Source organism: Papaver somniferum, chromosome 8 (genome assembly GCF_003573695.1).
Source record: "Papaver somniferum cultivar HN1 chromosome 8, ASM357369v1, whole genome shotgun sequence".
Taxonomy (NCBI): domain Eukaryota; kingdom Viridiplantae; phylum Streptophyta; class Magnoliopsida; order Ranunculales; family Papaveraceae; genus Papaver; species Papaver somniferum.
Window position 1 is genome coordinate 71,500,384 of NC_039365.1, and position 69,765 is coordinate 71,570,148.

The 69,765-nt window shown below is 38.4% G+C and overlaps 3 protein-coding genes across 4 annotated transcripts; 2 read left to right on the forward strand and 1 right to left on the reverse strand.

Moving 5' to 3' along the window:
* The first annotated feature begins 9,653 nt into the window (after nucleotides 1–9,653).
* Nucleotides 9,654–20,674, forward strand: LOC113301525 (MAG2-interacting protein 2-like). Its single transcript, XM_026550298.1, is given in 14 exon segments — nucleotides 9,654–9,998; nucleotides 10,116–10,164; nucleotides 10,276–10,449; nucleotides 11,057–11,261; nucleotides 11,466–11,665; nucleotides 11,888–12,857; nucleotides 13,235–14,166; nucleotides 14,324–14,412; nucleotides 14,626–14,985; nucleotides 16,161–16,191; nucleotides 16,194–17,393; nucleotides 17,568–17,827; nucleotides 17,912–18,299; nucleotides 18,302–20,674. Coding segments are annotated over 14 exon segments (7,131 nt in total). The 5' UTR covers nucleotides 9,654–9,914; the 3' UTR covers nucleotides 20,491–20,674.
* Nucleotides 20,675–25,732: 5,058 nt separating this feature from the next.
* Nucleotides 25,733–27,434, forward strand: LOC113302804 (F-box/WD repeat-containing protein pof10-like). 2 transcript variants are annotated; one of them, XM_026551764.1, is made up of 4 exons: nucleotides 25,788–25,915; nucleotides 26,332–26,446; nucleotides 26,579–26,738; nucleotides 26,919–27,434. In XM_026551764.1, the coding sequence occupies exons 2-4, from the start codon at nucleotides 26,440–26,442 to the stop codon at nucleotides 27,103–27,105; spliced, it is 354 nt and encodes a 117-aa protein (XP_026407549.1). In that variant the 5' UTR covers nucleotides 25,788–25,915; nucleotides 26,332–26,439; the 3' UTR covers nucleotides 27,106–27,434. The 2 variants fall into 2 exon arrangements, with proteins under 2 accessions (XP_026407548.1, XP_026407549.1); XM_026551763.1 differs by lacking the exon at nucleotides 26,332–26,446 and having other exon boundaries at nucleotides 25,733–25,915.
* A 583-nt stretch (nucleotides 27,435–28,017) lies between these two features.
* Nucleotides 28,018–31,628, reverse strand: LOC113301527 (molybdate-anion transporter-like). Its single transcript, XM_026550300.1, has 8 exons — nucleotides 31,334–31,628; nucleotides 30,632–30,776; nucleotides 30,357–30,525; nucleotides 29,833–30,103; nucleotides 29,303–29,568; nucleotides 28,980–29,195; nucleotides 28,729–28,840; nucleotides 28,018–28,600 (listed from the first exon to the last, which is right to left on the reverse strand). The coding sequence occupies exons 1-8, from the start codon at nucleotides 31,482–31,484 to the stop codon at nucleotides 28,539–28,541; spliced, it is 1,392 nt and encodes a 463-aa protein (XP_026406085.1). The 5' UTR covers nucleotides 31,485–31,628; the 3' UTR covers nucleotides 28,018–28,538.
* Between the last annotated feature and the right edge of the window lie 38,137 nt (nucleotides 31,629–69,765).

A 69,765-nucleotide genomic window follows, 5' to 3' on the forward strand; every position in this document is an offset into this window, starting at 1 on the left:
TCATGTCAGATGTACATTTTTACGATTTTGACCCTAAGCTAAAAACCACCATCAACATGACTCTTCTTCAGTTCTTGTGTCGGATCAAGTTGGACCTGATGGTAATCCTAACCCGTGGATAACAGTTCAAGTAAAAAATGGGTAAGAATAATTTTAGTAGCCAAAAGGGTAACTTTGCTGACTTTAACTTAATGGGCTCCTCTAACAGAATAAGGCCAGCCCGTGATTCCTCAAGTACTTTTGATGTGTTAAATGATTCTTCGACTCCTGCATTGAATAACAAATATGATCTTAATTCGCTGTCTCATTTGTCGATGACTCTAATGGTTCTTCTGCAACTTGGTCGGTTACTTCACAAGCTAGTATGGAGGTTGAAGATAAAGAATTATAATTCAAAAGTGATTCTTAGATGGACTTTAATAGAGCAATTGGAGTTTCGAGAAACTTATCAAATATGAGATCTCTTTGTTGTGATTTAATAACAAAAATTACCATGCACCTGTTATGAAAGTCAATGAACAGATCGATGATGAACCTGATTTTTACGATACAAAAGAATGATATTTCTCATGATGAAGATGATTGTATTGATGTTGTTCGATCTATTATTCTCGATGATGCAACAGAGGCATATGTTTTCAACCCAATTACATGTTATAGGGTTTCACATAGTTCTGATGATCATAAAGTTATGTGATGGAATATTAGGGGTTTGAGACAAGATGATAAAATAACTGCAATTAGGAATATAATTAGGAGAAATAATGTGACAATTTGCTCAATTCAGGAGTCAACGAAAGAAATTGTTGATGATTCCTTTGTCGGGGCTTTGTGGGGTGGTTGTTGCAATTTTTTGCATTTACCTTCTGAAGGTGCGTCTGGAGGTATCATAGTAATGTGGAAATAATGGATAGTTCAATTGCAAGATATCTCCAAGGTTCCTTTTCTCTCACAATAAAAATTTAAGAATATTTCTGATAGTTTTGAATGGTTATTCACATCTATGTATGGAGCTTCTGATGGTGATTATTATCGACAATACTGGCAAAAGCTCTCTGACATTAGGTTACTTTTTGATCAACCTTGGGTATTAGGTGGTGATTTAAATACAATTTTAGCTTAAACTGAAAGAAATTGTATTGTTAGTAGAAAATATTTCAGAAAGTTTGTCCAGGTGGTAATTTTACCTGGACAAACTCGGAACAACCTCTTATTTTAGTCAAAGATTGACAAATTTTTAGTCTTTGAAGATTGGCCGTCACATTTTCCGGCTATCATGTAAATGAGATTGAGAAGATCCAATTTCATATGATATCCCTATTCTTCCGTGTTTCAATTCGGGTTTGAAATTCAAGGCTCCATTCATATTAGATAATTTCTTATTACTTCAACTTTCTTTTTTTCCTACTTTGAAGATTTGGTGGCAAATTTTAGTTTCTCAGGTTCATCTAGTTATATATTTGCTAAAAGTCTTCAGTCACTTAAGTATTTTTTTTATTAAAGCTTGGAGAAAGTCATCGGGAGAATTCAACTTCGGACTGATCAATAATTAAAAGAACTTATATATAGACTCCTGGGACATTAAAGAAAAAGATAATTTTCAACTATCAATTGCATATGCGGTTGCTAGGAAATAGGCAAAAGTTGAACATGTTGCTAGGAAACGGAGTAAGAGAGCAAAGGGAAAACAGACAAGGATAGAGAGAAGAACTCCAGGTATTTACACCAAATTGCTAGTTTCAAATACAATTGTAGTAATATAAATTATGTTTTAATATGGAGTTATTTGTTATGATAAACATTTTTTTTTTTCGGAAGCTAAGGTTTTTTATACTTCATTGTTTTAGGAAGGGCATGCTATTAGGCCTAGATTTGATGAGCTTGAGTTACCTTCACTCTCTCTAGTTGACATAATTTCATTAGAATAACCTTTATCGGAAGATGAAATAAAATAGGTTATTATGTATTTTAGCTTGAACAATCCACCGGGACCGAACATCTTCACTCTAGAGTTCTTTAAAATTTTATGGGAGGACATCAAGTCTGATTCAATGTTAGTAATCAAGGTATTTGAAACTAGGGGTACTATTGATTGGAGACTGAACTGTATGAACTTGAAGTTTATCCCAAAATGTAATGGAACGGTTTCTTTTTGCAATTATTACATACTTATTATCTGATAAGAGGAGTCTATAAGATTTTTTCTAAACTACTAGCTGAAATGATGAAAACAATAATGCCTTCAATTATAAACAACTTTCAAGGAGCCTTTATTTACGAAAGACAAATAAGTGATGGAATTCTAATTGCAGCTGAACTAATTGATTCAAGATTGAAGTTGAATAAGTCGGGCATTATCTGCAAAGTAAATTTTGAAAAGACTTTCGATAATATAAACTGGAATTACCAGGATATTGTGATGTTAAGGTTTGATTTTGGTAATATGATGATGGGTTGGACCAGATGGTGTACCTCAATTGCAAGATTTGATATTTTGATTAATGGAGAGGCTATTAATCATTTCAACAGTCAAAAGGGAATTGGACAGGGGATCCCATATCCCTTTTTCATTCATTACGGTTGCTGAAATTTTGTCGAAAATGAAAAGGCGGGGGTCTAACAACACCACCCAATATTCCGCTTAGCAATCTGTATGGACTAACTCCGAAATACTTTCTAGAGAATCAACTAGAAAGTCAGACTCAATCTAGGTAAAAGTATCTCAAGGAGTTAATATCTCTCTCTTGTTTTGATTTACTCGAGCTAATAGAAATCAACGAGTCTTTAATCAAACACAAGGAATAACTTGGATGGTGCCAAAGACCAATATCCAAGGATCAATCAATGACAATCAACAACCAAAGATTGGATTACTCTAATTGATGATCTAACGTACAACCTGTATTATTTCAATTATAAAGATAAAACAATATGATGCAGAAACTGAAATAACACAGACACCGGAAATTTTATTAACGAGGAAACCGCAAATGCAGAAAAACCCCGGGACCTAGTTCAGATTGAACACACACTGTATTAAGCCGCTACAGACACTATCCTACTCCAAGCTAACTTCGGACTGGACTGTAGTTGAACCCCAATCAGTCTCCCACTGATCCAAGGTACAATTGTACTCCCTACGCCTCTGATCCCAGCAGGATACTGCGCACTTGATTCCTTAGCTGATCTCACCCACAACTAAGAGTTGTTACGACCCAAAATCGCAGGCTTTGACAATAAACAAATATGTCTCACACAGACAAGTCTATCAAAGGATCAATGATATGATTTTCAATTGAGTTGTAGTAATAAGTTCGTTGAGACTTGTGAAAGCAAAAGATTTTAGACTTATAAAACTTAAAAATAGAAAATTTATTGCAAAATTGATTTCAAGATATTAAAAGTAACCAAGACACTAGATTCCACTATTACACATGAATGAACGATACCAAATATGTTTCAAAACTCTAACTATCATTTAAGTCCTTTATTTCTTAATTCACACATAATCAGACATATTCCCAAATATTAATTGTATTCCCTAAGAATAGACTATCAATCGAATTAAACCAAGTATAATCTATCAAATTGAATCACAAGTAATTAAGAAAATTATGTGAACATTTAGAACTCCGCAAAAGCGGTGATTGAATGAATTATAAATTGTAAATTGGAGAAAATAAAATTGTTACCAATCATTCATGCATAGATAGCTTCATCCATTGCGTTGGTTGCGCGAGAATTAGCTCATCATCATGGAAACACGCTCAATATTCATTTTTATTGCTCAAAGGGTGTTTACAAAGATGAAATGGGAGAAACAATGATAAAATCGGGTTTGTAACAGTTATATTTGTTACAAACTGAAAAGAACGACAGAACAGTACTGTCGTTGATTCTGTAGCTCTCGACCCACGCTTGTGTGTCGTTTCCACTGTTGAAAAACGACTGTTGTTGCGTGTCTTATGTTCTTGGTGTTCTTCACAGCAGCAGAAATGGTGATTCTTCTGCAACTCGACTTTCACAGCTCTGTAATCTCCTAAACTCTCCGTAAACCTTCTATAATATCCCAGCACCTATTTACAACCCACCAACAACAAATTCTCACGTAATAACTTCATATAATTCTCCATTACTCGGCATTATTCTTCACGGCCAGTCAAGGATTTTCTTCCCTGATTTACCAACCCACGCGTTACTCCTTAGCTGTCATGCTACAAACACGTTCCAAAAGTCACCAAAACCCCAGTTCCCACACGCAAGCCTCTAGTTACATCACACACTTCCCGAAAATAAACCCGATAAGATATATCCTCCCTGTTTTGCTCAAATATGATTCTCCAACCTTATTTTTTTTGAATTTGATGCAATTACCTGTCCTGTTTATCTGCAATAGGCCAAGTTTAACTGATTGTAGCGTTTTAATCTCACTAGAAGTCGTCCAAATCCAAAACAATAACATCGGGTTTATCAAAACACGTTACTCCCTGATTTATTCCATCTGACGCTCCATCCAATTCTTACCCAAACCATTGATCATACCATGCCTGTTAAGCTTAAACATGCCTTCCCATGAAATTTCAACCATTGAGTCTCCTTGAATCTTCTCCAAAATCGAACCCTAATTTCTGTTGAAGGAGAACCAAATTTCCCGCCAAAAACATAATTTGAATGTTGAAGATGAAGTGCCCTGAATCCGTTCTACGGGTGCCTTTAACATCGGGTGCTCTGGGGTTGCCCTTATCCAAAACGAGAGTGCCTTTAGTAATTTTTCCAGGGTGCCTTTAACAACTTTTCGAGCCAAAATTTCCAAAAATGTTTATTTCCAAAAAATTCTACAAACACATAAAACACCAAAATAAGTACGAAATCGAATACCAACAATACAGAACATTGAGGACAAATTAGACACAAAAATGTGTCTATCAATCAATCTGTCTCCCACAGAAAAACCCTAAAGTTTTTGTTCCGTCTTTTGATAATAATCAAGGTGAACATGAACCAATTGATAATCCGGTCTTATATTCCCGAAGAACAACCTAGATAAATCAATCACCTCACAACAATCTTAATCGTATGGTAGCGAAACAAGATGTTGCGGAATCACAAACAATGAGACGAAGATGTTTGTGACTAATTTTTATATCTTGCCTATCGGAGATATCAATCTCAAGCCAATCAATCTGATTGTACTCGTACGATAGAAGATGCAAGATCAGATCATACAACTACGATAAAAGTAGTATCGGTCTGGCTTCACAATACCAATGAAGTCTTTAAGTCGTTAACCTGGTTTTAGAAGAAGAAAACCAAAGGTTAAAGTAGAAATGACTCTAGCACGCAAACTAGTATCACACGTGAGGTGTGGGGATTAGTTTTGCAGAGTTGCTAGATGTCCCCTTATATAGTCTTTCAAATCAGGGTTTCGTCTTGGTCACAAAGCAAACAATATCCACTGTTAGATGAAAACCTGATTTAGATTCAAGCTAATATTTCTTAACCGTTAGATCGAAAACTTAGCTTGTTATACACAAATGAAATGCACGCTTCTAGGTTTGTTAACCATACCCAAACGTGTGCATTGTTGGTTCAACAATAGTTATCAAAAGGTTAGACATATGAGCATTTCATACCAACCATATTCTTCTTCACCATAACTAGTTCAAATGACTCAATTGAACTAGTTAGAGAGTTGTTCAATTGCAAGGAAATCTTATGTACTACACAAGACACAATTGAAGCAAAGATGATTTGATTCACTCGAATCGTTTCATGAACTTTATAGCCACGGTTTGCAAATTGTATTCCTTAGTCTTTATAAGTTTAAGTTCAGAAATCATCTTCAGATATATAACCTTTTTAAGTTCGCACACTAGGTTCGTGGACTTAAGCAACCGGGCAGAGTTTACAAACTCCAGAAGAAAATCTCAGCAAAGACTTTCCTCCGGTTCGCGGACTGGTACTCACGCAACAAGTTTGTCAACTCCAGCAGAATTTCTCGAGATGAGAAGTTTGGCAGTTCGCGGACTTAGCAACAAACCATTCTTCCGGTTTCTCTTGATCAACAAAGTTTGCAAGCTTTGGTTCAAGGGATAGGACTTATGCACATATGTGTTTCCACAACAATACTTATGTCCATTATTGGTTATGTAATCTAAATTCTCATTCCAACCATTGAAACATTCTTAGAGGACGTTATACAATTGTTACACCATTTCTCGTCAAAGCAATTTTCAAAGTGATTGAAACATATCATGACTTACGTCACTAGGTAAAGATAAACATGATAGAAGCCAAACGCTTACCAACACATATTTCGAGATATAGATAGGCGAGGTATACTCGGCTCGAAATACCAAATGTGTATAATCTAAGTCTATATATAGCATACGACTTTTTGTCTCAAGAAGTAGGAGATAGAGTAGATAGACTTTTGAGTGACAGATGAGTTCAAGTCTTCACATACCTTTTTGTCGTGAAGCTCTACCGGTTCCTTGAGTAGTTCTTCTTCTTGTATGATGAATCGCCATGAAGTCCTTGAGCCCAACTACACTTTTTATCTTAGTCCGAGACTTAGCTACAGTAGACTAGGAATCAAGACTTATAGTTTTGATCACTAACATTGACAAACATGCTTGAGATAGCAACGCATGCGAGTTCGACCGAGCAATGCTCTAACATAAAATGATATAAAAAGCTGCTTCTTTGGGTTTTCTATCTGGCTTTCAAGTTTCTAATAATGGTACGGTGGTCAACCATCTGCAATTTGTGGATGATATAATGGTTTTTCTTGAAGATTTAGAAGATCATATTCTAAATTTGGAGATGATTCTCTTTGCATTTCAGTTGTGACAAGTTAGAAGGTCAATTTCAGCAAGAGTACGATAACGAGTATTGGTGATCATAATGGTTTGAACTGTACAACTTATTTTGATTGTCAGTTAGTAGATTTTCTTATTGCCTATATGGGAACACCACTTGGCAACAAGTGAACAAGTAAGGCTATATCGGAGGTGATAATACACATGTGCCAACTAAAGCTTAAATACTTGGAGAAGGAAATACTTGTCTAAAGAGTAAAAATTCATTATGATAAACAATGTTATAGCAAGTATACCAATTTATTACCTTTCCTTGTTACAGATACCTATAACAGTTGTGAAGGAGATAGGAAAGATAATGAGAAATTTTCTCTGGGGTTCTTCTGCAACTTGAAAAAATAAAAGTTGGGTGGCGTGGTCCAGAGTGGCTATACCAGAATCACATGGTGGTATTAGAATTAAGAAACTCAAATTGATAAATGAATCTTTACACGCTAAGTGGATCTGGAGATATGTTAGTGAGAAAGGTGCTTTATAGAGACGAATCATTAATGAGAAATTTGGAGGTAACTCATTTTTTTTCCAAAATGATTATTCTAAAGTAATTCGTCGTAGTTTGTGGGTTGGATTCTTAAATATAAAGCTTATGTTAAGGAAAACTCTTCTCTAATCCTAAATAATGACAGTAATTTCTCTTTTGGTATGACAAATGGGTGAGCAAGTGTATCCTAAAAGGCAAGTTTCCAAGGCTTTTTAAGTTATCTAGATTCAAAACTCATCTATTAAAGATATGATTTTTGATTAAATCTTGGAATTTAACTTTAAAAATAATGCAAGAGAACAAGTAACGGATGATGTGGATATATTGCTTCAGTTGCTATAGGGTTTTGTTATTGCAATTCATAATAGTGTAGTTGGTGACGTCAGGAAGTGAAATTTTTGTAGCGGATTTTTATGTGGCTAATTGTTATGCTTGTAATACCCCGATTTCGGCAGTGGTTGTCCGAATAAAATATAGGTAATGATTTGTCCTTTCCTAATATCGAGGCCTGTTCAGCATAACTGGCCCAGAGTTACCATAAAATTCTGTAGTTAAGCGTGCTCGGTAATCCAAGGATGAGTGACCTCCTGGGAAGTTACTGTCAGATAACCGTAGCGATGCCCGTTAAAACCCCCACATTGCTGGATAATCGCAGTGGTGACCTCCCGGGAAGTTATTGTCGGATAACCACAGCGATGCTCGTTAAAACCCCCATACTGTCGGATAACCGCAGTGGTTAAGTGGGGACAATACCAGTGGAGGAACAAGTCATTACAAATGGTATCAGAGCCGATGACGGGTCACGTGCCGAGGGTGGGAAGGTACACTGGACGAGGTTGGTCCAGGTGCTTCTCGTGAGGCGTAGGGAACGTCGGAGATTTGGGCTTGTATATATATATATATATCTGGAGCTGAGGACGGATCTAATTTAAGGTGATGGTATTGTAATACCCCGATTTCGGCAGTGGTTGGCCGAAAAGAATATAGGTAATGGTTTGTCCTTTCCAAACACCGAGGCCTTTTCAGCATAACTGTCTCCAAAGTTGGCAGAAAACTCTGCAGTTAAGCGTGCTCGGGCGGGAGCAATCCAGGAATGGGTGATCTCCCAGGAAGTTACTGTCGGATAACCGCAACGATGCTCGTTAAAAACCCCACACTGCCGGATAACCGCAGTGGGGACAATATCGATGGAGGGAGAGGTCATTACAACGTTTCTCTAGATGTGGACGTCTTCTTGGATTTTTCATTTAATCAGGTATGGAATCCCAGAATACCCCTGAACATATCTTTTCTAGTTCGGTGTTTGTCATAAAAGAACAACAACTCTAGATTTCCACCTAAAAGAAGGTGAGGTTAATTCCAGTACTTGTTGATTAGGTGATGTTGCACATGAGACCCAAAATCACCTGCTTGCCTGGAAAGATGTGGCGATATTTCTTAGATAGTTTTGGAGTTAAATAGGTGTTCTCGGAAAATATAAAATCTAATATCTGGGAATGGTCGAACAAGAAGAATAACAATATGATAAAGAAGATACGGGGAATTCTGCCATTTGCAATTTGGTGGACTATCTGGAGAGAGCGCAATAATAGGCTCTATAACAACTCGAAAGAAATTTTGATCAACTAATAATGACGATTAAATGTACTCTTTTCAGTTGGTAGGCAGCCTTTTTCGTCCTTTTAATTATTTCGTGTGTGTTATTTTTTAATTTGATAACCAGAGACACGTGGACAACTGATAAACAACTCGTCAATGTTTCCATTGTATTGCATTTACTATTAAATCAGTTTATTTCAAAAGCAAGCAACATCTTCAACTGTGTGATTTATAGACACTTGAGCATTTCAGCCTTATGCACCAATATTCCTTTCAATTACTTCAGCCTTCGTTCTTTTCTTATGCTTGAAGTTGGTGAAACCAAGGTTGGTTAATTAAGCCTTTGGATGTACACATTACTAGTAACTGGTGGATCAACAGCCTAGTGAAGTGAACGTTGGCAGAACAATATCGTACTTGATTCAAAGTGTCCAACTTCTAGATACTTGTAACCCCTGAATTACTTTTTCTGTTTTCATAGATATTATTATTGCTCTGGTCTAATTCAAATCGAGGTGCAATAGAAACGACACACAAAGATTTTGTTGGAAGGACTCGAGATCACACGATTCAAATAGGACAAATAAATATTAGGGTGTAAACGAGGTGTAAGAACCTAAAGGAATGTAACTGATACTGCCGAACTTTTAAGTCTTAACTGGTTTTACAACTCTTTTATGCTTTCTCCTCCTCATACTAGATTCCCCCTTTTCTTTCTTTCTCGTTGAAATTGCAGTCAGAACTTCTTTTGGTGTTTAATTCCAAATCTGATACACCCAAGTACAAGAAGCCAACGACGATCTAAAAAAAACCCTCCATAACTCTCATCAGACACATTCATTCAGGAACCCTCATCTTCATGGAATTTCGATAGGGTTTCTGGAGACTTCTTTTTTCTTTCTTCTTTCTAGCTTTTTTTGAAGCGCTCCTGTTTCATCTGTTCGAAATCGATTATGGGAGATAAAATTCAAGAAGTACTATATGAAACACGGCATCACGCCAAAGGATCATTTTCTTCTAACTATCCTCCTCTTCAGGTACTCAAATTAATCCCTCTTTTCTTTAATTTTTGTCCTGAATTGATCTGGTTGTTTATTTCTCTCCTGGTTTTGTAAACTAACTACACCTTGATTTATTGGGCTTGGAAATTCTAGCAAGATGATAGTGCTAAAGGTGGTTTACTTTCATTGCTTTCTGTTCAAGGTAGGCTTATTAGTACTTTACTCAACTTTACATACTACTCTCCACTTCTATTACAATCTTATGACTCGTTTTTGTTGATTCCGAATTACTACTCTTTTTATGGAAACGAAGGTGTAAAACGACTTAAGGAGAAATGGGATGAACGTAAGAGCCCTAGGAGACAGAAGAAGTGGATGTCCTTATTTGTATCTTTTAGAGGTGAGTATGTTGCTGTAGCTTCTGGAAACAAAATAACCATCTTGCGGAAAGATGATGACTACAAGGAACCCTGTGGCATTTTTATTGGTAAGATTTCATTCTTCTCTGACAAGTGATGTTATTTAAGTTTAAGTTGTAACTATAGATCGTTAGGTTATGATACTGGTTGTTTTAATTTGAAGGTCTTTTGACAAGACATTTTACACAACTATGATATTCAGTGGAAATGCTGAAAAATCAAATAGAGATTAGTTAACCATTGAGGTGGGCTATCCAAGAAAGTTGAAGCTAGTCTTTTTTAAGGTTTTCAAAGTGTTTCAGAGACTAAATAACTCTTCTTCTTGTTATGGCTGCCACAATCTATAACTAAATAACTCTTCTTGTTTTTTCCTGCTTGAGTTGAAATTATTCAAATTGGGGTACTTTGTCATACTTTTGGACTTGATGTTTCCAAGATATTTCCATTGGATCATTCGCTCTCGTTTATCTTGAGATGTCAGTGAATTAGCTTGTAAATAAGACTCTGGTCACTAACCTTATCGTAGAGTCATTGAATTATTTATTTAAAAGAGTTATGCCCCAGTCTGATTGAAATGGATAAGATTAAAGTTGTTTTCCAGAAAGTTGATTGTTGAATTGATTTTCTTCCTCATATGCTCAATGCTACAATTTCTAACCTATACGAAGCATTCAGGTCATGATAAGCTTGCAACGTTCACATATGGAGCTTGGTCAGATATTCATGATGTTCTTGGAGTTATTGATGAAGCCGATACATTCTATCTTATTAAATCAAATGGAGAAGAGTTATCAAGAATCACTAAGAAGCAATTAAAAGTGTCGATGGCTATTAGGGGACTGATTGTTCAGGGTGATCTTGATGGCCAGCAATCTTGCTTGTAAGTGTTCATTTTCCCACAGCTCCCTTTGCAGACACCTATTATCATGACAGCCAAAAAAAAAAAAAAATCGCAAATACAAAAATCGGTGTAGTCGTTGAGGTTTCTGCACTATAGTGGAAGTTATTGGCAAATGATGTACTATGTTAGTATATAGAAGTTATGTTTTTGTGCTTGATTGAGGGTGATATTGTTTCATTGCAGCTTCAGTGTGCTTACCTCGGATGGATTGCTTCATAGTGTTGATGTTAGGCAGGACCCAAGTGAATCTCTTACGTCCTTGCGCACTTCAAATCTGAAGACTCAATTCTCCCATGGAATTTCATGTCTTGATTACCATTCGGACTCCCAACTGCTGGTTGTAGTTGGTTGTCCTGATGATGTTAACTCTAGAGATATATCTGGTATAGCTGATTACTCAAGTCTTATATGATTATAACTCCTTCGAATTATTATTAACTGATCTTCTTCTTGTTTCCTATTTATGCTTTGTTAGATAAATAAAAGACTTTTGGGCTTTTCTTATTACTTATTAGATGTTTTATCCGTTCAAGCTCCTTGGAGTTGATGTGTTTCAAACATGTTGTCTGGTATTGTCACGCAACTAACCCTCTCTCATCTTTCAGGAATGTATTGTATTTCTTTATGGCGTATAACTGGGAGCTTAGATCCAGGACTAATGTTCTGTAGCCCTCAATATGAAGGTTTATTTTCCACAGTGAAAGGTTGTATAGATCCGTTGACAAACCCAAAGGTGGTTATTTCACCAGAAAGCAATTATATTGCTGCTCTTGATATTACTGGAAAAATGGATGTTTTTAACCTAGTCGAAGAACAATATGCTATATCTGTCATTACTTTTGATGGAAGCGGAGATCGCTTGAACGACATTGCAGATTTCACCTGGTGGTCTGACAGTATTCTTATTCTAGCGAAGTTGACTGGTGTAGTTACAATGCTCGACATTCTCAGTGGTGCAAAACTTATGGATAGTGAGCCAATATTTTCTATGCCTGTTCTAGGTAGAGTGCGACAACTCCAAGGATGCGTTTTTGTTTTGGAGAGTTTATCGTGCGAGGAGAGAGCTTCACATGTTGAGAGAGAAACCTTAGAGATGGAGAATAAAAGAAAGGGCAAGGGCACTCAAGATAGGTTCAATCAATTAGATATTGGTAAACTTAGTTGGAACCTGATTTCCTTTTCAGAGAGATCTGTTTCAGCAGTGTATAGTAGTTTAATAAGCAATCAACAATATCAGGTTGCGATGGAGTTTGCTAACCGCCATGGACTGGATAAAGATGAAATCCTTAAATCACAGTGGTTGCTCTCTGATCAAGGAACAAATGAAATCAATAAATACTTGTCAAACATCAAGGATAAGGAGTTCGTACTGTCAGAATGCTTAGAAAAGGTAGGACCAACAGAGGATTCTGCCAAAGCTTTAATTTTTAATGGGCTTCGTATTACAGATAATTACAAATTTTTGGAATCAGAAGAGAACGAATCTAGTAAAATCTGGGATTTCCGGATGGACAGGCTTCACCTATTGCAGTATAGAGACAGGTTGGAGACTTTTGTTGGGATAAACATGGGCAGGTAATAATCCTGCATGGCAATAAATATGAATATGGTTCAGAATTAATTGTGCATTTGATTTCCTTCTGCAGTCTCATACTTTGGCATGTTCCAAAGAGTCTTAGTACTGTTGACATTAACCTTTTATGTCATAAACATTATAGTCTACTCTATTATAGGTTTCTTCTCCATCGTTAAATAAACTGGGTTGTCTGTTATCATTTAGCTTCAAGCTTTTAACATATTCCCGGGCTGGTTGGAAGTGCCAAAACTGAAAATAATTTGTTTCGAGTCATTTGTCTATTATATCATTCTTTACATCTCTTTGACATGATTAGTCAGTGGCTTATGCCTATCCATCTCGTGGTATATACTTACTAATACAACTCGATTTTCAGGTTTTCGATGCAGGAATACAACAAATTCCGAACTACACCTCTCACCGAAGTTGCTGTAACTCTTGCTGAAAGTGGAAAAATTGGGGCCTTAAACCTACTTTTCAAGCGCCATCCATATTCCTTGGCTCCATTTGTGCTGGAAATTTTTTCTGCTATTCCTGAAACTATTCCAGTTAAAACCTATGGGCAGCTTCTTCCTGGAAGATCTCCTCCAGCAACTATTAATTTGAGGGATGAAGATTGGGTGGAATGCGAAAAGATGGTCAATTTTATTCGTGAGTTGTCTACCAATCTAGGTAATATTATCACAATCAAAACTGAACCTATTCTGAAGAAAAACCCAGGATATTTTTGGCCGTCTGTAGATGAACTTTCCTCGTGGTACAAGACTAGGGCAAGAGACATTGATACCTCTAGTGGTCAACTAGACAACAGTGTTTCTTTGGTGGAAGTTGCCTGTTCTAAAGGCATTGTGGAGTTGCGACTGTACCATGAGGAGTTCTTAAGTTTATATCAGCTAATTTATTCTGATGAAACTGACATCGAAGATAGCTTCACTATGGGTCTTGTCTCATGGGAAGAATCTGACTATGAAAAGTTCAAAATGATGATTGATAGAGTCAAAGAGGATAGGGTATACAAAAGATTGAGAGACAAGGCTATTCCTTTCATGCGAAGCCGTGCGCCTCCCCTGGAAGCTAGGCAAACAGAATCGTTTTTGGTTAGATGGCTGAAGGAGATAGCTGTTGATAACAAATTAGATATATGTGCGACTGTCATTGAGAATGGTTGTGGGGATTTTGGAACTGATAGCATTTTCATCGATGAGGTCGAAGCTGTTGAATGTGCCTTGCAGTGCATTTATCTGTGCAGTCTCACAGATAGATGGAATACAATGGCGTCCATTTTGTCAAAGCTTCCAAAACTTAAAGGTAAGTCAAACCTAATCTTGAGAAACTCTACAAATTGTGAAATACCTTTAAGATTTCTGAAATTGCCTGATTGGCCAAGTTATGAGTTATTTCTGAATGTGATGAATCGGAATCTTAGAATTTTGTACAAGGATGTAATAAAGGTTATGTGTGGCAGATACTGGCATAAGTGTCAGTGGTCTAGAGAAAAGAGTACTTGCTGCAGAAGGCCATGTTGGCACAGGGAGACTCTTGGCATATTACCAGGTAACGTTTCTTTTTATCCACTCTCTTTCGCTTGAAGACTCCAGTTCTTTAGTTGGAAAAGGCTGTGTTATATGCAATTGATCTTTGTCACGAGTCTGAAGTCATCAAAAGCCAGAGTAATTCCTTGTCATCTTGGCGTGGAATGGAATATTCAAATCTCCAGAAATCGATTATTTTGTGTGAAGTCTAACTTTTTATGGGTTGATATTTCAGGTTCCGAAACCAATTAAGTTCTTACTAGAATCTCAGTCAGATGAAAAGGGTGTAAAGCAGATTCTTCGTCTTATTCTCTCTAAATTCGGCCGCCGGCAACCTGGCAGATCGGATAATGATTGGGCAAACATTTGGCGAGATATGCAATGTTTTCAGGAGAAGGCATTTCCTTTTCTGGACTTAGAATATATGCTGATGGAATTTTGTAGAGGACTGCTAAAAGCTGGGAAATTTTCCCTTGCAAGGAACTATTTGAAAGGAACCAGTACAGTGTGTTTGACAACAGAAAAGGCTGAAAATCTTGTTATTCAAGCTGCAAGGGAATACTTCTTCTCAGCTTCTAGTCTTGCTTGTGCTGAGGTGAGTATTTTAGTACACATTTTACTTTCTTTCCTTGCATGTAATCTTAGATTGTATCGTGTAAAGTTAAGTTTCTAACTATATCTCATCATTATATGAAATCACGTTGAACTGATTTTGCTTCTGTTCTAGTTTATCTTTTGATATAATTAATATATCTTATAGCTGATATTCTGGGAGACCGGGAGTTCCTTGCCTCGGGCAAAAGAGAAACTAGAATACGTCAATCATCCTTAATTGTAACATCATCTTTTACTGTGGTTTCTTAACTTATGCAAACCTCGACTGTTCTCACCAATCTTATCCATTTGGTATTTTACCATTTTTACTCCTAGAATACATTCTTAATTTACGGAAAATCTGGCTCAAGGACCATACCTCACACATAGTTTTTAAGCAGAAGTAATTTCATGTTGGTCTAAAGGACCAGATGCATGCGTGATATTGCAATTTTATTCACAAACACTGGATTTCATTCATTTGAAGGTCCGCATCCATTTAGTTTCATAATAGTTTTCTGATACTTTATCATTACAATAGGTATGCATCATTTTGGTTGCATACCTGTTTTATGATATTTTTTTATCCCAAGCCGAAGTTTTTTGTTACAAAAATAGGTGTAGGTGCGTACTTGATTTCTGATTGTATTTTGCTCATAAACAGTAGATTCTATTTTTAAATAGGCATCTTTTTGGTTGCATACCTGTTTTCTGATATTTCTGTTCATAAAACCCAAAATTGTGTTCAGAAGTAGGTCTGCATACTTTAGGTTATTATTCATCAGCACTAGATTTTGTTCGTAGGTAAGTGTTCATCCTTTTTAGTTACAAGATAAAAATACTTTGATGAAGACAATTTTTTAAAATAGATCAGAAAAATGTCAAGCATCTATTGCTGTATATGAAGGTCCTTTTTTTTTTATAGGAAATCATACTTGCCTAAAAAAGTATTGGCATCTTTGAAATGGTCATGTACCCCAATTAACACGTTAATTTACTCGTCCCCGTGTCTCCCTTCCCTTAACACTATCTATACTAACTTTATATTTGTAAGTTAATTTTACTCCTAAAGAAGCTTTCAGCACTATAATCTTAGTTATTTTTTTTAATCTTTTCTTCTTCTATTTTTTTCCCCTCTGTTTGATCGTAATAGAAATGTTATGATGCTTCATCCAGATCTGGAAGGCCAAAGAGTGCTTAAACATCTTTCCAATAGCAGAAATGTCAAAGCTGAAGCTGATATTGTTGATGCACTCACAGTCAAACTTCCAAACCTAGGAGTAACTGTTCTTCCGGTGGAGTTTAGGCAAATAAAAAATCCAATGGAAATCATAAATAAGGTAATTACCACTCAAATTGGAGCTTATCTTAACGTAGATGAGCTCATCGAAATAGCCAACCTTCTCGGGTTACACTCCCAAGAAGACATAGCAGCTGTGCAAGAAGCAGTGGCAAGAGAAGCCGCAGTTGCTGGCGATCTACCGCTGGCCTTTGATCTTTGTCTTATTTTAGCAAAGAAAGGACATGGGTCTGTTTGGGACTTATGTGCTGCAATAGCAAGGGGTCCTTTCCTTGATAACATGGATAGTAGCTCACGAAAGCAGCTTTTAGGGTTTTCTTTGTGTCATTGTGATGAGGAGTCTATCAGTGAGCTTCTTCATGCATGGAAAGATTTGGATATGCAAAATCAGTGTGAGACACTTGCAAAGTTATCAGGAACAACTCCTCCAAATGTTTCTGTTCAAGGTTCCTTACTGTCACTTCCAGTTCACAGCAACCAAGATATAGCGAATAGAAATGATTGCTCAGCAGAAGCGGAAAATTATGATGATCAAGAAATTAATCAGCGAGAAATCAAGAACCTTCTGTCCACTGTTGCAAAAGATTTATCTGTTGAGGATGGTAACAGATGGGACTCTCTTCTGGAGAATGGAAAAGTTTTGTCATTTGCTGCTTTACAGCTACCATGGATGATCGAGCTGAGTATGAAAGAGGAGTATGGAAAAAAGACGGCCTCTGAACCAAAGGCTGCTGTTAGGAAGCGGTATACAACTGTTAGAACACAATGTATACTGTCTATTTTATCTTGGTTGGCAAGAAATGATATTGCTCCAACTGATGACTTCATGGCGTCTCTAGCAAAATCCATAATGCAGTCCCCAGTTACGGAAGATGAAGACCTCCTCGGGTGCTCCATCCTCTTAAATCTTGTGGATGCTTTTCTTGGAGTGGAAATAATAGAGGGGCAGCTTAAATCAAGGGAAGCCTATCAAGAGATTTGTAACATCATGAACATGGGTATGGCGTACGGTTCATTAAACAACTCTGGTGCCCATCATGCAAATCCTGCTAAGAGAAGGGAGCTGCTGTTATGCACATTTCAAGAGAAACACTTGCCACTGAGTCCAGGTATATGCTTTAACGCGATTTAGGAGAATTCAACCCTCCCAAGTATAAATCCATTAGAATCTGAGGTGTTCCTTCTAGTTGTCTATCGCCTCTTCTTTTTAACCTAAGAATAGGACCTTCTTTTCTGTTTCTTTATGAGTTTTTTCTTTTCTTTTTCTGATTTCTGTGAACCAGATACAACGGATGGAAAAGTTCAATCCACATTTTGGAGGGAATGGAAGTCAAAACTAGAAGAGCAGAAACTGTTTACAGATCAATCAAAAAATCTGGAGAAAATAGTGCCTGGAGTAGACGCTGCACGATTTTTGTCAGGAGACAACAAATACATTGAAAATGTTGTGTCCTCCTTGATTGATGGTGTGAAAGTAGAGAAAAAACCCGGTTTGAAGGAAGTGTTAAAACTAGCTGGCACGTATGGCTTGAATTGTTCTGAGGTCCTCTCTCTCTCTCTCTGCTTATTTCCAAGTTTCATGCTTGCCCACCGCTAATACCTTGAAAAACTATTATCTATTTCGCAGGTGCTGTTGGGATATCTCTGTTCTGCCCTTGTTTCTGAAGTTTGGTCAAACAGTGAAATCATCTCAGAAATTTCAGACCAGAAAACGAAAATTCTTTCTTGTGCCGCTGCATTAATTGGCACCATATCGACCAATGTTTACCCTGCAATCAATGGTTGCAACAAAGAGCGCCTCTCCTACATATTCAGCCTTCTCTCTGAGTGCTACTCACATTTAATAGGTACCAAGGAGCGTCTGGTAGATTTACAATCTGAATCTGACCCAACAAATATACTTTATATGCAGTTAGCCGAATTTTATAAGACTATTGACGAAGAATGCAGAAGAATATCCTTCATCAAAAGCTTGAACTTTAAAAACATCGCGGTGTTAGGTGGTTTGAATGCTGGTATTTTAATGAAGAAGTCTACAGTAACATTGATGAAAATACTGTTGAAGCATTGGCAGAAATGGTGGGAAATCTTGTTGGCGTCTTTCCTGATTCCGAACTTAAGGCTCTGATATCAAGGAAATCTGTTTACAGACATTATGTATTAACTCTCCTGACAAGTTTTATGACTGATTTCAGAGCAAATATTGATTTTTCAAGTCCAGAAAATTTCCATGGATTTCTTAGTGAACTTGAGCAGAATTATAGTTGTGTCAGGAACTACGTTAGAGCAATGTCACAGGAAGATGTGTTTGACATGACGCAGCAGTACTACTTGTCAAGCCTCCCAGTTGACTTTTCTTCCGAGAGTCTACCTGGCGGCGACTCCGAGTGGCTAGATTGCCTTATATCACTTCTGAAGTTCTGGATTAGTCTGGCTAATGATGTTCATGATAGTATATCTTATGACAATGTTGAAGGAAAGGTCGTCAAGTTCAATGCAGAAACACTATTGCAGTGTCTCAAGGTTTTCATAGAGCTTCTAATGGAGGATAAAAATTTTGTGGATCAAGGTTGGAACAGTATCTCAAATTATGCGAGACATGGCTTGGGTGGTTTTCCTGGTGAAGCTCTCGGACTCTGCAAATCTATGGTGGTTTCTGGTTGTGGGTTTGAATCCATTTCCCCTGTATTTACTGAAGCTAAAGGTCTTTATCTGACCAATTCAGGATTAGAGTTAGAAGGTAGACGAAGTATAGATGGTGCATTGGATCTTCCCCATCTATATGGAAAAATATTAGATTCAATGTTGCTTAACTTGGAAAGCGAGTCTTGGGATCGCCAGAACTTGCATCATTTGCTTTCAACTCTCAGTAGATTGGAGGGTGATTTGGAGGCTCTGAAATTGGTCAGGTATGCAGTTTGGAAAAAACTAGGAACATTCTCTGATAACATGCAGTTACAGAGTCATCTCAGGGTTTATGCACTAGAAGTTTTGCAGTCCATCACAGGAAGAAATCTGAGGGGTCTTCCGGCTGATCTGCTTTCCAATATTGAACCATGGGAAGGTTGGGATGAATCATGCTGTTCTATCATTGGTCACCAGGCTTCCGATCAAACAGCATCAAATCAACCCGATTCAGCGAACAGGTTTACCAGTAACTTAGTTGCCCTTAAATCGACTCGACTTGCAGCAAAAATTTCACCAAGCGTCGAGATTCTTCCAGATGATCTGTTGACCCTTGAATCTGCTGTAACTTGCTTCATGAGTTTATCTGAAGTTGCTAAAAGTGAAACCCATTTCAAAGCTCTGCAACATATTTTAGAAGAATGGGAGGGACTTTTCGCTAGAGAGAGAATTGTAGAAGAAGTTTTAGAAGAAAAAAACCCAGGTGAAGAGTCTGAAGTTGGAAAGGGAAGTTGGAGCGGTGATGAGTGGGATGAAGGATGGGAAAGCTTTCAGGAGGAACAACCTGTTTTAAGAAAAGATGAGAATGAGGAAGCTCTTTCGGTTCATCCCCTTCATAGTTGTTGGATGGTAGTTATGAAGAAATTTCTCTCGTTAAATCAATTTGCTGACATTTTGAAGGTGATTGATCAATCCCTGTCAAAATCTGATGTCATCTTGTTGGATGAGGGAGATGCACAAAGCTTGGCTCAGCTTCTTCTTAGCATAGATTGCGTTGTTGCTCTGAAACTAGTTCTTTTACTGCCATACCAAGCCATTCATTTACAGTGCTTAGATGAACTGGATGTTAGGTTGACACAAGGGCCCTTGAGTAAAACTGGCGGAGACTTTGAACTTTTTAGCCTCTTTTTGTCGTTAGGAACTATCTCAACCATCGCCTCAAACCCTAAATACCGTGCTACTTTCTCTTACGTATGTTACTCTGCTGGACGTTTTTCTCATCTTTGTCAGGCAACTCAATTATCAGAGCTCAAATCTAGAGAGACACAAAAAAGTAGATCTGAAGAAAATGACTTGACTGTTTTCAGAACAGTTCTATTTCCATGTTTTGTTTCAGAGCTTGTGAAGGGTAATCAACCGGTTTTAGCAGGATTCCTTGTCAACCAATTCATGCACACAACTACTATCATCAGTGTCATTAACGTTGTTGATGCCAGTCTGAGGAAGTACTTGGAAGGGCATATGCAAATGCTAGATGGTTCTGAACATGACGTAAGAGATACAGGCATATGTAGATACTAAGGAAACACAATTTTGGGATTGAGAAGCAATATGACAAGTTTGATTCAGTCTGCTTTGTCCTCCCTTTAAGTGAGATGTAAAATGAGGATAAGTTTGTCTTTCTTTTCCTTTTAAAATTAGATTATCGTCTTTTTGCTGATGCGAGACATAAATAAAAGCAAAATTCAAATGAAAAGTTTCGGTATTTAATCTGACGACCCGAAAAATCTTTGGCTGTGTAGAAACTACAACAAAACGTCTCTATATTTTATTTGACTCACAGCACCTAATGTTATTTGCTGAAACTTGTAGGAGAGAATGCCAAAGGGCCTCTGCCCTAGCGCATTTGGCATTTCTCCCCCAGAAAGTTTCAGCTAGTAAAATGATTTGGGAATCCGTTTCATTTCTCTTCAGTTTCACAGATTAAAATTCCCGGTAAGGACCGTAAGGTATGAAGAAAAAAAATCGCAGTAAACAAGCTTATTATAGGGCGGCATGGTTTATTGTGTGATAGTAATGTCCCTCTATTTGGTTAGGGGATGTCCAATAGGGGATGTAAATTGACTAGATTATCCTTTTTGTTTTAAATGGACTAATTTGTCCCTCCTTTTTAAATTGAAAAGACAGAATTGTCCTCCATCATATTTAAACCTAATTATGAATGAGAAGAATCAAAATCAGTTTTTTTTTTCTTTCATCTTCTCTACTTCTCCATTGTAACTGTAAGCACCACCTCCATTAAAACAAAACTGAAACTTCATCGTCTTCGATTAATCGGCGATTCGCAAAATTAATAATCATTGATTGAAGTCTACATTATAGATGACAAAGAAGAAGAAAGTTGACGAAGATTGTAGCGATTCTAATCAAGCAAATCCTCCAATAGGTGAAGAAGAACAATTTCAATTTCAAACCCCTCCACCAGAGAAATTAGTTGGAATGACTTACATGAGGTATGTTTTGCGAAACCCATTTAGGGTTTAGTTTACTTTGTTCGTTTTAATTTCATTTTCTATCATAAATTAGGGTTTTAGATGAAAAATCAACTTTTCATATCCTGGGTTTTGGTTACTTACGGTTGAAATTAGTTATATTATGAACCGTAAGTGAAGCTTTTGATGCTGGTACGGTTCGTAACAATTGATATTTTCTGAAATACCAACCGTATGTTCTTAGGTCTGAGAATTTTTCTCAGTTACGGTTGATGTTGAAACGGAATTACGAACCGTATTTCCCTCTGCATGTTAAAATTTCTGCCTGCGGTGCCTATTGGTATGTTAGTTACCAACCGTGTATTAGGTACGGTTCATAATAGTGTTCAACCGTAAGTTATCGTGCCATATTAGATAACTCTTTTGTACGGTACATAAATAATTTCTTTATCAATCGTAAGATAGTTACGGTGTGTGTTGATATGTGCATCTTTAAACGTATATTATCTTGTGTCTGAAAGCCTATTTTCAACTAATGTTACGGTTGATCCCGATAAGAAACTTACCAATCGAATTATTATACGGTTTGTTATAGTCGTCCAGTTATGCACCGTAACTTTCCTACGGTTTGTTACGATTGTATAGTTACACACCGTAAATTGTTTTAGTCACACTGTTTTTGGTTTATTTGTTTATATTTTGGTTGTTCAACCCTTAGGAATTCATACAAATGTATTGCTTTTGTAGGAATCCTGATAGGATGAAGAATTAGAGAGGGAATAACTTAACTCCGATTGATCATACGTCCACCCCTCGTGGTGACAAGCATTTATGGGTGGATTATAGAGGTATCCACAAGAATGAGAAGAAGAAGAATCAATTTGAGATTAGGCTTAGAGAACCATCTGTAGGTAACTCTGGGGTTGAATTAGAAGCATCTGAACCCAATGAACAAGAAATTGAAGAAGTGGGAGTTGAAAAGAACTGTGAAGAAGAGGAAGAAAATCCTGATGAATCCAGTGAGAAGAAGAGAAGGAAGAAGAAGGAAATGATGAAGAGGAGGAAAAGGAAGTAAGTGATGAAGATGAGGAAGAGGAAGAAAATTATGAAGAGGGAGTACAAAACAAGGGGAAAGAAATTGTTGTAGCTACAACTCCAGCTCCAGCTAAACCAGTTAAAGAAAAGAAGCCGAGAAAGGAACCCGCACCAAAAGGGTTGCATATTCCTAATGGAGGACTCCCCTTACTCTTCCCCTTTGGTGGTTCCTTGATATCAAACCTAAATTGTGGATATACGAAATCTCTCAAGTTACTCAACCATATTTGTCTTTGGCTCCGGCTTAGTGAAGCATATTTCTCGGATAGAGCTCTTCCAATCTCGGTATCGCCAAACGTTCCTCCAAAATCTCGATCAATTATTGTTTCACGGAATGATAATTGTTGCCAAAAGGGATCAACATCTTGAATCGGGATCACTTTGTCTTGGTATGTGGCTATAACATGCCGACATGGGAGTCCAAACTTGTCATGTTTGGACAAACACATTCTTCTTTATAATCCCCCAATTCAAAATGTTGTACTTCATACATTATCTTATCAATTGCGCGGTGCGAAACTTGAAATGTAATTCCCCTTAGCCACGAATTGTATAACCATTTGGTATGTAGTTTACTTTTGCTTTTTTCAAAAGACTTTGTAACTCTATCGTGATCACGGAGAAAATAAGCATTCATGGCTTCAAATAACGTAACTAACCCACCATTACAATTATGAAATTTCTTCTTCAACCGGTTGTGAGATGACTCCGCCGTGCTTGTAGCTTGGTTGTCAAAGTTCCTATATTGCTTAGTGAACGCCGCTACAAACTTCTCTTTGTGCGGATCCAACCAGTTATCCAACAAATACTTCACAACACTTGGATAACTTCTTTTTCAATGAGCCACTAACATACGAGCTCTATCCTCATATTCATCCACGGTGATAGAATGTATCAAGGCTCTCCACTCCATTTTTAAACTATCCCATTTTAGTTCCGCCAACTTGTCATCCTTCTTATATTTCTCCTTGGCTTCCTCTTGTTGATGTAACAGTAGTTTATTTATTATATCCATTTCGCTTTTTATGGTTGGACGGACAATGCGCATGCACTTAGTTTCAATAATTTTCCACAAGTGGAACGTGCAAAGAAGGTTATGAGCTTCCGGGAAAACCCTCTTTATTGCATTCAACAAAGCTTGTTCCTTGTCGGTAATAATCACCTTTGGAGTGTATTCCTCTTCGTAGAATAGCTTTACTTGGTTTAATGCCCACACATAGCTCTCTTCAAGCTCATTCTTCAAGAAGCAAAAACCAACACTAAAAGGAGCATTGGTAGAAGTTTTCCCGACAATGTTAAACAACGACATCTCAAACTTGTTGGTTTTGTATGTGCAATCCATTAGAAGCACTTGATGAGAGCACCGTGCCAACTTTACAAACTCGGGATGAGCCAATAAAAGATGTTTTATTCGTCCTTTCTCATCTTCATCGTGGAAAACCGAGTAATTGTGCACCTCCTCCAAATGCCTTAATTGTTGCATTTCGTTCCTTTGTTCCCATTTCTTATTCTTCAATTTTGTTCTTGCGTTGTAGATATTAGGTAAAGTAAAAGCATTTTATGGGTTTCTTTCCTTTAAGTGAGCGAGGATATCAATGGGCTTCATACGAATTTATGTCAATGACTCTATGATCTTCTCTTATTCTTCAGTAAAGCGTCCAGCATAAGAGTGTGTTAGCAAACTATCCGGTATAGGGTGGTTATGAAAACGCATACAACTTTCTCCAAAAACCACTTTCTGCCATGTTCCTTTTAAATTGAAGCTTGAAGGGGCATCGGGTCTTCTTAGAATAAGTAGTCATCTTCCTCTTTGTCTTTGCTTCGTGCACGGTACCTTTTTTGCGTGACTTCTATGTTTTCCACTACACTCGCAGACCATTTGAAGGCAATATCACTAGTGGTACCATTACAAACTATGATACACTTAATCAACTTGCCTCGTTCTCTAGCCCACTTATTTGCATCATCTTTCTCATCCCATGTCTCCTCGGTTAAATAGTGAAAGCTAGAATCTTGGGTGAGAATTTCATTTGCTAAAGGTTGTTCATCCATTATGGGAGGTACATCAACGAGCTGGAAAAAAATATACCAACATTAGTCTAAACGAGGCAAAAAAACGAAAACGTATACAAAGGTACGGTTGGTAACAAAGGAGTATAAAAAAACCGTAAGAGAGTTACGGTTTGTAACTTTAATCTTACAGTAACCGTAGAAGACATACGGTTGGTAATTGTCATCTCCTAACAAACCGTAAGTTCATCAAAAGAAAACTAAAACACACAGTGTAACTTACGGTTGGACATGAAAAGTCAATAACACACCGTAGCCGAATTACGGTTGGTATTGATTTACATCTTATGAACCGTAGAAAGTGCAGTAAATACTCTCATGCACATGATGAGTTACGGTTGTTAACTACTGCACGACACTATCAACCGCAATCATCCTACGGTTTGTAACGGAACAAATTATACCAACCGTAACTGGTATTATTTCAGGGTTTACCCCAAAATTGAGCCAGTTACGGTTGGTAATTGATACATTACGCACCGTAACATAGAGTTACGGTTGTACCCGAGCTCAATTCCAACCGTATGTTCTTCTGAAATTTTAAAAAATTTGATTTTTTTACGTACTTTAGAGAATTTTGAGCAACAAAAATCTAATGGGAACTACTTTAGAAGTATACCTGGTCATTTTCAGTGCTGGGTTCTTCACTTTGTTGGTTAATTTCTTCAATTGGTTGAGATTGACCTTCACTTTGGGTCAAAACATCTACACCATCCAACAAATACTCCATATCAGGATCTCCATCAAGAGGTATGTAGTACTTGTTTTCTCTATCATATAGAGATTCACCCACCTCAAATTTGCAACTGGAATCACTTAATTTGATTGAGTGAATTAAAATTTAGGGTTTCACAAATATCACATAAGTTTTTCTTTTTCTTCTCCTCTAAACTTTTTTTGTTTTTAACTCTAAAAATCCGATTTTGGTTTCGATTTTGAGTTAATATAAGTGAAGTTAATCATTAACACTAAATTTGATTATCATCACTAAATTAGGTTATCAATTATGGGGGTTAATTTGTCATTTCCAATTCTTTTTGATAAAGGACACCTTAAATGATCATGTAATGACCCTTTTTATCTTATTAGAATACCGCCCCTCTAATAAACCATGACGCCCCTATAATAAGCTTGGCGGTAAATCAGCATGTCACCCGTGAGATTGGGCGTGTCACACAGCTAGCCATATATTTTCTTCTCTTCTCACATCAACAAGAATCTATTTTATTCATTCATCTTCTCTTTAGAAAGTTGAATTTTGAAAAACAAAATGGAAGGATTACCAACAGATCTGTGTTTGAAGATTTTTTGTTTCTTAAAACATCAAAGTCTTGCAACAGCTCAACAAGGTAATTCAATCCTACCAGTATTACAGACTTGTCTTCTTAAATTTTGTATCAAGGAGATATGTAATTGTTAAATTCCCGAGTTTATGAGATGTGATCGAGTTTTTGAATTTCGATATATGGGTTTTGATTTCTGTGTGGAAAACTGAGATGGTTCAGTTGAATTATGCTTGTTCAGAGAAGACAGATTTTATGAAGATATAATTGGTAATTTGATAGACTTGACACATAATTCATCCATGTGACCATTAGACTGTTGCAAGATTTCTTCTTTTTGTGTTAGAATAGAAAGTTACTAGCTTCCAATCTGGAACCTCACGGGTCTGTTGAGTTTCCCTGTAATTATTCAATTTCATCTCAGATATTCCAATTTGCTTGACCTGAATAAACCACTAATATTATTATTTTTTTGATAATAGGATTATGTCTTGTTAAAAAGTAGAAGTGTAATTGAAAAATAAGATAGACAAAAAGGACTTTCTATTTTGGACGAACCTGTGTTATTTTGGATTTATCTCTTGAAGTTCATGAGGGGTTAGTATGTGTTTCAAGCAAGTGCAAATGTTTAAGAGTTCAGAAAATGTTTGGAAAAATCAGATTAAAAAGTGAAGCTTCATTAGCAGACAGACTCAGGTTCAGTATTTAAGGCTACTAGTTGTTTTTCAGTTAGCAGGAAATGGAAGCACTTGGCATCCCAGAACATTCTATGGTGCAATTTATTCAAGGAGAGGTGGGGAGATGATCAAGCAGCATTTTACGCCCCTACAGAATCTAAAACATGGAAAAATGTATATGAAGTTCAAGATCGCTGTGATAGAGTTGGATTGTAAGTCGAAACTTGTTATGTTTGTCATTTTCAGAATATAGTTTGACTTCTTTAAACTTGGTTTCACATATTCTTATATGTATATATATATACATTTGTTATTTGTGTGTTAGCATATCTAATCACAGGGTAATCTTGCTTCCCCTGTTTGGATGTTAATGGACTGTCTACGTATTTCAGGGGACTGAAGATCATCAGAGAAGGTGGTGACTATTATCTTGTTCACCAAGGTGAGATCCAAAGGTATTTGGGTTCGAGGAATGATGAAAAAGATGTGAATGATCACTCCTGTAAAAGAGGTCGAATCACCAGTGAAGGATCATTTGAGGAAGAGGTATTCTTGACAAAATTCTTTTTTTATGGGTGACCTAGAAATGGCAGCAAGTGACGCAAAACGGAACAGAACTATGTGATGCGAAGCAAGATCTGTTTTGGCATGATGAAATGTGAAGTCCAGGTTGCCCTGATGGAGAAGCAACAATGTGATGTTAACTTCGGAAAGGTCTTTGAAATCTTGATGGTGCAACCGTGTTATTTTCTTCTCCGTGTAGTTGTTACCAAATTGCTTGTATGTATGCATGTATTTAAGCTGTGAAATAAATTTGTTCAAATGTTTTATCTCCTGTTAAAAAAAAAAACAGTATTCACTGTTTATATTCCTTTTTATTAATAAACAAATGGTCTTCGAAGTTGCAATTTAAAGTTTTTTCTCTCAAGTTTCTTCTGAAAATGTCAAATAGTTATAGTCTAAATTATCCAAACACTGGACATTGTAGCAAGATATCTTCATATGTAACTGCGAACTGCTATAGGGAACCGTGTAGTGTGCTTGGCAATCATGCATAAAGGAAGAATCTTTATCTCGAGCACTACAGTTTATGGATAACCACTGATTGTCTTCACTTGAACATGCTGCTACCAAGTTTTGACAGAGACGGAGTGAACAAAAAGATATGGTACCTTAGTATATTACCAGCATCCATATATGAGCATACAGGTGGAGAAAGAGTCTAGGCTCATGTGTTCATGTTTTTCGGACATAACAAGGGGGGTTCCATGCTGCAAATTCCCTTGGATCTGACAGGCCATGCTGTACGCCATTTAATATTACAGTATTTCCATATTTCCTTGTTAACTTGCCATATGTGGTTACATTTTAGAAGGTAAACAGAAATTAGAAACACACAGTTCGTACTTACAAAGAACCAAGGAATGTTTACCCTTTTTAAAGTGATTGTCATCAAATCGACATAATGCGTGCAATGCTTAAACTGTCGTATGATTAGAAACGATATCTATTTATATATAGAAAGTTCTTACAGAACAGAGATCCGTATCTTGCAATCTCCAAGAAAAATAATCATGTAACAGGTGTTCAATTCCACATAAAAAAGGAAAAAAGAGAGAAAACCCTAGACATCCTGTTGTATTAACCCCTTAAACACACTTAGAGAGAACAAATAAAAACCAAAATTACAGCAGAGAACTTTTAGTTTCAAAAAATTACAGTAGGAAATAATATAATCCATACCATGCCACTAGTTTACTTCGATACCTATTATTCCTGCAACTGTCCTTTGTTACCTATAGCCCTGAACTCTTCTTTTACCAGACTGATTTTTCTTCAAAACCTGTTCTCAATTTAATGGATCGTGAACCATCCTATATCTCCCCTATTATTTATAGGAATGGTAAACTAACAAATTGCATTGTTGCAACTACTACGTCTCACTGTTAAGAAAGATCGCCTATTTTTTCCTGAACCGGTCTAAGCTTTGATGGTTGCCACCTTCACATCAATTAGATGTTCAGGGGTTCAGCCTCTGTGTCCCTCTCCTTCAATGATGTCCAGTCTTCAGGCTCTGCATCAAAGCAAACATGAGTCGGATGAGACAGAATTCACGAGCAGAACTCAATGGGTCATAGAAACGAGACCTCTAGGATGGAAATTTGTTAGGTTCAACTAGATATACATGGGCGATTAACTTACTTGACTTGTTGTGCAACTCTGCCACTACCATGAGCCGCCTCTGCAAGATGGACGCCATCAAGAGGAATATAGAGCACATTCCAAACATGACAGTGATCGGGAACGCATTAACCTTCAAAATAACAAGAAACACGTTAGCATAATTACTGAATGACAGGAAATAAACCATCTTCAAAAATCACTTGAGATAGGGAAGAAACAGAATATCGAGCTGAGAGCTTTTGAAAATACAGAAAGTGACAGGTGTTTACATTGTATAGCACAATGCACACAAAGATGTTGAGAGGAATACGGAAGAAGTTCATGATGGTGCTTCTGGCCTCCTCAGGGATGTATTGCGATCTCATCTTCATGATTGATGGCCAGAATATGCCAACACACGATTCAAATGTACAGAATCCAAAAAGTTGAATACACCCTGCAAATGAGATGCTTCCACCTTTCTCCCCTGAAGGAGGTACCAAGAACTGTTCCATATGAAACACCGCAGTTAGAATCATGCACCCAGGAATTTCAAAATATAGAAGAACACGGTATATGAAGAAAAGCTGAGGAACTGGAATAAATATCTTACACCAGTGACTAAGGGAAGAAGGAAAGTACAGGCAGAAACTGCAAACACAATCTGCATGTAGCCTTCAACTTTGAGATTTTGGTGTGCCATCAATCGAGATGCAATAGAGCTTCCCAACATAGAGGCCAACATGAATGTTGCAAAAATAAATCCGTGTGGGATGTCCTCGTCATTAGGGCTCAAAGCAGGTGTCCAAAGGAACACAAAGGTGTACATTGAGCCTTCAAACAAGGACTGAATAGCACCCAACAGTGCAATCTTCTCGTCTGATTAGAAACATATATTACAAAAAAAAATTAAACAGGAGAAAAAGGAAACCCGAATGTACCGCAGAAAGAAACTAGTTAGACTTAAAAGATCAATCATTCCAACAATGGATTTTTTTGCTTATCTACTTGCCATTTGCATCATTGTCCAATATACAGATCTAAAGTAAATAATTGTTAACAAGTTTGTAAGCTGTTCTCAGATTCTACCCCAAACTACGACAATTTAGTTTTCTGAAGGCTAAACTGAAGATAGAGACATACCAGAAGCAATGGCTACTGCTGCACCCCTGAACTGGGTAAGCAAGTCCTTGCTTTCAGAGGGGTCACCAAAGTTTTCGCTCCATGTTGATAAGATAATAGCCATACCAATGGCGAGAAAGCATGCAGCGGCATCAAAGGGGGCAACAGGACCAAATCCCAAATTATCGGCGAGCATGTTGCCAAACAACCCAGCAAAAATAGCAATGAGACCATTGCCAAGAAATATTGCCTTGGAGAATGTCAATGACAGCCATTGTTGTTCATAACCTCTCTGCAAAGTTCAACAGACAATGCACGATAAAGCATCCAAATTCAAATTGAGGATAAACACCAAATGAAAAGAGAGCTTCTTTTTTTTTTCCTTTTTTTCCACTTGATCTGAAGACATTTTACCCCTGAAGAAACTAATTGAAGTGGTAAACCTAATCTTAGCCTTTTGAAAGCATCAAAACCAATTAAGATTTTTGAAAATAACTCATACTAAGCTGCATTTCCAAAACAATGAAAAAGATGCAAAATTTTACCTTGTTGTGTTCTGCAACTAGCCATGACTCGAAGGCTGAAAACAGGAGGGAAGTAGCAATTCCTCCCAAGATACGACCCACCATCAGAACCTTGTACTGAGGTGAATGCTTGGTGATACAACTCAGGATGTATGTTATACAGTATGTGATGCAGGCCCTCTTACGTCCTCTGCGTTTCGTTTACAAAGTCATAAGCGACAGATAAAAACAATAATTTACTAGTAGTACAGACAGAATAAAAAAAACATTAAATGCACTTGTAACTGATCTATTACGTTTTGTCAGCTAGAGACCCAACAACAGTCCCAAAGAGCATAGACGACCCAAAACCAGCAATAAAGAGACGTCCAATATCTCCCTTCGAGAAACCATATTGGCTGTACAAGAAGTAGACATATGGACCCTGCAACCAATCCCCAGCTATAGGCCACAAAAAAATAAAAAAACAATAATCAGAAAACTAGTATTAAAATATACATCGAACATTCTAGTTGTTAATCAAGATCTATGGCAATGACTGAATTACAAGAGTATTTCAGAGAAACTAATTGGAGATACAATTAAAAGCATGAAGCGCGCTTTGGCATTTCTACAAATACCTACATTGCAGATCTAACTACCAATTTAACTGCACTTTGAATTATTAATATATATATATTTTTGGACAGAATTAAAAGTCCAATTAAGATAAGACTATACTGAGTATGACGAAAATCAACCAGATCAATCTCACATTGTCACCCAACATTATAATCATTAGATCAGCAGCATTACACTAAGAAAACTACTAAAGCAGCTGATCCTATATTACACCGTTAAAATTTCAGATCACTCCAAAAAGATGACTGGAAACAAACTAAATCAGAAAATAAAACACTAGATCCAAGCAACAGCTAACCTAATCATCAAAATTAACAAACGAAATGGGAAATTTCAAGTCAATGTTAAAAAGAGGAACATATCAGATCTGAGCTTACCCATCATAAGAGAATACACAACTAAGTAGTTATTCTTGAAAGCATTAAAAGCAGTAGAAGTATTAATCCGATCTTTGTTGTTTTTGCTGAATTCTAATACTGCTACCACTACAGACATAGCTCCAAACACTAAGTAATAGAACATCTCCATCTCTGCAAATCGATCTCACACAACCACGGAGATTTCTATTGAGACTAGCAGAAGAAGAAGAATGAAGAAGAACTGAAAAAGCTGATAAAATGGGATTTCGTTCTTCTACTCCCCAGACTGATTCTCTCTCTTTATGTTAGTGAGTGAAAACCTGGGCAAATAGAGCATCATCTTTTGTGTTTCGAGGATTGTCGATTTCCACGTGTCAGAATCTTAGTGTTGTGTTTTGTTAAAGACTGTTGTTTTTCTTTTTTAAATTAATTTGGAACACTAGATCTTATACTAATTTCATTAACAATGCACCGACTAAACTTAGACGTGTTCTGTTATGGGCCCAAATCAATATCTTCCACCTACCCCTAAGTCTTATGGTGGGCCAGGATTTTAAGACCGTCGATTTCGTCATCTCTTTTTCGATGGTTCTATATGGCTGGCATTAAACGGTTTTACACTCTAGCCAAATTCCGTGTTTGCCGACAAATGTATATCTCAAATTCTTCACTTGTCCAGCGTTTCGATCAGAATTGGCACAGCTTACCTCGTACCAATGTGGCAATCGAATAGCTCTTGGCGGGGTTGCCGGTTCCCAATTTCCCGAGAACAGTATTTCTTTTTTGATCGGTCAAAAGGAGAATTCGTTGAAAGTAAGGTACTTAAAAAGGTACCTTAATCCAATCAATATAACCGAAACATAAAATGGAAATCGATATGGGAGTCGAATTTTTTTTACAAAAACAAGAATAGACACATTGTTTTAGCTAAGTCATAATATATTAACAGTCGAAGAGATTACAAAAGTTAAGAGTAGACACATACACTTGCTACTCCACGCGTGCCCTCTCAAATAGGACGATAGAAATTTGAATCCCATTAACAAACTACCATATTAGCCGTTAAATCTACCATCTTAGAGTTTGATTAGGTCCAAAAACAGCATTTTTGTCCCCCATAAGTTGGCGTAGGCTGAAAATGAAAGCTAAAATATAAACCAAGACGATGGTTTGCTTAGGTTTTCCAGATGGAAGCGTTGTAAAGAGAGTAACGCGTAGGCGTAGTATTTTTTGGGTTCCATCTCACGATAATAAATTTTCTCAAGCTTAGAATTCAATTCCTTAATGTTTACTCATCTTTTACAAAATACCTATGCATTATATTAGTAAATGAAGATTACAATAAAATTTTACTCTAGGTACTAGATCATTTTTGATCTACCAGCACCAAGGACAAGCATATGTGTCCATTTGTGATATCAGCCAACCCATTCTTCAACCTTAGCTACTAAAAACATCCAGTATATTTTTAAGGATACTAAAAACATCCAGTATATTTGTGATGACAAGCATGTGTCCGTTTGATCTAGCAGCACCAAGGACAAGCATGTATCCATTTGTAAACGAATTTTTAGCTACAAAAAACATCCAGTATATTTTCAAGTAATATCTTGATATATCTTTACTTTGGCGGCAGCAACAGGTGAAGATTCTATAAATTTATAGGAAACCTAAAACCGATATTGTTGATTTTATATTTCATCATGCTCAAAAATGATCTACAATCATCACATTTATGACATCTTCAACCCATATTTGTGATGTAAATTCCTACCTTAATCATCAATTTTACGTTGATGAAAAACTTCTCCATAATTGTCTGTATAATCAATTAAGAAGTTTAACCCATATATCTTACCTTTGACTAAGATGATCTACTGTAAGATGTAGTTCCATATGATAAAAGTATTCTTTGGTGCCTATGGATGTAATTTTTCCTTCCCGAAAATCAACTTTATCATAACAAACCTTTGGAATTCGAAATTGAAAACATACCCAAAGTAGTACCTATTAAAGAAAGAACCGTTATAACGAACGAAGAAATAATATCACAAGGATAAAGAAATAATCACTACATGAGTAAAGAAGAAAAATCACCGTTAAAGTAAAGGGAAACATCGGTTGATTGAAGATGACAAAAACTGAAGCTAACATACCTTGATGTGAAACGATAATCTGAGAAAATCGTTTCTAAAACCTACAAGATCAGGGTTAAACTAAAATGGGGATCTTTTATTTTCTGAAAGGGGATTGATGCGTAGCATAGATGCGACTAATTAGTGATCTTATTTCCACTCAACTAACAAGTAATATAATGGAAGCTAAGTTCGTTCCCATAAAAAACAAGGAGTTTAGTTGTCGAAAATGTCACAAAGGGGGTTTTATAGTAGGCTTTAAAGCAAAATAAAAAATAAAACAATTAAAATTTGAGTTGTAAGCAATGGAGAAAGATATAAATTCCTTTTTCGTTACTAAAAACTCATTGAACTATTATACTCTTATAATTTTCATTCATCAGAGATTATTATTAATCATCAAGTTGCAACGTAGCGTAGTGTTATCCTTTTCTTTAGTTACTAGATGTAGAACTACTCGAATACCGGATTTTATTCGTCTAAATAACCTACCAATAGCGGTCTTTGTGTGTAATTTGGTAGAATGCTTTACATTTTATGACTGTAGGTCAATCCTGGTAGTTAATCTTAGCGTAAGGTTCACATTTTGGTATTGTCTTTACATGCGATTGCTCCACCGAATTCCTCTTCAAGGTCTCACATTCTCTAATTGTGCAGCGAGTTTTTAACAATTACGTATATCTTCATAACTCCTACTAACTTCATATTAACTAACAAATTAGTTTAGTTTGCCACTTAAAATATCTATCAATCAAGCACAAACTTTCATATTAGTAAAGACAAATGATAACCACGTGAAGAACTCAAAATATATTCATATAATAACTCAAGTTTAGAACTTAGAATTCATCCTAAATCAAGTATGTGTTTAACTACTCATGGATTTAATGGAATCCATGATATATAAGGGAAACTAGAAAAAACATCATTACGATAATGAAACCCTACTTTTTTCTCATTGTGTCGTTGATCTCCTCCAAGACTTGAAAAGTGGTGCAAAAGGTGTATTTTTAATGATTTAAAAGTCTTCTTATATAATGCTCATGAAATCTAGGTGTTAGAATCCTAATGGGACCATATTTCCTTGATTTAAGAGTCAAAAACATATCCAATAGGTGGCTCTCATTGTGTCAAATCAGTAACATCATACCTTATCTTCCCGCCATTTATGGAGGTCAAAACGTGAGTTTTCTGATGCCAAAATTGTTCATAATCGATAGGCATAATCCCATGCGGTTTTTGATTTAGAGACTGAAAACGGGGGGTACCAAAATAAACCACCAACTTTTTCTTAGGAAACCTGCATGGACTAAACTCAAATACAATTCCGAGAGTTCAACTTAATGAATCTCAATCAGGAATTATATGAAGAGATTATATCTCTTTCTCTCACAATCAGAATGTTTACAGAATCAAGTCCGTGAACCTAATTATGTGTGAGAGTACTTGGACGATTCCAGAGATCAATATCCAAGAATCAATCAAGTCGTGTCCAATGAACAAGGATGTATATATCTACTTTGAATGATTAACGTACAAACTGTAATATTTCTATTATAAAAATAAACAACATAACATGGAAAAAGAAATAACACAAACACAACAAATTTTGTTAACGGGGAAACCACAAATACACAAAAACCCCGGGACCTAGTCCATATTGAACACCAAATTGTATTAAGCCGCTATAGACACTAGCCTACTATCAGAACTTCGGACTAGAATGTGGCGGAGACCGAGTTAAACCGTCACAGCAATTCAGTTACAGTCGCGCTCCTTACTCCTCTTGAATCCCAGCAGGACTCCGCGCAATTGATTCCCTTAGATGACGTCCTCTATCCTAAGAGCTGCTTCAACTCAATTGAAGACTTTAAACCAATATGCCTCCCGCAGATAAGCCTATATGTGATTTCCGTTCTGATCAAAGATCAAAGTCATGTAGAAAATTGATTGCAATAGACAAAGTCTAGCAAACCTCAAAATGCGGTCTTATGACTCCTGAAGAGCATCCTAGATTATTATTCACCTCACAAGTCGAAACTTGTGGAATCACTGAGACGAAGATACTTTGTGATCTCTATCTATCTTATTTGTTGGAGCAAGCTCAGCAATCAAAACAAGATCAGGATATACGAACTATCAAGATAAAGATAGTTGGGCCTGGCTTCACGGATTCCTAGGTGAAGTCTTTTTAGTCGCTAAACCCTAGAAGGGTTTTAAGGAGAGGACGACTTTAGTTTACAACTAGGACACACAAGAATAGTGTCAGGGATTCAAAGATCCCAGTAGTTTGAGGTCCTCCATATATAGACTTTCAAGATCAAAGTTGATTTAGATTTAAGCTAAGATAGCTTTGAAACCAAGAAAATGATAATCACCGTTAGATGAAAAACTTGACTTGAGATTAACATAGTAGAATATACACTCTGGTTAGGATTAACCATAACCAAATCGTGTACAATGACATGTTCATGAAGGTTAGCCGAAACTAGCCAATTGAACGATAAGCTTAACCAGTTTCATATAACACTTTAAGATTTTTATTGAGTCACACATATAATAAAAAAATGTCTAGATAGTGTTTTTAGAGAGTTGTTCAAATGTTTATTATCCCATAGAAATAATTCTGATGCATATGAAAATATTCGACAGGGTAAGCACGTGTACCTGGTATGTGTATTGTACCTGTTCGTGAATATCTTTGTCATAGTACGTGTACCGGGTATGGATACCCTTAAGACAAAAGCGAATTTAGGAACTCACAGATCTTTTATGGTTTGCACAGTGGGTATGCATACCTAATTCGATTTTGAAACCAACATATCTTTTCCGGTTTGCATACTAGGTATGCGTATCTTTCCTGGTTCACGATCAACAGACTTTTTGGTATAAATACCGGGTATGTGTACCAAAAAGTCGCTGCCGAACTATAGCTACGTCGGTATGTGTACCGGGTACATGTATTGCGTCTTTGGACTTATAACAGTTCTCCCAGTTTTTGATCTGGTATGCATACTATCATGTATCTAGATTTACAGTAGTATATCTAGATTTACAGTAGTTATATCTCTCTCTAATAATCAATGAAACATTTCCGAATAACATCAGTGACACATAACACTATTCAGAGATATTTACAAATTATTAAATCTTGAATCATGATTAGGTTATAAACAATAAATTATTCTGAACCAAATTCATCAAGTATGAACAAATGTTCTTAAGATTAGTCATATTTCGAGAACGATATTCAAGATAAACTTGACTCGAAATTTATATTATGCATGTACTATCTAATTTAGTCATGCGCTAATGTCTCAAAGGTAGAAAGGTGAAAACATGAGAAATAGGTGGTTCAGTCTTCTTACCTTTTGATGTTGAAGTTCTCCACAGCTCTTGTCGATCTTCGCCTTCAAACAGTAAAACACAGTGATATCCGATTCTCAACTACACACTTCTACCCTAATCCGAGACCTGACTAAATATAGACTAGAAATCAAGATATAGTTTTGACAACTAAATTTGACAACAGGCTTGAGATAACAATACCTATGAGTTCTACCGAGCAATGCTCAAAAAATCTCCCCTTTTGTCAATTTTAGTGACAAAACTATCAAAACATATGGATTAAAAAATAATAAAGCTTTAAAACTCCAGAATCCATCATGCTTGATTTCCTTGGTTCTTCAACTCCTTGAATTCTTCGCTACTTCGAGTTGCAATGATTATGAACGTGTTCAAATCAGCATCGTTGTTGTCGAGGATTCATAGCGATAGCAACTTTGAAAACAGATATTCTCTATCGTAATTATACAAAAACATAGTACTATTATCTTCTCTAAAGTTCAATTGTATCACAACCTTGAAGTAATACTACGGTGATATGTTTCTCCCCCTTAATCAATACTTACATCTTTTGCATAATAGGTGAAAGCCATAGATATTGATTCACTCCTCCTTACATAATGATCCGTGAACCATATGTATGTAGTGCGAAACTACTAATTAATTTCCCCCATTTTTGTAATAAAAATTGGCAAAGGTACAAAAACTATGGGATCATAATGAATTCAATCAAAAGATATTTCAAGACTTAAAAGGAATTCACATCAACTTTTATTTAGATGATATCACATAATATAAATATTTAGCGCTCATCTAGGAGATTTAAGATACAAGCATTTAAATTCCATATCCACTCTCCCCATAAAGATATAGCAATTAAGCACAAGTTCAATTAAGAACTCTCCCCCATTTGATGTCATTCCTAAAAGAACAACATAAGTGACCTTACTTTAATGAAAAAGAAGGATTTTGACGGACATTAACAAATCACATGGATTTGTATCATGAACATCGACATAAATTAATCTCAATGCCAGTTACGAACGACGAGATAATGTTAATCGGTATAACCCAACATAAAAAAGTCTTACGGAGTTGATAGTGCAGTCCACGAGTAGATCAATACTGCAAAAAATTCTCACAAAGATTGTTCTATTTTTAGTTCATAAAACATCATAGATTTAACTTTTGAGCATATATGAGACTAGGGTATCGGCACGGGATTTGGATTGTTGTTTTTGTTGCAGAATATTAGTTTCTCGTCATTTTTGACGCTTGTCATGCCGGTCTATAATTCATTTAAAATAAAAATACCTTTCACACTAAGTAAAACATTCCCCTATTATCCGTTTTTGAGAGACATGTCAGTAGGCATATCCAAATAGAATAACTCTTGAAGGGAAAATTTTAAAACACGACCAAAACGTACACACAAATACATAGGCCTCCACTAATTCGGTGGGGTGGGGTGGGGTTGGGTGCTTAAAAACTATGCGCGCATCGATTTTGATTTTGTTCAAAGCCGGTCCGTGTAGCAGGGTTGCTCAAAATAAAAGTAAAGTCGAACATAACCTGCTTCACGATCGTAAGCCCCAATTTTTCGGTCGGCTGCGATCACCCCTTGCGAAATTGACACCTGCTTGCATTGTTCATCTCTCATTGCTTTTATAGAGTAAGATGATTATTTGGGGATGTTAATGCTATTTTCCCCCGAAAGGGTGGATGTTAATGCTTGTAAGTGATGATGATAATTATTCATAAATTTATCCCACTTTTTCTGTTTCATATACATTTAGTCCTTAATGTAATAATGCCTAATTCAAACAGATTCATTCCATGAAGGAATATATTTCATTTAACATTTTTAATGGCTGCAATTCTTACTGTTAAAATATTCCATTCAGAGAAAAGTTGATTTAAGTTTAGCTCATTCCTGTCTATATACTGCTTTCCGTGTGCTGCACATGTCAACGTAATTAAGTAAAGATCATGAAAGTTATTGCGTACAAATTTTAAACCAAATAACTCTATGGCATGAATTGCCTATCAAACAAAAAATATCGTAGATTCCAACAACACACTAACATTCGTTTAATACCATATTTTTCATTTGAAAACTCATATTTCTTCTCTAGGAATAATTCTTGGCAGTGTAATTATGTACCCAAAGAAAGAAAAAAATAGCAGACATATTAGCTAAGTTTGCTAGAGTTTCATGAAAATATCCTGTATCAACTTCAGGAGGATGCAGAATTTGTAAACTCTAAAATTTAATCAATACATCTCTCGTTTCAAAATAAAAATAAAAAATGAACCACTGGGGTGATACGTTTATAGTGGATAGTCATGGTAATCCAGTACTGTCATGGATGACTTTGACCTGACTTAGAATGCAACCCATATCTCGTCTCATCAAATTTAGTGTTGGACCTGTAACAATAATATCACAACATAACTAACATATAACATCGCAAACCCATTAATCCAATAAAAATTGATCGAGCTCGAACAAAATTAAAAGGCTAGTCACGATGAATTTTTTTTGTCTACTTCCCATGTGTGTCCAAAATGAAGTCAGCCGGCTTGGAAAACGTTACAACGTGCTCATATGAGTTATATATAGGTTTGTAAATGTTGTGCACGACCATGGATATTAACTAAACATGGACACATTATCTCATATCAGTTTCATGAATAATTTTATTCTGATTAATTTGGCATCCCATTAATGCTTTCATTATTGGAGCGCTTATTACAAAGAAATATCTACTCTGCAATACATGAACTGGAAGAGTCTATCGTTAAATATGAACGTGAAATTGGCAGTGATGAGAGTTTCAAATAAGTAAACAATAAGAGTATCCAATCACTGTGAAGGAAGTGCATTCTAATTAGTTTAGGGTTTTATGTAACTATCTCGTCAGCAAATTTAGTAAAGATTGGCATGCCAACAGTTAAAAGACTACTAATGTTACTCCTAATGCCATGGTATGTATGTGGAAAACTGTGTGGTGAGATATTCACAATCTTTGTTTGTCGTCATCTTTCGAGTGGGATTCAAGTTCACATATTTGGCCATTCTTATCTTTGTTAAACTTTAAATCCGTTCCTCACATTTTTTGCTATAGAAAGAAGTGACCTGTAATCCAAAAGGAAATGCAATTTTCCTGATGATAAACTCCTTCTATCAACTGTTTGTATATAATGTGAGGACTTAATTTGTCACCTTCTTATGTTAAATTGTGTGCTTTGTTATGTTTAAAGAATTCATAAGAAATGATTTTCGTTTGCTCACATACCTTCCACCTTGCCATAAGTTGAGTGAGCAGATTGATATACCCAGCAACACGCACCTGGAAAAAAATTAGGTAGAAACTTCAAATACCAAAAACAGGCATTAATCTAATTCATCAAAGAAACAAAAAAATCTGCACATCTAAATTGTTGTAGCATTTCATATGTTCTCTAAAGTAATTTATTGTTTCAGTGAAGGTGCTTCGGTAATTTGAATTGACACATCAAAGATATCCTCAAAGCTCTATATAAATCAAATTCTAGCTTAGAAGAGACCTTCCGATGCAACAGAATTACCACCAATAAACTTCCTATTTATATATTATCTAGCAGTGCTATGAGAACTCCAACGTATCTCCAACTTATAATAGAACATGTCTTCATTTCAGAGTACTATCCAAGGTTGAAGAACAAAAAGCAACTTGACCGCATAGTGACTCGGAGTACTATGCCAGTCACAGAATAAATCAACTATACCAAACAATGTTAGAACTTAACATGAAAATGTTAGAACTTAACATGAAAATGGTAAGAATTACCTTATAAGATCATCCTCGATCTTGGAAACTTGAACATGAATACATCAACAGTATTGGGAGAAACTTTTTAGTTGCAATAAATAAACTCCAGAGCCTAGAAATTTATGCGTATTGAGGTAGGCACTAACTAATCTAAGTGGATGGAAGCATGTTGGTTGTAGGAGTTGAGGAACCAATCTGATTAGATGGAAACATCTAGAAGAGTCTATTCATAAAAGCACAGAGCTCAGGTGTTAGAAATAACATGATAGTTTCACCATATCTCGTTGAGTCCTTTTCACTTCTGTTTTTATTTTTTCTTTTTAAATATGTTTCTAAGTGATTTGGTGGGTCTCACGATTCAAGTTGTTACCAATGCTAGGGTGAATTAGAGTGATTGAGTTACTAAAAAAAAAAAAAAGAAGAAAAAGAAAAAAAAGACCGGACCAGTTAGACCAATCGGAATAAGTATTAACACTTGGATAGCAATATGCGTGTGTTCTCCCTGTTTCCGTCGCCTAAGCAAGCGTGGAATGCAGGACCCGTGGGAACTATCGTGTAATCTGCTGACAAGAAGCATGCGCTTGGATCAAAAAGATCTATTCATGCCGTTAAGTTAAAAAAAAAGAAAAAAAAATTCACTCCATATAATTCTCCATTACTCGGAAAATATTTTTTTCCATTTTCTTCACTGTCAGCCGAGATATGATCTTATCCATCCCCTCTGCCTGCGCATATGAGCTGTAATACTTCCATAGTTGTATAAACACTTAAGAAGATCAGATATCTTCCCCATTTAGTCCACAAAACTTCCCAAAAATTCCTCTCACAGAGAACTCGAGCGTATCTTCCCTGTTTAACTCTCGATTGAAAGTTAGCGGATTCTAGCCAAATTTAACTCATTCCAACGCTCAGGATAATCTTTTTATACTCAATATATATGACCCAATTAATTCCAGCCATTTAGTTTCTCCACAAATCCATCGAAAATCAATTTGAAAATCTGCCAGGGAGAGAATATATTTTCTCGCCAAAAATGAAATTTGAATAATGAGAAGAAAAGTGTCCTCCCCCTAATCCTGTACGGGTGTCCCTTTAGCAATTGGGGTGGAAATAGTAATTTTGGGGTGGAAATAGTAATTTTTCTGGGACGCTTCCGGTGCATTTATGAGGTGCCACCGGTACATTATCATGGGGTGTAAAACACTACTTTTCGAGCTCATTTCGCCGCAAAGGCTTATTTCTCTAAAAACATCTACAAAAACACAATAAGTACTTAATCGAGTCTAACAATACAGAATATTGAGAACAAAATAGACACATAAATGTGTCTATCAAATACCCCCAAACTTATTATTTGCTAGTCCTCGAGCAAAAATAAAAAAATAAAACCGAGTTAATCTCGGGAGGGCTTACAAGAGATATACCCACAAAACCTTAATACTCCAGACCCTAGCTATCTACAACGAACCTTGGAAGGCACTAAAGAATCTCCTTGGTTGGCATACTTATTGACTACAAGAGGAAGTACCCTGATGCGAAATTCCAATTGATGTACACGAGTTTGCACTCAAGCATACTAAAATTCATATATAAGTGACAGAGCTCTACTCAGATAGTTGCACTATGGACATCATATTCGGAGTCAAACTAATCACATGGAAAGATTAAGAGATGGATATAGAAAAACATAGAACACGAATAGTTGCACTATGCACTCAAGCTTCCTGCTGCTGTTTTATGCTGCTGATGAAGATGAAGAACACGAAGAACAGACTCTCAGAAACCGTCGTTCTTCAACAGTGACAACGACAGTGGCTCATGGGTCGTAGGTGTGGGTCTTAGAACCATAGCGACAACAGCAGTTAGATTTTATCGTTTATTCTGGACGCCTTTTGTGCGTCGCAGATTACAGTTTCACACCATTTTCTCTTCTTCTCTTTATTGTAAACACCAATTGAGCTTAATAAAATATTTTGAGAGGTATTTCACCATGATGAGCTAAACCCAACATTGGGACAACGGAGGAGGCGATTTTCGTCATTCTGGTAAATTTAATTTATTCTTTTTATGACTTTTGCATTGATTTAAAATTGAAAAATGATTTTGATTAATTAGTTATCATTTTATTTGATGCGGCATGCTTTCTTAAATGTTTGATGTCCCATGCTTACGATTTATAAATAATATTCTGAGAATATATATTGGCAAAATAAGAGTCCTTACATTTTATGTTTTGAGCGATAATTGTTAAGGATAAATAAAATGTACCATATGCATGAGAATTGGCCAAGTCCTTAGTCCCAGTAACTCTCTACCAATTTGTCAATATTTGTATATATATTTATTTTCTAAAAAAATTATCCTTCACAAGTCCGAGAGTTTGAACCTCACTACTACAACCACGAAAAATATTTAATCAATTTGGCGCTGCCGACGCAGAATTGTGTTTAGGTAGAATTTTTTTTTTTTAGATTTATTTTTCTTTGTTCTTTTTACGTTCTTTGGGTATTTGTCTATGTGATACAGGTTTTGAGGCTTGGATCGAAAAGAAAAACAAGAAGAAGAAGTTGTCAAAGATTTTTGGCGATTTCATAAAGACTAGGAGCAAAGCTTAAAGCAAAAAGAACGGAAAGAAGACGAAGGATTTTTTTTTATTATTATTTTTTAGATATTTTTTTATTAATTTTTTTTTAGAAACTGTAATTAAAGTTTTTATTTTTGTAATCTTTTATTTTTGGACATTTTTTTTTTCCGGACATTGAACATTATTTTTAAAACCCTACGGAAGGGTTATAAATTTAAAAAAAATTAAATACAAACTGTTTGCAGGGAAGGACGACGATTACTATATCGTCTCGGCCCCTCGGGTTCGCACACTGACACCGGAGTCAGTGGCCCGAGTCGACTACAGCGGTTCTTCGCCCGTCTGGTACGGGAGGTAACCTTCTAAACACCCGCGAATCTCCTGCAAGCGGGTTTACTGTTTGCCTTAAGGTGAATATATGCTGAGGACTTAAATACGGCTGTTTTAAATTCCTAGTAAAGGGAAAGGCCTGTCCAATACAAGATAAGGGTTCGGATTTCATCACCGTTCTCTTCTTGCCCACCTTAGGAAAACGAAAACTAACGCGAACCCAAGCTTTAAAATTTGGAATAGAACGAGACCAATAGGGTAACGAGCTTAATAGGAAACTCGTTCGAAAAATATTGGTTGCTCTTTAAGCACACTTCAAAGTTCATGATGGTTTCTGTGAGTTGAATGCGTGACTGCGCCGCCTTGTAATGCAGTGAGGCCTTGGGTATCAAAGCTCTACTAAGCTTCCCTCGCCTCGATTCAACTTACATTAGCTCGGATTGATTCCAGAGGGGTTTGCTCGAATTGCAACGAATTCCCTTTCGAAAGATAGAAGCTGGTCTAGAAACAATCTAAGTGGAGCCATCATGCTTTTTGTTTGCTAGATTTTATAGGTTTGATTTGGTCGAGTCAGACTTGTTTGTGATTGTGTAGAATTCCCTTGCAATTAAGAATGTCGAACTGGTATGATAGAAGCCAATACAATGAGTATCGACCTGAATTTGAATATGGACATCATCCTTTTTATGACCATGTTGGGAATAGTGGTTGGGAACGCCATCCTTTGGAAGGATATGGGTCATACCCTGGTGAGCCCAATTACTATCCACACATGCATCAGTCTTACGAGCAAGAAGATTATAGTACGAGTTCTTCGTCTCTAGAGGATACAATCAAACTATTGAAAAGTAGTCCTTTTTATGATCCCTCTGTTCCTATTCCTCCTTTAGAAGAGTCCCTCAGGAAGTTAGCTGAGTCGATGCGTAAGTTAGCTGAGATGAATAGTATAATTATAGACGAAAGAACTACAATAATGAGTGAACCTTCTTTAGAAGACCACCTCAAGCGGATAGCTGAGACGAACGAAAGAATTGCTCGAAATTACTTCAATTGCCAATATAGTGTATCCAATAATACCCTTGAGAATGAAGATAGTTATTCACATAATCAAGAGGACGAGGTTAGAATAAAAGACACTACTTATTTAGATAAGGTTCAATCATTTTCGTACTATGATGATGAGGATAGCAGTAATGAAGAATCCGAAATATGTAGGCATAGTGATCAGGAGTCTAGTAATCCAATTGAGTTGTATAGTGATTATATTATTTCTAGTTCAAATCCAAATAATTTTTATGATTATTCACCTATTCAAAAGGACGAGGATTTGATTAGGGATACCACCGTTTTAGACGATGTAGTTTTTCCTTTTGATTACGAAGCCGATAGTGGTTTAGAGGAACGGGTTCATTTCGAAAATACTGTTTTAGAGTCTAGCGACTTAGAAACAATAGTCTTGGAAGAAGAAGATAGACCCGTAGAGATGAGTAAAGATGCACTACCTGATAATAACTTAGAAGAATCTCATGAATATTTTAAGGACTCTGAAGATACGGAAATTCAAGAAATAATTAGAGGTCTATCTAGAGACACTGAAAACTCTAAGTTTGGGGGTGATTATCACTTCCCTGGTGCCTTACCTTTAACTCTCAGAAAGTCCCTACACTTAGGACTTGATATCTGTGCCTCGACCATTTTACAAGATTACCTTCATACTCGTTTTCCCGAGCCTAATGATGTCCATGAAGGAGTTAAGTCGTTAGAAACCCATCCTATGGTTGATGTGGTTTTCCCAGGCTATGATCCCCAGATTGACTTTGTTTTCCCACCAAATAGTTTTCTTGCAACTGTGGGAACGTTTATATTCCAAATGTGTCGAATATTAAGTTCTGAGACTAGACCTAAATGCTTTAAGAAATTAGAATCGACACATTTGCTTAAGAATGACCACTACTCTCACTGTGGTCAATTATGTAAGTTAAACCTGATTGACTTAGAGGATCCTCAGTTATTTAGGTTATTATTATTTTGTGATTCTAAGTTCTTATTTGAGTTTTTCCAGACTCTTGGACCTAATAATCTGGATCCAACCTATGAGGAAATGCATCTGAGGAAAATATTTTATTTAGACCCTTTCATAGAACCTGAACCGCAATTAGCGATAGTTTTCAGGAAACTAGGTAAGGGCATGCGATTCTTGTCCATTTTCTTGGTTCACTGCAGTTTCCTATGGTCAGCTCTATTTGGTTTTGAAGACCCACAGTTATTTCGACTGTTACTTTATGGTTCGAGTTGACCAATCCTTTTCTAAGTCTGGTTGAAGACTTTAAACTTAGCACTTCTTGGGAGGTATCCCATGCTCATGCAACACGGTAATATCTTTCCTTAACTCTTTCGCTTCAAATGGTAACAGTTTCTCCTTGTTCATGCTTTTAGTTTCATCTTTAGAACATTGAGGACAATGTTAGATTTAAGTTTGGGGGTATGGGAGAAACTTTTTAGTTGCAATAAATAAACTCCAGAGCCTAGAAATTTATGCATATTGAGGTAGGCACTAACTAATCTAAGTGGATGGAAGCATGTTGGTTGTAGGAGTTGAGGAACCAATCTGATTAGATGGAAACATCTAGAAGAGTCTATTCATAAAAGCACAGAGCTCAGGTGTTAGAAATAACATGATAGTTTCACCATATCTCTTTGAGTCCTTTTCACTTCTGTTTTTATTTTTTCTTTTTAAATATGTTTCTAAGTGATTTGGTGGGTCTCACGATTCAAGTTGTTACCAATGCTAGGGTGAATTAGAGTGACTGAGTTACTAAAAAAAAAAAAGACAGGACCAGTTAGACCAATCGGAATAAGTATTAACACTTGGATAGCAATATGCGTGTGTTCTCCCTGTTTCCGTCGCCTAAGCAAGCGTGGAATGCAGGACCCGTGGGAACTATCGTGTAATCTGCTGACAAGAAGCATGCGCTTGGATCAAAAAGATCTATTCATGCCGTTAAGTTAAAAAAAAAAATTCACTCCATATAATTCTCCATTACTCGGAAAATATTTTTTTCCATTTTCTTCACTGTCAGCCGAGATATGATCTTCTCCATCCCCTCTGCCTGCGCATATGAGCTGTAATACTTCCATAGTTGCATAAACACTTAAGAAGATCAGATATCTTCCCCATTTAGTCCACAAAACTTCCCAAAAATTCCTCTCACAGAGAACTCGAGCGTATCTTCCCTGTTTAACTCTCGATTGAAAGTTAGCGGATTCTAGCCAAATTTAACTCATTCCAACGCTCAGGATAATCTTTTTATACTCAATAGATATGACCCAACTAATTCCAGCCATTTAGTTTCTCCACAAATCCATCGAAAATCAATTTGAAAATCTGTCAGGGAGAGAATATATTTTCCCGCCAAAAATGAAATTTGAATTATGAGAAGAAAAGTGTCCTCCCCCTAATTCTGTACGGGTGTACCTTTAGCAATTGGGGTGGAAATAGTAATTTTGGGGTGGAAATAGTAATTTTTCTGGGACGCTTCCGGTGCATTTATGAGGTGCCACCGGTACATTATCCTGGGGTGTAAAACACTACTTTTCGAGCTCATTTCGCCGCAAAGGCTTATTTCTCTAAAAACATCTACAAAAACACAAAATAACACAATAAATACTTAATCGAGTCTAACAATACAGAATATTGAGAACAAAATAGACACATAAATGCGTCTATCAAGTATCCCTCAACGATGGCATTGTAAGATATTAATCTTCTTCCAAAGATAATTTCATGATTTATCACATTTTCTCAACAAAATTCAACCTTGTTATACCAAACAAATTGCAAGTTGTTTAGAAAATCAGCGGGAACTCCTCCACAGTTAATCCAGTACTATCAACAACTCAAGGCTGAAACTCCTTCTAATTTCTCGATCTGCATGTTATCTTGATTTATGTGACACTTCTTGTACAAAATAATTTGACTACAAAACATTCAAACAAAAATAAATGAAGAAAGAATTCCCCAAAATTTCACCAAGTTAATCCGATTTTATTCAAATAACACCTTAGTAAGATCATCACTAAGAGAAATAATAGAACCGAAAGTTCCAACACGTGGATCATGGTGTGAATCAAAACATTCACCCGGAGACATAACCGTTATTTTATTGGTGTAAATTTTACTTATGGTATTTATCTTTTTGGTTAAGACACGTACTACCTAAATTAAAAAATCAGACTTTCAGGCATCAAATGTATTACACAATATAATTCGAGAGAAAACTAAACGGGCAATTATATAGTTTGCTTACATTTTCGTCTGGCATGGTTTCCTTTAGCCAATTTTAGGTAGACTGATGCGCGATAACTGGGTTTTTCTGGTAAGAGATTCATCGGAGTTGAGATGTCATCGTTAAATCACTGCATTGGCGAGAATAACAAAAATCAGAATGCTACAAAATCCAAAATTGCTGACAAAGATTAAAATTCAGCTAGGAACGATTACAGAACTTCAAAATCAAAACTATGGAAGCAATTGGTCATTAAACTAAAATTGTGAAAAAAAACCTAAAATAGTGGTGCAGGTGAATAAATAGGATGTGTTTTAAAAATTCAAAACTAATCTTTCAGGAGATTCATTCATGAATTCCATCAAACACAATCGAAAATCCTAAATATGCCAATGGAATTGAAAGGAGGAGCCTTTGGGAGAATGAATCAAACCTAAAATCAGGTTTACATCACCTATGTCTATTTCAGTTTTCCCAGCATTTATTCACTGCAGCGAAATTCATGGCAGAAGCAAAGGTGACTTTCAGGTCTAAGACGTACGTTACGTTTTTTTCTTGGGGGGGGGGGGGGCTGTCGAGGGGAATTAGTGCGGAGAATCAATACCGTCCTTTATAAGTACGCCTAAGATATATCTAAATTATCTCGTATAGTTTCATGTATAAATCCAGACCGTCCTTTATATATCCAAACTGTAGATATCCGTCCATATAGAAAAATGCCATTGTCCCTTATAATGTAGATATCAGTTCAATTCACATAAACTAAAGGACACATATATCTTATAAGATTTTCTGATACATTAAACCAATAATGATTAAATACTGCAAGTTCATCTTCCAAAAATCTAGAATTTAAATAAATAAATCTAAAAACATGTAAGATGAAATCGTTGGAAATAGCTTGTGTAATCACAATATTTGCTATACCAAACCCTAGTTATCCTTCTCGAACACAAGAACAAATTCTTACAAGACGTTACCTAGTACATAAATGAAAACAAGATAAGCTAGATTTTTCCAAACTCTTCATTGGTATTGAGGCCCTTGAATTTGTCTTCAACCGTATCCACGAGCTCTTCAGAGAAAATATCCTCATTGAGAAGATCACGAACATCATATTTCATGAGAACAAGGTCGGCAAAAACCTTTTTCAACTCAGTTTGTAACATGTCTAGACCTTCTAGTGTTTCAACAAGTTCCAGCTTTGCTTCCTCAGATTGTTTAAAAAAATCATAAACAGCATTAGGAGAGATCATCTCTTCATGCTCAACATCTTGATGATTATAGGCGAAATAACAATTCACACCAGAAATACATTCAGATAATTCAACTACTTCGTCATCAACTAGAGTTCTATCTTTTCCTCTTGTTTCAACACCACCGCAAATATCTTCTTCCATGATTTCAAGGATTCGTGACATATAAGACATGCTTGGTTGCAGAACTCCTTGGATGAAAATTTCTCAACACAAGTTAAGGTATACAAAAAAGTTTGTAAAGAGTATTCTATGGATATAGTGTCGGTTCGTGATCTTTTCCAAAAATTAGGGGTTTTGACGGAAGCTAGAAGGGTCGGATACAGTGGTACATAAACTGACGTCCAAGAAAGAAAGAAAAAGAGGTAAACATGAATATTTAGAGAGAGCAAAATATTTTTCGGTGCTGCCATTTTCTAACTTTTCTATGATATACCCATTCCTTCTTGAATAAAAATATAATTCTTAGCTCAATAAACAAAGTTTAGAGCACAAGAGTATTAGTATTCATGGAAGGAAAATCATCGAATGCTTATATTTTTTGGAGCTTGGCTCAACATAAAGTTTTAGCAATCTTGGTAGATTGGAATAACCATAGAAATACATAAAGGTTACAATATGAAAATGATCATAGCTCATCCCCCAAAGTACTATTTGAGACAAATAGTACAACTGTTACACAACAATTCCTTATCCAACAGGATTTTAATGAATAAGGTTCCAAACTTCCGAATATATAACCTGAACCAAGGGTGAGCCGAACTCTCACCATAGGGGTTATGCTAACGTTTTCCCTTGTTTTGACCTCTTCCTTTTGCTGAATTTTTTTTTGAACAGGAGAAGTTATCATATAAATTATTATTATCATGGAAAGAAACAAGATTAGAGCTCTTACCCGAGGTTGATTGTCTGGAAGACGATGACAGTTTATCAATAAGATCTTTATACCTTGTAATGATCAAATCCATGTTTTTTCGTTGAATTGTTTTATTGATGAAAACATCAATTTTCTCAGGATGCGTAATATGAGTATCCTTACGAACCCATATCTGTGACGGTTTTTCTGATTTCTTCTTTCCGATTTTCCATACTACCTTTTTTTCTTGTTCGTATGGACCATGCAACACTGAAATTCCTAGAAGCAAATTTGCTCGAATGTGTTTTCATCCCAAGTGGTTTAGACATCCGAATATCAGTTATACCCTTCAGAATTAAATCCAAGGTGTTTTGAAGACGGACAAACTGATAGTTTTCCAACCTCAGTTTACACTTTCTTTGAACATGTCCTTTGATGTTCCAATAGAAGCACACTTTCTGAGTTTTAATGAAATCAGAATAGGTAGTCTTATCATACTCGTTTTCTGAAGAACTCTTCCTCCTTAGATACACAGTTTTTTTCTTGGTCAGAGATATTTAACTGATCATATCTTGACAAAGTACTAGTACTTTGTTTATCAGTTTCTGACTGTAGTTTTGTTAGTTTATCATGAAAAACGAGTGTTCTTACTTCCAACTCATCGTCTTTTTTAGAAGCTATCTTTATGGTTTTTTCTTTGGATTCACTATCGCAACGTGGAGTAGTGTTCTTACTCAATTATCTTTAATTTTAGCCTCAAGTGAAAGAATTTTCGATTTCACTTCGACATGTTCTTCAACAAAAATATTTGTTTTGGAATCATGGTCAGAAATAATTCCAATTAGAGTATTGACTTTGTGTTTCAGCCGATTGACCTCAAAAAACTGAAATCCTACATGTTTTAAAATTTCAGTACTTTCTTTAGCTGCTTCCCGTTCTACTTATGGGTCAGACTCATTAGTAGGATAATAGGGATAACACTTATCAATATTCCATTGTTTTACGAGAACAGAGTGTTCATCCTTAAGAGAGTTTGAACATTCAGACTCTTTTATAGAATCCATAACAACAACGTTTTCTAAACTGGTGGTACATTTATCAGAGATTTCGTCTTTGTCCATATAGTCATATTGCTTCAAACACAGACTTACTAGGTCTTTCGCGTGTTTACCTGCTTTGATACCAATTGAAAACATGGGGGTACCAAAATAAACCACCAACTTTTTCTTAGGAAACCTGTATGGACTAAACTCGAATACAATTCCGAGAGTTCAACTTAATGAATCTCAATCATGAATTATATGAAGAGCTTATATATGTTTCTTTCATAATCAGAATGTTTACAGAAGCAAGTCCCTGAACCTGATTATGTGAGAGAGTACTTGAACGATTCCAAAGATCAATATCCAAGAATCAGTCAAGTCGTATCCAACAAATAAGGATGGATATATCTACTTTGATTAATTAACGTACAAACTGTGATATTTCTATTATAAATATAAACAATATAACGGGGGTAAAGAAATAACACAGACACAAGAAATTTTGTTAACGAGGAAACCGCAAATACATAAAAACCCCGGGACCTAGTTTAGATTGAACACCAAACTGTATTAAGTCGCTACAGACACTAGCCTACTATCAGAACTTCGGACTGAAATGTAGCTGAAACCGCATTAAACCGTCACAACAAATCAGTTACAGTCGCACTTCTTTATCCGCTTGGATCCCAGTAGGACTCCGCCCAATTGATTCCCTTATCTGACGTCCTCTACATCCTAAGAGTTGCTTAAACTCAATTGAAGACTTTAAACCAATATGCCTCCCACAGATAAGCCTATACGTGATTTCCGTTATAATCAAAGATCAAAGTGAGGTAGGAAATTGATTGCAAAAGACAAAGTCTAGAAAACCTCAAAATACAGTCTTATGACTCCCGAAGAGCAACCTAGATTATCATTCACCTTATAAGTTGAAACGTGTGGAATCATAAAGTATGAGACGAAGATACTTTGTGATCTCTATCTATCTTGTTTGTTGGAGAAAGCTCAGCAATCAAAACAAGACCAGGATATACGAACTATCAAGATAAAGATAGTTTTACCTGGCTTCATGAATCCTTAGGTGAAGTATTTTTAGTCGCTAAACCCTAGAAGGGTTTTAGGAGACGACGACTCTAGTTTACAACTAGGACACACAAAAATAATTTCAGGGATTCAAAGATCCCAGTTGTTTGAGGTTCTCCTTATATAAACTTTCAAGATCAAGGTTGCTCTAGGTTTAAGCTAAAATAGCTTTGGAAACAAGCAATCTATAATCATCGTTAGATTAAAAACTTGACTTGAGATTAACATGGTAGAATATACACTCTGGTTAGGATTAATTGTAACTGAACCGTGTACAATGACATGTTCATGAAGGTTAGCCGAAACTAGACAATTGACCGATAAACTTAACCATTTTCATATAACACTTTAAGACTTTCTTGAGTCACACATATGATCAAAAAGGTCTAGATAGCGTTTTTAGAAAGTTGTTCAAATGCCGATTATCTCATAGAAATAATTCTGATGCATCTGAAAATATTCGACAGGGTAAGTACGTGTACCTGGTACGTGTACTATACCTGTTCGTGAATATCTTTGTCATAGTACGTATACCGGGTATGGATACCCTTAAGACAAAAACGAGTTCAGGAACTCACAGATCTTTGTGGTTTGCATAATAGTATGCGTACATAATTCGGTTTCAAAACCAACAGATCATTTCCGGTTTGCATACTAGGTATGCATACCTTTCCTGGTTCACGATCAACATACTTTTTATGGTATGGATACCAGGTATGTGTACCAAAAGGTCACTGCCGAACTATAGCTACACTGTTACGTGTACTGGGTACATGTAATGCGACTATGGACTTATAATAATTCTCCCAGTTTGTGAATTGGTATTGTTAGAGCATTGCAGAGTCGAACTCACATGTGTTGCTATATCAAGATTGTTGTCAAATTTAGTTTATCCAAACTATGTCTTTATTTCTAGTCTACAATTAATCAAGTCACGGATTAGGATATAAGTGTGTAGTTGAGAATCGGACATCACTGCTTTTTACCGTTTGAAGGCGAAGATCAACTGAAGCTTTTGGAGAACCTCTTCAAAAAAAGGTAAGTGAAGACCAAACCACCTAATTTTCAAGTTATATTCATCCTTATACCTATGAGACGATGTCGCATGACTAATTATACTATCGCAAGTATATCAAGAATTTCGAGTCAAGTTTATCTTGGTAAATCTTTCTCGAAATATATATGACTAAGCTTAATGAATATTTGTCCATACTTGATGAGTTTCGTTTAAGAACAATTTATTGTTCATAATGTTGATGGTGGATTTTCGATAAAGGATAAAATCGTAAAACCATAATCTTACATATTCCTGATCCAGCAATCAGATGAGTATTGAGGCTCATGTCTCTCATTAAAGAATGAAAACTCATGCCACAAGAACCTCTGAATTAGTATATTGCCTCTTAGAGCATACATGAATATGTTGTCTCTCAATTGAGGCAACGACACATTTCATTAATACTGAACAATTTCAGTAATCACTTTTATATAGAATCGAACGATTGGACGGCTCTTAGACAGCTTGCGTGCCAGTATAGAGCGATAACGTCTTCAATATGTAACAATGTTTTCCCTGACCATATACAAGATATGTGTATAAAATCTTAATGATTGGACGTCTCCTAGACAGCTTGCCTGCTAGTATAGAGCGATAACGTCTTCAGGATGCAACAACATTTTCCCTGACTATACGTAATAAATATGACGCTTCAACTAGCTCGTCGCGCTCAATTCTCGAATAATTAATGCTCCTAGATTACGTGCTAGTATAGAGCCATCAATTAATTATTTCTAGTCACTAGATTCATCAATTAAATTCCTAGAAAATATTATACGTTCTTCATAATATTTCATTACTTCAATTCATTCCACGGGTTAGTAATAAATATTTAACGTACGGGCATCTGAGCCACTATCGAATAAGCCCCGACAAAATGGTGCAAGTGTACTCAGCAATAATGCACTAACGAGCACCTGAATGCGCGAACGAACATTCAAAAATACGAATGAACAAGGAACCTATGCAAAATAGGAAAGAAAATAATAATAAGAAAATATTAATTGAGGCGCCTAAGGGACCATGACCACCAGCCGGCCGAACATGCCATCGTGGCCGGTCCCATGCCTCTTCCCATATTTTATCTTATTTTATTATTTTCCTTGATCTCATGAAAACTCCTTCATTTGAGCAAAACTCCTTCGTATGAGGAAATTCCTCAGTTTCATGATATTTCCTTCACATCAAGGAAATAATATAAAATTAGGAAAGGTGTCACGAGACCGACACACTAGCCGGCTGGCCATGCCCTAGCCATGAACGGTCCCACACCTTGCGACCCCTCATTTTATTATTATTATTATTTCCTTCATCTCATGGAAACTCTTTCGTTTTAAGGAAACTCCTTAATTTCAACAAACTCCTTAATTTCATGATATTTCCTTCACATCATGAAAATAGTATATAATTAGGAAAGGTGTCACAGGACCGGGCATATTATCTGGACTACCATGCCCTGGCCATGGCCGGTCCCAGACCTTGTAAATTCTTATTTTATTATTGTTATTTCCTTCATCTTATGAAGTTCCTCAGTTTGAGCAAAACCCCCGAATTCTTCATATTTTCTCAAATGTTGCTCAAAGCGCATATCAGAAAATATCAAAATTCTCAAGACTGAGACGCAGACACTATAGTGACATGGGAATATTACCTTGACCGACCAAGGTTAGCCCTTTGGCTTGCAAGATACCAGTCCCACATATTTTCATCATTTGACCCAATTTGTTCACATTAGGTTCAAACTCTTCTAAACAACTTGGAATTTCATCAAACGGTCGTCAGTCGATCCCTTAAGCACCAGGACCGGTTCCATGACCCCTTGGTCGGTCCCTCATTTATTCATAATTAGGTTTTATTATCTAATTCTCATACGAGCACTATTTCAATAAATGATTAAACCAGCATTTGATCATCCTTTCATCTACTGGTCTTCAGAGACTTTGGTGATGGCTCACTCGAGCATCTAGGTGCTACATGGCCGACCCGTCATGCCATGGAGCCGATCCTTCTCCCACTCCATGATTGGTTTTCAATACATCATTAATTGATCAACAATTGATCAAAAATTAGGGTTTCGAATCCAAGGCTCATAATTCCGAGCAGTTTCAAACACTAATAATTTTACGTTGATCCCGTGATCAACATTTTAATTGATTATGCTCGATCCAATTGCCATTATCTTAAATTAATATTTTATTTGGTCCCGCTACCAATAATTCATCAAACGAGCAATATTTGCTCAGATGAGCAATATTTGCTCAGACTAGAAATATTGGTTCAACTATCAATATTCAAATATTCATCGAATGAGCAATATTTGCTCACCTTAACTATCAACATTCATTCGACAATTATACCTCTGTCTCAACAGACATGTTCAACTCACGAGTCCTAGAAAATTCGTAAATCATGTTCGACTCAGCAATACAAAGACTCATTGTATCATCAAGTCAACAATTGACTAACTAAATACACGTCTTCCTTGCAGACTCCACAATCATGAGACATCAATCATGTCACATGGGGGGATATCAACTAGGGTTTTGGTATGGCGGTCTACGACACGTGTGTCCATCCACGATGAGAATGTGAGCAAGTCTTGCAAGCGGTTAGAGGAGTTAGCAAAGTAGTGGGTGGACAATCAACCAAGTCTCCGCACGATGAGCAACTGGTTTTAACACGATCCCACTTCCCACTCTTTGACTCCAACAACTGTCACATTTCAAGGGATCAAGGTGTATACGATTCTGATACTATAAATAAGTCTCTGAATCAATGATTGAAAAGGAAAGACAACAACAGAGAACAAGAACGCTCGTTTTGAACAAAGGATTTTCATCACACAAGAATTCTCATCATCTGAGCAATCACTCTAATTCAATCAAATAGAACTAATATTATTTCCTCACGCAGAATACACAACACACCTACAATCCTTGATCACCATTGATCTCACACATTTCTTAGCTTTCCTCTTACAGATCGACCTATCCTTTCTTGTGACCGAATTGACTCTGGAACGGACATTGTATTGGTTTAGGCCGGAGTCTTACAGATTGATATCTCGAATTCAAGCACTCCCTTTGCAGTGCATCTGTGTGAGGTTAAGCAGTTTGCTCGGTTCGAGGAGTCTCCTCCGCACGGTTGTCTCCTTACTTCCTTAAAAACCAGCTAATCGTTTTTCTCCATCTACACATAATCAAAATTTTGATTCAAGATAATCATTCCAAAATAGCCTGAAACAGCGATATGTGTCAATGATGTTATTTGAGAATGTTTCAAATTTATTTAGTGAGAAATATAGAACTACTGTAAATATGGATACATGACAGTATGCATACCAGTTTCACATATTGGGAAAACTGTTATAGGTCTGGAGGCGCAGTACATGTACCCAGTACACGTACCGACATAGCTACAGTTCGGAATCAATTTTTTAATACGCATACCTGGTATCCATACCATAAAAAGTTTGTTTCTCGTGAACCAGGAAGGGTACACATACCTAGTGTACATACGGAAAAAGAACTGTTGGTTTTGAAATCAGAGTGGTATCCATACCCGACACACAAACCAGAAAAGTTCTGTGAGTTCCTGAACTCGTTTTTTTCTTAAGGGTAAACATACCCGGTACATGTACCATGACAAAAATAGTCACTAACAAGGTAAAGTACATGTACCCGGTACACGTACTTGCACAGTCGAATATTTTCAGATGCACAAAAAATTGTTTATGTGAGATGATTGGCATTTGAATAAATCTCTAAAATACTATATAGACATGATTTATCACATTATAACCTATGGTTGTGACTCAAGCTTAAAGACTTAAGTATTATATGAAAATGATTAAGCTTATGGTTCAATCGGCTAGTTTCGGCTAACCGTCCATGAACAATGTCTTTGTACACGGTTCTTTATGGTTCATCCTAACTAGAGTGTATATCTTGGTATGTTAATCAAATTTCAAAGATTATTCTAGCGGTGAATAAAACAACATATACTTTGAAAGTCTATATAAGGGAGAACCTCAAGAAACTGGTATTTTTGAATCCCTGAGTGATTGTCTATGGACTGAGTCTAGACAATACAACTAATCGCTTCACACTTCGTGTGATTGTTTATGGATACGAGATCGAGACAATGCAATAACGAAGTGTGTTTGCTTGTGTTGATGGTGGTTTTTAGCTTAGGGTTAAAATCGTAAAACCTTACATCTGACATGACGTCACTAGGACCACTAACGCATTTATTGAATCATTCAACACGCCGACGTAAGAATTACCAGGGTACATTTTTTTTACATATCTATGTGTCATATTCCACGGTACAACTCTTAGTATTGACCGACATCACCTTCGTATACCAAACCCTAAATTCTTACCCCACCGTGCCAATGAAAAACCATGTCAGCCACGTCTCCGCGCCAAGGCATGCCAACCATGCCAGCTGCACCACCGTGCCAATGGCAAACCATGCCAGCCACGTCTCCGCGCCAAGGCATGCCAACCATGCAAGCCGCATGTTCCAATGGAATGCCGTGCAAGCCATCCGCGCCACCATGCCATCCACGTCTCCGCGCCAAACCATGTCAACCATGCCAACCGCGCCACCGTGCCAGCCACATCTCCGCGCCAAGGCATGTCAACCATGCCAGCCACGTCTCCGCGCCAAGGCATTCCAACCATGCCAGCAGCACCATCGTGCCAATGGAAAACCATGCCAGCCACGTCTCTGCGCCAAAGCATGCCAACCATGCCAGCCGCACCACCGTGCCAATAGAAAACCATGCCAGCCACGTCTCCGCGCCAAGGCATGCCAACCATGCCAGCAGCACCACATGTGCCAATGGCATGCCGTGCCATCCACACCTCCGCGCCAAGGCATGCCAACCATACCAGCCGCGCCACCGTGCCAATGGCAAACCATGCCAGCCATGATTCCATGCCAAAGCCATGTCGGCCCCGCTACATGTCGCTTGCTGCCAAAACGAAGGGTTGCAACAATCAACGGCCACCCTTCCATCTGAGATGCATATCTTAGCCGTCCAAGGTCGCAAGCCAACGGATGGTAACCTTTGGCCCAACGCCAAAACCCTAGTTTTGGCCACGCCTAAACCGCGCCAAGGCATGCCAACCATGCCACATGTGCCAATGACATGCCGTGCCAGCCACCTTGCCGCGCCTAAACCATACCATGCCGACCTTCCCCTCACGGCTGCCAAAATGAAGGCGTGCGACAATCAATGACCACCCTTCCATCTTAGATGCAAATCTTAGCCGTCCAAGGTCACCAACCAAAACATGGTAACCTTTGGCCCAACGCCAAAACCCTAGTTTTGGCCACGCCTAAACCGCGCCAAGGCATGCCGACCATGCCACATGTGCCAATGGCATGCCGTGCTAGCCACCTTGCCGCGCCTAAACCATACCATACCGGCCTTCCCTTCACGACTTCCAAAACGAAGGCGTGCGACAAGCAACGACCACCCTTCCATCTTAGATGCAAATCTCAGCCGTCCAAGGTCACCAACCAATACATGGTAACCTTTGGCCCAACGCCCTAGTTTTGGTCACGCCCAAACCGCGCCAAGGCATGACGGCCATGCCACATGTGCCAATGGCATGCCAGCCACCTTGCCGCGCCATACCATGCCTGCCTTCCTTATGCGGTTACCAAAACAAAGGCTTGCAACGATCAACGGCCATCCTTCCATCTAAGATGCACATATTAGCCGTCCAAGGTCGCCAACCAACGCATGGTAACCTTTGGCCCAAAACCTTAGTTTTGGTCACGTCCAAACCGCGCCAAGGCATGCCGACCATGCCACAGGTGCCAATGGCATGCCAGCCACCTTGTCGCGCCATACCATGTCGGCCTTCCCTATGCGGCTACCAAAACAGAGGATGGCGACATTCAACGCCCATCCTTCCATCTAAGATGCAAATCTTAGCCGTCCAAGGTCGCCAACCAACGCATGGTAACCTTTGGCCCAACGCAAAAACCTTTGTTTTGGCCACGCCCAAACCGCGCCAAGGCATGCCAGCCATTCCACATGTAACAATGGCATGCCAACCACCTTGTCGCGCCATACCATGCCGACCTTCCCTATGCGGCTACCAAAACAAAGGCTTGCGACGATCAACGACCATCCTTCCATCTAAGATGCAAATCTTAGCCGTCCAAGGTCGCCAACCAACGCATGGTAACCTTTGGACCAAAACCCTAGTTTTGGTCACGCCCAAACCGCGCCAAGGCATGCCGGCCATGCCACATTTGCCAATGGCATGCTAGCCACCTTGCTGCGCCATACCATGCCGACCTTCCCTATGCGGTTACTAATACAAAGGTTGGCGATGATCAACGACCATCCTTCCATCTAAGATGAAAATCTTAGCCGTCCAAGGTCGCCAACCAACGCATGGTATCCTTTGGGCCAACGCCAAAACCTTTGTTTTGGCCACGCCCAAACCGCGCCAAGGCATGTCAGCCATGCCACATGTGCCAATGGTATGCCAACCACCTTGCCGCGCCATACCATGCCGACCTTTCCTATGCGGATACCAAAACAAAGGCTTCCGAAGATCAACGACCACTTTTCCATCTAAGATGCGCCGTCCAAGGTTACCAGCTAACGCATGGCAACCTTTGGCCCGATGCCAAGCCCTAGTTTGGTCGCGTCCAAACAAAGCCAAAAACCTAACTTTTGGACGCGCCTAAACTATGCCATATTAAAGCCGTACCGGCCATGCTTTCATGCCACTGGCTACCAAACGAAGGGATGCAATAATCAACGGCTACCCTTCCTCTTAAGATACAAAATCGACCGTCGAAGGTCACCATCGAGCCGACAAGTCTCGTAAGATCAACTTTCCGAACAACAACATGCTACATGTTTTCCACGAAAACACTCGAGACATCAACACATGTCACAAACTGGAGGATGCTCATTGGGTATTGGTTTGGCGGTTTACAGCGTGCGGCGTACACTACGCCCGTTATAAGACAGTGTCATAAGGATGAGGCGGTTAGTAAATACAGCGAGTAATGGTGAAACACTTTCTTTTATGGAAAATCAATTCCAGGCGTTACCGGTTACCACCTCCTCCCATTTACTCATCCGTTTTCCATTTCTTACGAGACCATAGTACGTTTCACTTCGACCTGTATAAATAGGTCTTACCTATTTCCACCGAACAACAAGTTCAGGTCAGGAGGATACAACACTCGGAAAATATTTGCTAGCTTTCCATATGTTAGCTTCCCACTTTCTGATACAAGTCGTGAAACAACTACTCTTCCAGAATCAACTATTTTGGTCTCAACACTCTCTTCGCTTCCCTCCCCAAAACCAACCCTTCTCCTTCACTTTGTGACCTAAGCAAGTCTGGAACGACCATTTCTTGGTTTAGGCTGGATTTGTACAGATTTATCTCTCGAATCTAAAGTACTCCTTTGCAGTACATTGTTTAGGGTTTAAACTCGTTTCTCACCCACACACCTGAAATTACCAAAATCAGCAGAAATTGTTTTCACCCTCAAGCAATTGGCGACCACAGTGGGAGATTGATATTTCAGTTACAATGTCAACTTTCAATCCTCGATCTTATATTTCGACCCAGACATCAGGACTTTAGAATCCAAACGACCCGCCCAGGGATCGACGACTCAGTTACCAGACGACCCGGTTACCAGTCATGACACGACAAGGGATGACTGGGGACTTTTCACAGTCATGGTGGTGCTTCCCACAGAACTCGTTCTTATACCAGGGAGACTCTTTTTCATCAAGAGATCCGAAAAACCGAGTAAGTCTTGCTAGACAAAATACATGGTCTGCTACTTCCAATCTTCACAGGGGAGATAAAAAACCGATAGCCATATTTTTCTCGTGTTTCATGCTTTATACTATCGCATAACATTCACAATTCCATGACTTCCCTGGGGTACTCATGCCACTTATATTCATAACCAAAAACATCAATATTCTAAAACAGTTCATTCCAAATAATAATTCAAAACCCTCAGGGGTAATACTTGTCTATCAACCCAAAAATCCAGAAAATCAAAACCATAAACCAAGCGCTTTGTTTGCCTTTCAAAAAAAAAACGTCACCTACCTATACGTGCCTACTTTGCATAATAATTCTTACCCGTCACTATTCATGAGGTAGCCGATGTTACTACGGTGATATTCGAAGAGGAATTGTTTATGACGAAATGTTTCTACAAGTTTATGAAAGGCATACCCACGGCTAGAGTTTACACCAGTTCAGAAGAACAATATTTCTACAGATTTATGGAAGGCATACCTATGGCTAAGGTTTGCACCAACACAAGAAAACAAGAAAACAAATTGAAAGAGAAACGCTGGAGTACATAGCTGGAATATGCTTTCCCACTTTATTGCTACCGCGCTACCGCTAACACCAGGACGCGAGAACAAAGATACGAGATAAAAAGGAGAGCCAACCCCTTTCATACGTATAACACTTTTGGAATTTTAATAAGGAAATGATTTCCTATTTGAGCTACGTATGGAAAGAGGCAACTGGGCCCGCAAGAACAGGTCTGCGCCACGCCAATCCAGCGCCGTGCCAAGCCAACATTCCGTGCCATGCCCACCCAACAGTCCGCGCCATACCAAATCCAAGCCAGCGTCCATGCCAAGCCAGCGTCCACGCCAAGCCAGCGCCCATTCTAAGCCGATCCAGCGCTAACAACTTGCATCTTTCAAGCGCCAGCAGCTTGTATCCTTCCAGCGCTAACAACTTGCATCTTTACAACAGCTTGCATCTTTCCAGCGCTAGCAGCTTGCATCTTTACAGCAGCTTGCATCTTCCCTGCGCCAACAGCTTGCATCCTTCCAGCGTTGTTCTTGAACGCTCAGTAGAATGGAATCAACAATCTAATTTCATTACACGAAAAGATCAGGAATGACTTCTCCAAAATCGAAGCAAAGAAAAATCAGCAACCCCCTGAGTTCACAAAGTCTTTTTTCCCTGTCAGGAGATGCATGATTTCTGGGGACTTCGCCCGCAAAATCGTGCAGTCTATGATGAAACATTTATGTGAGATTATATATTTCCCCAAGGCGCAATGTCAAGGCATATTTGCAACCCTTAACCGCACTGCATTAGGGAAGCAGCTGTTTCCAACCAGAGAAGCCCTTCCCAAACCCCAACCTCTCCTGGAAAGCACAATTGATAGATGGAACTGAGGACTCCTAACCATTGTTCACTTGAAGGATGTGCAGTTTGACAACACACTGATTAACACAGCCGCTCCGCTTCAACATCCTCCAACAGCGACCCTGCTTCAACAATCACTCCGACAGCTGCTCCGCTTCAACGCTCGCTCCAGCAGCCATTCCGTTTCAGCGTTCTCTCCATAAGCTTCTCCAGGATCCGAAGACGAGGCTTCAGTGTTCGGATTCTTAAGTTTCAACATCTTCTCCAAGAGTTGAAGCTGCTTCAACGACGCTTCTTCCTGCAAAGGGTCGTACCACCACGCTCCCCATGTCAAGGATCATGATCACATCCAACCAATCTTCGTAGTCATGGACAGTTTGCTCTCTTACGCATCTAGACAATACTTTTACTTCCAAGGATGCCCCTACAACTCCAGCCAGTCCTTTTACTTCCACGGATGCCCATACAATTCCATCCAACCTACTTTGTTACCACGACAATGTAGTCTCTTCTGATTACATCTGCTACCAAGAATTGTTGCCGCTCATTTGTTGATACCAGCCAGTGCTTCACCACAGCAGCAATCACTACAAATATGGAAACATGTAAACCATACTTGAGGACTGAGGATATACACGGAATCCCTTTACTGTCAAAGCTCAGAAGACACGGTCAACCAAAAGGCCATAGCCGCAACAAGGTCATCTACTATTCAAGGGTGCAACATAAGAATATCATCACCTGTCTGTCTAGAAGACGCCTTCAACACTTTACGAGGCCGCGGAGGATCCCAAGCCTGCTTAGAGGAAAACAACTTCAGAAACTGGAAAAAAATGCGACCGGGGACTTCTCTTCGCAGTCCATCGACGACCATCAAAGACTCATGAGATAACTCCAGAGACGCGGATGGAACATTTTCTTGAAGAAACAGAGGGAGCCATGATAAACAATATAACTCTCTTATTTATACATCTTCGCTATCCAAAATATTTCATCCATGCGATATCTGAGCATCCCAGCGTCACATCCAGAAGAGTACTATAAGCTTGTATCAAATCACGTGGACGTGGATTCAAGGCGATGCAATGAAAATAGGATACACATGGGGACTACCAGCATGAGACGCTTTTACTCCCCTCAACCATGTTATTTCTGATTTCAACATCATCACTGTCGAAGTTTCACGAGCCGCGGGAATTTCTCAACACGAAGCCGTACATGTACACCGAAGACTTCAATAGCACGCCACAAATATACATTCACATATTCATCCATGCCACCGGATCAAACCGAAGTATAACTGGGGACTTCTTACCACATCACATTCCATACGATAGTCCAAGATTCAGAAGATGGTTCGAAGGATGTCGCTTGGAACAAAGTACTGGAAGACTTGATAGCAGCACATGGGCAACGGAACGTCTCCCTATTTCATTCGGGGGCGCCAGAAGTTTTCGACCATACAAGCATTCACATCACATCATCATCACGATCAGAAGGTCCAGGCACTGAACAACCTAAAGTCGAGGATGGACCGACACCGCAACCACAATATCCAAGATTAACCTTAACATGATCGTTACCGAGAATATATTCCATCCATCGGTCCCAAGAATGCAATGGAGTTTGGTAAATTTTGGAATCCACTGGAGAGACGCTGCAGACGAAAGCGCGGATATAAACGAGCAACAGAAAACAGAAGAAGGTCAATACCTCTTTTCATACGGACAAAGTTTCTAGAGTTTTGCACAGAATAAAGTCCCCTTCTTGATCCATGAACGGGAACAGATGACTCGGCGCGACTATGCTACCCTGGGCCCGCAACATCCCTCCTGAATTCTTCATGAGTTTCACTGTCGGGCCGTTTTCACCTCCTGAACGAGCTCAAAACTTAAATATTCCCGTGAAAGGAGATAGGAAATTTTTTTCCGATCAGACTGAGGGGCGGACTGTCAAAATTCGAGTTCGTACAAGAATTCTACAACGATTTTAGTAAGGAGCGCTAATTAGGGTTTCGTTATCCCAAACCCTGATTTCGACAAAGTTGCCAGGCGCCATCACTACCATTTGATAACCAAAGTTACAGCGTCATCACCATCATTTGGTAGCCGAAGTTATGAAACCATTTTACACCATTCTGCGGACTGAAGACAGTTTCCACCATTCCGCTGACCGAAGCCAGTTTCCTCCCATTCCAAGTCGACCAACGCCTGCGGCTCCCATTCCAAGACGACCAACGCCTGCGGCTCCCATTCCAAGCCGAAAATCTACATCTCACCACTTCACGGTCTAGCCAGCAACACCACAAGTAGAATCTATGCAAGGCCGCCAACACGAGAATCACGAACACTCCTTACCTCTCGAAAAAGGTTAGTCGGGTCTTCTTGACCATCTTTTCACGACTTGTCATTTCGATTTTGTCCTCGCCTGTCACCATCTTATGCTTACCTCACAACAATGCTCCTCTTCCGAGCTAAGCAGGGGACTTAATGTTGATGGTGGTTTTTAGCTTAGGGTTAAAACCTTAAAACCTTATATCTGACATGACGTCACTAGGACCACTAGCACATTTATTGAATCATTCCACTCGCCTACGTAATAATTACCAGGGTACCTTTTTGTTTACATATATATGTGTCTTGTTCCATGGTAGAACCCTTAATATTGACCGACATCACCTTCGTACACTAAACCTTAAATTCTTACACCACCGTGCCAATGGCAAACCATGCCAGCCACGTCTCCGCGCCAAGGCATGCCAGCCACACCATCGTGCCAATGGAAAACCATGCCAGCCACGTCTCCGCGCAAAGGCATGCCAACCATGCCATCCGCATGTGCCAATGGCATGCTGTGCCAGCCACATCTCCGCGCCAAGGTATGCCAACCATGCCAGCAACACCACCGTGCCAATGAAAAACCATTCCAGCCACATCTCCGCGCCAAAGCATGCCAACCATGCCAGCTGCGCCACCGTGCCAATGGCAAGCCGTGTCAGCCACATCTCTGCGCCAAGGCATGTCAACCATGCCAGCCGCACCACCGTGCTAATGGCAAACCATGCCAGCCACGTCTCCGCGCCAAGGCATGCCAACCATGCCAGCCGCACCACCGTGCCAATGGCAAACCATGCCAGCCACGTCTCCGTGCCAAAGCATGCCAACCATGGCAGCCGCGCCACCGTGCCAATGGCAAACCATGCCAGCCACGTCTCCGCGCCAAGGCATGCCAACCATGCCAGCTGCACCACATGTGCCAATGGCATGCCATGCCAGCCACACCTCCGCGCCAAGGAATGCCAACCATGCCAGCCGCGCCACCGTGCCAACGGCAAACCATGCCAGCCACGACTCCATGCCAAAGCCATGCCGGCCCCACTACATGCCGCTGGCTGCCAAAACAAAGGGTTGCAACAATCAACAGCCACCCTTCCATATGAGATGCAGATCTTAGCCGTACAAGGTCGCCAACCAACGCATGGTAACATTTGGCCCAACGCCAAAACCCTAGTTTTGGCCACGCTTAAACCGCGCCAAGGCATGCCGACCATGCCATGTGTGCCAATGGCATGCCGTGCCAGCCACCTTGTCGCGCCTAAACCATACCATGTCGGCCTTCCCCTCACGGCTGCCAAAACGAATGCGTGCAACAATCAACGGCCACCCTTCCATCTTAGATGCAAATCTTAACCGTCCAAGGTCACCAACCAACGCATGGTAACCTTTGGCCCAACGCTAAAACCCTAGTTTTGGCCACGCCTAAACGGCGCCAAGGCATGACGACCATGCCACATGTGCCAATGGCATGCCGTGCCAGCCACCTTGCCGCGCCTAAACCATACCATGCCGGACTTCCCCTCACGGCTGCCAAAACGAAGGCCTGTGACAATCAACGACCACCCTTCCATCTTAGATGCAAATCTTAGCCGTCCAAGGTCACCAACCAACGCATGGTAACCTTTGGCCCAACGCCAAAACCCTAGTTTTGGCCACGTCTAAACCGCGCCAAGGCATGCCGACCATGCCAATGTCATGTCGTGCCAGTCACCTTGTCGCGCCTAAACCATACCATGCCGGCCTTCCCTTCACGGCTGCCAAAACGAAGGCGTGCGACAATCAACGGCCAACCTTCCATCTTAGATGCAAATCTCAGCCGTCCAAGGTCACCAACCAACACATGGTAACCTCTGGCCCAACGCCAAAACCCTAGTTTTGGTCACGCCCAAAGCGCGCCAAGGCATGCTGGCCATGCCACATGTGCCAATGGCATGCCAGCCACCTTGTCGCGCCATACCGTGCCGGCCTTCCCTATGCGGTTACCAAAATAAAGGCTTGCGACGATCAACGGCCATCCTTCCATTTAAGATGCAAATCTTATCCGTCCATGCTCGCCAACCAACGCATGGTAACCTTTGGCCCAAAACCTTTGTTTTGGTCACGTCCAAACCGCGACAAGGCATGCCGGCCATGCCACATGTGCCAATGGCATGCCAGCCACCTTGCCGCGCCATACCATGCCGGCCTTCCCTATGCGATTACCAAAATAATAGATGGCGACGATCAACAACCATCCTTCCATCTAAGATGCAAATCTTAGCCGTCCAAGGTCGCCAACCAAAGCATGGTAACCTTTGGACCAACGCCGAAACCTTTGTTTTGGCCACGCCCAAACCGCGCCAAGGCATACCAGCCATGACACATGTGCCAATGTCATGCCAACCACCTTGCTGCGCCATACCATGCCGGCCTTCCCTATGCGGATACCAAAACAAAGGCTTGCGACGATCAACGACCAACCTTCCATCTAAGATGCAAATCTTAGCCGTCCAAGGTCGCCAACCAACGCATGGTAATCTTTGGCCCAAAAACCTAGTTTTGGTCACACCCAAACCGCGCCAAGGCATGCCGGCCATGCCACATGTTCCAATGGCATGCCAGCCACCTTGCCGCGCCATAGCATGCTGGCCTTCCCTATGCGGTTACTAAAACAAAGGCTGGCGACGATCAACGACCATCCTTCCATCCAAGATGCAAATCTTAGCCGTCCAATGTCGCCAACCAACGCATGGTAACCTTTGTCTCAACACCAAAACCTTTGTTTTGGTCACGCCCAAATCGCGCCAAGGCATGCCAGCCATGACACATGTGCCAATGGCATGCCAACCACCTTGTCGCGCCATACCATGCCGGCCTGCCCTATGCGGCTACTAAAACAAAGGCTTGCGAAGATCAACGACCACTTTTCCATCTAAGATGCAGATCTTAGCCGTCGCCCTAGTTTGGTCGCGCCCAAACAAAGCCAAAACCCTAACTTTTGGCCGCGCCTAAACTAGGCCATATTAAAACCGTACCTGCCATGCTTTCATGCCACTGGCTACCAAACGAAGGGTTGCAATAATCAACGGCTACCCTTCCTCTCAAGATGCAAAATCACGACCGTCTAAGGTAACCACCAAAGCTCAACTTGACGAACAACAACATGCTACATGTTTTCCACGAAAACACTCGAAACATCAACACATGTCCCAAACTGGGGGATGCTCATTGGGTATTGGTTTGGCGGTTTACAGCGTGCGGCGTACACTACGCCCGTTATAAGATAGTGTCATAAGGATGAGGTGGTTAGTAAATACAGGGAGTACTGGTGAAACACTTTCTTTTATGGAACATCAATTCCAGGCGTTACAGGTTACCACCTCCTCCCATTTACTCATCCGTTTTCCATTTCTTACGAGACCAGAGTACGTTTCACTTCGACTTGTATAAATAGGTCTTACCTATTTCCACCGAATAACAAGTTCAGGTCAGGAGGATACAACACTCATAAAATATTTGCTAGCATTCCATCTGTTAGCTTCCCACTTTCTGATTCAAGTCGTGAAACAACTACTCTTCCAGAATCAACTATTCTGGTCTCAACACTCTCTTCGCTTCCCTCCCCAAAGCCAACCCTTCTCCTTCACTTTGTGACAGAAGCAAGTCTGGAACGACATTTCTTGGTTTAGGCCGGATTTTTACAGATTGATCTCTCGAATCTAAAGTACTCCCTTGCAGTACATTGTTTAGGGTTTAAAATCGTTTCTCACCCATACACCCGAAATTACCAAAATCAGCAGAAATCTTTTTCACCCTCAAACAGCTTGATAAAAGGTTCGGACTTAACCAAACACAATAGGAATACTTATCAAGTAAATAGAAATTAACGTTTGTGTAATTTACTTTAAATTATAATAACAACAATTATAATTGTGGAAAATAAAAGTAAATGACACGGCAAGATTTTGTTAACGAGGAAACCGCAAACGCAGAAAAACCCCGGGACCTTGTCCAGATTTGAATACTCTCAGTATTAAGCCGCTGTACAAAATCAAACCAACTTCGTATAGTTGATACCAAGCAACTAAACCTATAGTTCACCAAGTTCCGTCTGTATTCCCACGCCCCCGACCTGTAATAAGTCACGTACTTGGAAAAATTCCTTTGGTTCGTATGCCAAACAGTAAAGGAACAACAAATCTGTTTGGTATCAACTCTTTTCAACCAAGTGATGTGAGTTCGACAAAAGTCTCTTCTGTTTATCTCAATAAACTCCTTTGTCAGGTTCTTAGATCTATTTTATTATCAACTACTAAAATAATTGTTAATATTTTGCAATCAATAATTTTAATCACAAAGAATTGTATTGATGCCGATCTACACAACTAGTCAATCTAATCTACCGCAAGGATAAATCGATTATAGTTGGATCCTCTTTTACCGAAACAAGTATTGTGCACACCAAAGATTATGAACCCATATCAGAAATATTCAAAGTCTTCTTTGTATTCGAATCTTCTTAGATCTTCAATAAATATCTGCACACAATCAACTTGAATCTCTTGTGATCAATCACACACAAAACGGAGTCTGTTAATAATGGATTATCACAAGATGTCTTTAGATCTACAAACAGTCTAAAGATCCCCATCGAAACTTTGATCTAGTTTGAGTGAATCTTATATCATAAGAGAAGATCCTCAAGCATAAACAAACTAGGTGCAATCAAAGTTCAACCAACGTTAATCAATCAAATCAATCGAAAACAAAAGATAAACCGCAAGTATCTAGTTTCCCACGAACGGTACTAATAGAGCTTCTCAATCCCAAAGAAGCCTTTAAACTGAGCGGTCGTAAGAGATTTTGACTAATTAGGTTATTCTCCTCTCCGAATAGGCGGCTACACCAGTAACAATAATAAAAGAGGAAGTCTGTTGTTACGAAGGATTAGTTTGCTAGAAAGGCAAACTTCAAGTATTTATAGACAAGGAAGTTTGGACACCAAGGAATATCCAAAACCGAAAATATTTTCAAGATATTCATTAAAGCACAAATTCGGTTTCCATAATTCCTGGAAATGCTCTGTCCAAAAATAATGATCGAAATCTCTTGGAAAATCTAATTAGTAAATGCACATTACTAATTCTTATATTT

Coding starts and splice junctions, on each gene's coding strand:
- LOC113301527 (XM_026550300.1), bottom strand. CDS start 31,484: ATGGAGATGTTCTATTACTTAGTGTTTGGAGCTATGTCTGTAGTGGTA. Junction 29,196..29,302: donor TTCTTCCCTTAGTCACTGGT/GTAAGATATTTA, acceptor CATATGGAACAG/TTCTTGGTACCTCCTTCAGG. Junction 28,601..28,728: donor AGAGTTGCACAACAAGTCAA/GTAAGTTAATCG, acceptor GCTTTGATGCAG/AGCCTGAAGACTGGACATCA.
- LOC113302804 (XM_026551763.1), top strand. CDS start 25,837: ATGGAAGGATTACCAACAGATCTGTGTTTGAAGATTTTTTGTTTCTTA. Junction 25,916..26,578: donor TCTTGCAACAGCTCAACAAG/GTAATTCAATCC, acceptor GTTGTTTTTCAG/TTAGCAGGAAATGGAAGCAC. Junction 26,739..26,918: donor CGCTGTGATAGAGTTGGATT/GTAAGTCGAAAC, acceptor TACGTATTTCAG/GGGACTGAAGATCATCAGAG.